The following is a 60,948-nucleotide window of genomic DNA, read 5'->3' on the forward strand; positions in this document are numbered from 1 at the left end:
AATCCTGAAGATGACTGCAGTGACGATTCAATGAGTCATTCTAATAAATTTGAAGCTCAGTTTTGCATTGAACTGTGCAAGTATTTTCTGAAGTGTGGTTATCGTCGCAATCAAATCACCATCTTGACCATGTACAGTGGACAGTTGTTAAAGATGAAAAAACTGATGCCAAGGAGCATTTTTGAAGGAATCAAAGTTACATCAGTAGACAACTTTCAAGGTGAAGAAAATGACATAATTATACTTTCCCTTGTTCGTGGCAATAATAGGAAAACAGTTGGGTTTTTAAAGGAGTCTAACAGAGTTTGTGTTGCCCTTTCTAGAGCCAAAATGGGTTTGTTTGTGATTGGTAACTTCTCTCTCATTAAGGAAGCCGGTGGTAAAGTTTGGAAGGCTATAATTTGTGATATGGAGGAAAAAGAATTAGTTGGAGCAGGATTGCCTCTTTATTGCTCTACCCATAATATTACAACCATCATTACTTCAATAGATGATTTCGTTAAAGTTCCAGAGGGTGGCTGCAACAAAATATGTGGTATTGAGCTACCCTGTGGCCATTTTTGTCCACAAGTATGTCATCGAATTATGGACCATTCCACATATAAATGTAAAGAGAAGTGCCACAAAGTCCTCAGTTGCTCTCACTTATGTCAGAGTGACTGTTATGAATGTACACGTGGTTGTAGGCTATGCCCAGAAATGGTAACAAGAAAGCTTCCATGTGGTCATACTTGTGAAATGGAATGTCATGTTCAACTTGACTCATACAGGTGTCATGAGCATGTAGAAAGAGCACTTCCATGTGGCCATATCAGTACAATGGAGTGTTGCATCGAACCTTACTTGTACAAGTGCCGTGAATGTGTTGAAAGAACACTTCCATGTGGCCATATTATTGCAACAGAATGTTATGTCAAACTTAATTTGATTAAGTGTCATGAACCTTGCATCAAAATTCTTTCTTGTGGTCACAAATGTAAAGAAGAATGTCACATGGTATGTACATGTCAAGAACCTGTCACTAAAATGTTGCTGTGTGGACATTTTGCATTAAATGAATTCTGTGGTAGACCAATATCTGAGATTAAGTGTAAATTGAAATGTATAGAAATACTATCTTGTGGCCATCCATGTTCTGGTAACTGTCACTCTTGTTACATGGGAAGGTTGCACACACCATGTCACAATTCTTGTAGCTGTCTCCAACCTTGTGGTGAGTTTACCTGCATTAATATGCATAAATGTCCCATACCAAGCTATGTTAAAAAAGCAGTATTTCTTGTAAGATCCTCTGTACATGGCAAAAATTGGCGTGATTGCATTGAGAAATATGTTGACATGATTGAGGAGAAAATTATCAAACATAATAAAGTTTCTAGGTCTACTCACAAAATAGCTGCGATTTATTTTCAAGCTAAGAATTTGCCACTGGTTTTCAAACTCCTTGATTTTACACATAAAGTGTACAAAATGTTTGAATTTGCCACTGAGAATGTAAAAGTTTACACCACCACTATTAAAGACTATACCATTAATTTATGTGATTATATAGCAAATATTCAGTACCTGAGTGAACAAGCCAAAATAGATAGTAAATCTGAATTTAATCGTTTATTCATGTTAATTCAACTTTGCCAATTATGTGATATTATCTCTATCACTTGCATATTCAAAAAGGATGATTATAAATTAATTTCAGATATTGCTTATCAGCTGCTTAATGCAGGTACTAGTTCAAGCAACAAAGTCACAGATGATCGTGTATCTGATATATTTTGCAAGTTCAAAGATATTGAGAAGAAGTATAAAATTGGTGACATTACAAAACAAGAAACGTTGTTAGATATCAAGATGATTGGCCTTTGTAAATGCCGCTGGTACAATTGTTCTAATGGCCATTATTTCTCCATCAGAGCAAATGAGAGTGATATGCAGACAGTGAAGTGTTGTGAGTGTATTGATTTAGAAATAAAATACACAATAACAAGTGTGAATCAACATGCTTCTACAATGGATGACTGACTGATTTACAACTATGGCTATATTTTTATGTTATGTATGTAGTTATGCATATCGAGGTGTTACATTGTATGGGGCTGTATGCATGTACTATTTTACGGTGACTACATTTCATGTGCAAACAATAATAATTGTGTATTTATTTTATTGTTAAAAATGATAATATGTAATTGCATACTCGGAATATGAAGGTATTCAGTACATACTTAAACCATTAAAATTAATGAGGAAAGTGTATATTTTAAAGTGGTAGTAAAGGACTGATGCAATATGGTTAGTGTTAAACAGTAGAAATTAAATAGAGTATAAAAAATATCATTTCACATAATTTACAATGAAATATCATTGAAAATTGAAAAGATGGTGAAATATATTTGCATGCTTATATATAGCAATATACCACTTTGACACCACAGATCAAAGGAAATCACAGGGTTATATATCACATATTGCCCTGTGGTTAGGGCTATAGCCCTGACCACAACTGCCTTTGATGCTGAGGCAGCTACAAAGCATCAGTTCCCTTTGATTATTTATATAGAGATGCTTAAAGTTTTGCATTGTGGGTTTGAATTAGAGCTTCTTAAAGTTTTGCATTGTGGGTTTGAATTAAACATGTTGATTTAGTTAGGGGCATTGTTGTGAAGCAAAAAGAAATGAGTGAGTCAGCATTGCATAGTTCAATTACTAAGCATCACTAAATAATCATTTTTGCAATGTGGGGATTGTTTTTCTACAGAGTACATTTCAACTGCACGAAAAGATGCCTCAAACATTCACAACCTATATGTCTAAGTGTTTATTTTAGCACCTTAGGTAACTTTATTCATCCACAAAGTGATTATTTGGTTTAAAATGGTATCACTACAACCAGTGAAACCCACAATCATTTATTTTTTGTGCCCACTATTTAAACCCACAATCGATTTTTGCAAACCTCTGTATAAAAGCAATGTGGTGAATGCAGGTTTGTCTTCCTTCACCTATTAGGTGAGCATGCCAGAGTGGTATATATTACTTATACCATGGCCACTCTGGATTTGCCTGATATATATGCCCGTGCCCTCGGGCCTGTGGCCCTCGGGCTTGGGCATATATATCAGGCAAATCCCTCGTGGCCATGGTATAACTATTAAATACACAATGATGACAAAGTATCATGTGGTATAACAGTGGCACAATACTGATGTCAATACCAGTACTGTACATAAACCTGAAAAACAATCTACCTGTTTATCTGTGTACATTCCTTTAGTGTCAGTCAGTTGGCTATCTCACCAAACTGCACTGCATGTATCAAAATGAGCTTTGTATAATACCTGGCTTGAGTATGCTAAAAGAAGTTTTAACCAATGTGCAAGGATGTACTGCAAAATTCGCTGACATTTCTGGTAAACTGCATGGTGAACTACAGGTAAACACCTACACTACAGTAAGTTATTCAACATATATGCTTTTATAAAGAACATTATAGACCTGAAACAAGTGTGTGTGTGTGTGTGTGTGTGTGTGTGTGTGTGTGTGTGTGTGTGTGTGTGTGTGTGTGTGTGTGTGTGTGTGTGTGTGTGTGTGTGTGTGTGTGTGTGTGTGTGTGTGTGTGTGTGTGTAGCTCTGTCATTGATGGCACTTTTTTGCTCTTTTGCATTTGGTTACAACTTTGTGTGCCGTTTCTCTTATTCTGAACCTTTTAGCGAAACATGCATTTACTACTTTATGCAGATATATACTTACATAATTTTACCCTCTTCTCTCACAATGTTATAGTTAATTTTTCATGCTTTATTTTGTCACTGTGTATCTTCCTATCTGATTCAAAACACCAATATTTTCTCTCTTTCCTTTCTTTTGATTTTACTATAGCTTTGCAAATACTAACAGCTTTTAAAAGAAATGTAAAAGTGACCATTTTATTATTGATTGATTATTAGAAGTGGTTGACCATCCTGTTAAAGTATCTCAATCTTTCCTTTGCAAACATTAAAAGTGGGAGGCATGGCTGCCATGCAAGCCCACCCCCTGTTCTACAACCACAATCTACTACCCTATTTGAATATGTGACCAGGCCTGTGAAAACAAGGCATGTGGACTGGGCACAAACTATACCACGTCATACTACAGGTCATATCTCAGTGCTGGAACAGAATATTTATATTTTGTTACTTGCATCAACCAATTAAATTCTTACTAGATGCTCAAAATTGCATTGCCATAGCATACTGGTACAAAAAATTCTGAGTGATGAAAGTGTGAAAAAGTAGGCAAAAATCATGTGCCCACTGCCCTATTGTTATGATGGATCCTGTCTTGTAACACTATTTTCACAGGCCCAGTTACATATGTACAATGTAGCTATAACATGATCACTAGTAGTAGGATCTGTTATGTACGGCAAAATTTTGCCAAAATCATGATACAGCGAATTAAAGCATCAAATTTGGTACAGTGATTTGTATAAAATGATTTCAGAAGGAATGCCACTATGAACTCGCCCTGCACTGACAGTTAATTTCGATAGTCCGCAAAATTAAAACTCATTGCATTTACTATTTAACTTGTTTTCCTAAGCTCGTTCCCAAAGAGTTCCTGTTAGTGAATAAGTAGTGTGAAAGATACATGCATGACATAAACAAAACTAAAAGTTTAGTGAAAATCAAACATGGCTATTCATTTATTTATTTTCTGTCAAAAGCAATGTCAATGTTTCCACTACACTGGCTGAGTATACACAAAACACCAGTTTCCTGACCTCCTGAGATTATAAACAGGTTCAACCTTATATGCATACATAACTACAGCCAGAATTTTACTTATATATAGCTAGCTATACATTTGCACAGTTCTATTTGCTACATACATTGCTTTTCTGTTATTGAGATTCTTTAAAGAGATGACAAAATCAGATAGACAACTAGCTATAATGAAATTCTGGCTGTAGTTATGTACAGGGTGTACGTATAAGGTTGAACCTGTTTACAACCTCAGGAGGTCAGAAAACTGGTGTTCTGTGTACAGTACTCAGCCAGTGTAGTGGAAACACGGACATTGCTTTTCAGTGTTGCATTACTTGATATGTAATGAGTTACATAGTAGTTATTACTTTTGTGGTAACTAAGTAATATAATGAAATTATATATTATGTTATAAAAGCTAGTAATATAACTCAAGTTGTACGCAAAGTAATATAGCTGTAATATTTGTAGTTATATAGCTTGTAAGTAATTAATTATGGCTACTAGTGCAAGGCACTGGTAGTTCCGTAATTTAATCGTTTAAGCTCTTAAATATTGTTTAATTTTGTTTATTGATCTGTACAGTTCTGTAAAGTATTAATAAATAAATAAATAAATAAATATAGCTACTTTATTTTATGGGTAATATGTAACTGTAATTAAAATAGTTTTAGTTGCAAGTAAGTAATGAGTTACTTTTTAAAAAGAAATTACCCCAACACTGTTGCTTTTGACAGAAAATAAATAACTAGCTGTTATTGTGAAAACTTTATCCATGCTTAAATTTTACCGATTTTAATTTTTGCTAAACTTATAGTTTGGTTTAGGCCATGTATCTTTCACACAGAGACATGATGTTGTAATAAATTATTATGGGATGTCATGGACTACTCATTCACAAACAGGAACTATTAATCTTTGGGAATGTGGTTAGGAAAACAAGTTAATCAAAACAGTAAATGTAATGAGTTTTAATTTCGTGGACCAACAGAATTAGCTGTCTGTACAAAGGGGTGCAGGGTGAGTTCATGGTGGCACCCCTTCTGAAATCACTTTGTACATCCTAAGGAACCACTTAACCAACACCGTGTAACGATCAAATCCATAAGGACCACATCCTGCACTGTACAGGGTGTTAGTACTACATATTAAAAACTGGTATGACCTCGTTGCAAGTGATTACAATCCAAAGATCACACTAATTAATTGTTAATTACCAAGAACGTTATTGGTAAAGTTATACATAGTTCAGAAACAATTGTACCAAGGAGTTGCCTTTTAGTCATAAACTCCATCTTCAGACCATGCATGCAATGTTAAATCACAATTTATTGTCACCATGCATACATCCATATTATGCAATTTATAGGTTACAACAACAGTTTCGTTATTCATTATTAAAAAGTTGTCATGTGATTTCCATGATTTGTATAGGTAATCAGCACACACATTTGAATGCAATTAGGGAATAATTGTACAAGTAACTGTCAAAATTACACAAGGCAAAACTGAGTGCAATTTTGGCTGTTATAAGTAAAACCATATATTCCCTAATTGCACGAAAATGTGTAAGATTACCTACTAATCACATCGTGATCACCCTTTCATGGTTTGTAGTACACATCCATCCAGTTATATGTGGCAGCCTATAGTGTTGTTTTAGTAAGGACTTTAGTTTTAGTTATAGTCATGCATAGTCAGTTTCGTCAATAATTTTAGTTATAGTAATTTTTCTTAGTTATTGATTTAGTTATGTTTATATTCTCTGTGTTGTTTTAGTTTTAGTTAAAAATGTAAAAAATCTTTTAGTTATAGTTATAGTTCTATATAAAAATGTTTTAGTTTTAGATATAGTTTTAGTTGTGCATGCATAAGAAAATCTTTTATAGTTTTAGTAGCTGGTTACAGCATTGGGCTGCTCACCTGGAGGTCCAGGGTACAGATCCACAGTGGGAAACATTTTTTTAAAGCTAATCTTTTCCAATCCCTTTTAGTTTTAGATTTAGTTTCAGTAAATTATTCTGTTGTATCAATTAGTTATAGATTTAGTTTCAGTAATAATACGGATTTGCTTTTAGTTATACTGTAGCCAGTTTTAGTTTTAGTTAACTAGTACATAATTGTCTTACTAAAAGTAGCTGAACTTCCCAACCTATAGCACATATTGATGATTGGATGCTACATACAGCAGTACAATTTCATTCTGTGCTTTGTTCCATCTGTAGAATGTATGTGAGCTTATACATGCAGTGGTCTGAGCAACATGGTGTTGTTTTAGTGAAGAGTTTTAGTTTTAGTTATTATAGTCATAGCTAGTTTCTTCAATAATTATAGTAATTAATCCTTCTTAATTATAGATTTAGTTATGGTTATATTGCCTTTGCTGTTTTAGTTTTAGTTATAGTTTTAGTTGTGCATAAGAAAAATCTTTTGGTTTTAGTTATAAATCCCTTTTAGTTTTTTAGTAAATTATTCTGTTGTTTTTTAACTATAGATTTAGTTAACTAGTACACATTTGTCTTACTAAAACTATTTTTAGTATTAGTTATGGTTAACTAAAACAACGCTAATGTGGCCATTAACTTCTAACAGGTGATTGCATCATTCTTACAGCTCTTGATCTGATTGGTTTATCATTTGTTGTTGCACTCAAAAGGTTTCACATGTCAGCAATTTTGATTGGCTACTCATATTATTAACATTAATTTTGTTGAACTTAAAAGGCTTCTATTGTCAGCTTAATAACAGCCCTATGTGTTCCCAGTGGCGTAGCCAGGAAAATTTTTTTACCGAGGCAAAGTCTATTCATTGAAATAATTGAGAAGGTCAGCTTCTGACTCAACTGATTCACACACACTTTCAAAATTGGGTGGTACAGCATTTGCAGGCTGACTCTCTGTTTGGATGGAAGAAATTGTTTCAGAAGACTCTGAGCATTTTCTACATGTCATAAGTAATGTTCCAGCTTAGTTAGTGCTACAGCATATGCATACCATGCATACTTCAATTTGTAATTGCACTCAACACAAAAACTGAATCAGACTACTCCAGAGATATTTTTGAGTGATCAGGCCATCATGGACTGCAATGGTAGTCATAGTCATGCACACTACTTTTTCAGCATTGATCTGCTGTGATGTTTTAAGTCAGAGATTATTATCTCTTTGATGTGATGTTCAACTGCATGTGCTAATCATCTCAAGCTAGTGAGTCTAGGGGCATGCTCCCTTAAGGAAATTTTTGAAAATACATGCTTTTAAATGGTATGTGGAGGCTATTTTTTATTGTAACTGCTAATACATGATATGCATGATCAATTGATTAACATAAATGTAAATGATTTAGACCAAGCAGTGCAATGAGAACAGTGGCTATAATCTGTACTGAATGTTCTATTAGAGTGTATTACGATGACTGCTCTATTAGAGTATCTCGATCTTTTTACAAACTCAAGTAGCTGAAAAGTGATCCATCCAATGCCAGACTGTGTCACCAAGTTCTGGCCCTGCTTAGTACTACAGCCATAGATACTATTGTGTACGGTACAGTAATGCTGTCTATAGTCATGTTTGAGTAGAAAATTCGGGGTGCCAAAACTCAGGCCTGCTCAGCCTGTTCAGTTGAGCATTTTTTTTTTTACCGAGAGGCAGCTGACTCGGTTGCCTCAATGGTAGCTACGCCACTGGTTTCAGGTATAGTTTAAATCTTTGTAGAGGAAAATTTGTCGATGACGTCACAGTGGCGCTATGTTTGACGCCACAAATAAATATCTTGACAGGCGCTTACAATTTTCTTATGTTTGTAGAAATCCTCGAGAAAATCAGCCGGATGAACTCAGTATCACGTCGTATTTGGACACTAAAAAAGGTTTTAAAGTATACTATACCGTGTTGCATACTAAGTAGGCTCTATGTTCGTATGTTTTTACAAGGGAATCTTGTTTATATACTGGTACGCTCGAACTGTATCAAACCAGAGCTCAAACCAAGGTTCATACTGTTAACAAACCTGTTGCCTTTTTCTAGTGAGTATAGATCAAAATCGCCTACAGTATAAAATCACCTACAGTTTTGTGTTTGAGAGTTTTGACTCTGCCAAGGGCCGACGGCGCTTATTAAAGGAGTTTTTATAAATTTTCTTCCCTGGGTTACCGACACTCACCCCGAGGCTGAACTCACCCCTAGCACCAGATGTCACAAAGTGCTAGCCAAATAACCTGTGATCACAGCAGAAGGCACCTGACCTTCTACTAAAGCAAGGTGAAGTGCCACAGCATTACCAGCAGGACTTCCTCATAAAGATCTGGTTCCTCTCATAGCAGATCCCAACAAACTGAAGCTAATTCTGTACCCATCACAGCTATAAGACAGATTCCGTTTGAGGAAGTAAACACATTAGCAGCACGGCCTATTCCATAAAAGATGAAGGGGTAAATGAACCCTGCTTCTTCCGTTCAAAGCTACAATATAAGGAGGAGACCTGGGCACCTTGATAGCAGGGGGGATTGGCATTAAACACTTTCACATCAAAGTCATTTGATGGCGACTTCCCCAGTATCCCATGTTTTATCTGTGGTCAACTATTGCAGTACAAAGAATTCATTACATTGGGTCATAGATCCTTTACACCCTGGGATAGGAATCTTGCTGTTTTTCACACTTCCATCCGCACCTCCGTTGACACCTTTCTATTATAAATGCCAAGATCTAAATAATTTCTGCTAGCGCTACCGTACCTTTAGAGTTATGTCTCAACCAGCCTCACAGTTAGCCGTAAGAACACCAGAAGTAGCGAACTGTTACCTCTTGGAAGTTTGCACACAAGTATTGGAAGGACCATGGTTTAGTTCAGACTTGGATAGCTCTTGTTTCTTTCGTACAGCAGCAACAAAAGTGATACAACAAGAAGGCATGGCTAAGAGCATAGAGATTTTCGTTTAAACTACAGCAAAAATGGGAAGTTCTGTTTGGAAACAGCATAAATCTATCAAAGCTATGGCCTGCTTACAATAAATTTTCTATTAGTGATCAACTGGAAAAAGATTGGAAGGAATTTTGTATCAGTATAGAATTAGAAACAAATCCATTATTTTGGAAATATGTGACTGAAGAAATTTTCAAGAAAATGCTGCATACGAAGCTGCAATCTTTACAGCAATCTTCAAGTGCTACTTCCCAAGATTCACGTAACAGTACAGAAACTTCGGAACTGACATTTGAGGAAAGGAACGCAATAAATTACATTAGTGGATATGTTATCAAGCAACTCCACTCCAAGCTTGTTACAAAGAAGAGCTATGTTGATGCTCTATTGCTTCTCCAGTCAGACAGTCCAACTGGCCTGGAGTCAGCACAGTGGACTGAAGTTATAGATTGTGGTGGCCTAATACACCCCAATGAAATGTTTTACCAGTGCCGATAGCTATTGAGCAGGTGTGCAAATGCGTGTTAGTTGGAGATGTTAGTCAATTGACTGACATTAGAACACTGGTTGTGGATAAAGCATTATCAGATGTAGATGTCCGATTCTACTGGGGTCTTGCGATGGGATTGACTGCTGTAGAAATCAGTGATGACCTATTGAAAATGGTTGTAGATTTATTTACTTCAAGTTCTCAGCCATGCATTTACAAAAGCTAAAGGTTGCATAGAAAAGTACAACCAGTGCAACAAAAGAAGGAACTCAGAAATCTAAAGCTTTGAGAAAAAAACTGTCTTAACAAGTCATGCACGTATTCTATAATATTAGCTAATGCATCACTTCTTTTTTATTCTCTTCTGTTTACGTTTTTACAGAGGTGCACCAATTTCAGCAAAAGTAGCTGTCCTCTTCTTTCCTCTGCAATTCCCAGCGATTGATTTCACATTAATGTCCCCATACAACTCTTAGTGCTTGTGTGTCAGTAAAAACTTCATGCGCCATTGGGTTATCATTTGTTCCCCCCTTTGCCGTTGTCGGCCAAATAGCTTTTCCAAGGGGTCCTGGCACAGTTTTTCACTTAAGAAAAATGTGACACCAGGTTGACTTAGAATGATAGGCACCAAATCAACAAATGATGACACTAAAAAATATGCATACAATTATTACCTAGAACAATATAATTCAGTACATAGCAACACACCTGTGATTGAAATTCCTTCTTGTGTTAGGTCACTTAAAAGATTCCGTTGTTTCTGCTGATCACTGTAGCCCTGTCTAGCCTCCACTGATTCCTTCCAGTTCTTCATGTAAGATGTGAAGTCATCACTAAGCCACTGTGCCAATGATATACATTATAATTACTAATAAACAAGTAGATGTATACCATTAGTCGAAAATCATCCTTCTCAGTATATCACTCTTGAAATTTCTTCTTTGCTTGCTTCCCCTCATCACCATTTAGACAGTCAAAAAATTTGTCACACATATCAATGAAGGTAGCAGTAGCCTGAGCATCTGGTCCACTTGTCAACTTGATGGCACTAGATACAGTTCCACTGAGTACCTAAATAATTATACTAGAATCAACAACTATACCAACATGTTATGCATACCTGGGCAGCAAGATCTACCCTCATCTTTGAAAAAGATGTGAGACAGACATGTTCGTACTTGAGTTTGTGGACCATTGTAACTTTAGGACCTGCTCCCATATTCCGATTGTATAAATCGACAACATACTCCCAGCTGATGTCCTGTCCTGAGCACTATATCAACAAAAATATTTTAGGTGTATACACATAATCAATTATCAAATGTCCTGAACACTATAACTGATATATTTTAGGTACACATAATCACTTACCCATAGTGGCCTTGATGCAAAACAATTTCTAATTGTCTTGGTTAAGTGGGGCGGATCACAAAGTAATTGTACCGTTTTTCTTTACTATATTTGTTCAACACCTTGTGCTTGTCAGTTTGTGAATTGGTCAACAAATGATATAGCCTGCGGTTAGAAGTTGCACCATCACAAGTGCACGGAATCCTATACACTCCAACCGATGCACTGCTTCCCAGAACAGTGGAAACGATTGCGAACCCTTTACAGAATCAACAGGAAACTGAGCATAAGGAAATGTTAAGTTTGATGTTAATCCTCTCCTCTTAATAAACATAACAGATTTTGCCAGTGGTAGTTCATTTATACTATCTGATTCAGAGTTAGAATATCGTAAAAATGCATTGTTAATGTCACCCAAATCCACAAAACCTACTAAACTGCCAGTGCTTTTATTGAATACAAGTCCTTTTTTGATATGCATTTCGTCAAACAACAAACTGACCAAATTCTTGTGGTTTAGCCAATCTGGCATACTCTCTTAGTTGGTCATCAGTGGATAAAGTTCGTTCAGGTGGTAGACACAGGCATTTCAAATTCCTCAACATCTTGTAAGCTCCACTGCTACAGTGGTGCAGGTATAAGCACCACTTTATCATAAGTGGGTGCCATCGAACTCCTTTGCCACTCTTTAATGCTTGTTATTGCTGCCTCCAGAACAAGGCCTGAAACGAGTTTTCATCATAATAAAGTTTAAGTTATTAAACACAGTTAATGTTGTGAAGCGTAGGCTGTGCAAGTACTCAAAATATTAGCATGCAACAGTGGGCTCTAATAAGAACAACGCATGCGCAACACAGTGAGCAGAACACGTTGGCAGTATTTCATACCTGTTTTAACAAATCTTGTCAGTTACAGTGACTTTAAATCTTCAAGATGAATACTCGTAGTTCTCGCCGGCTGAGGAAAGGGAGGGTCGTCGTCCTTGGGAAGGTCGACTGCTGGATTGAGCAAGCGAAGAGCTTTGTCACGCCGGAGGAAGGGCTGCCTCAAGGAACAAGTATTCCGGACAGGACGACGACGCGACAAGATGCGATATTACAATGTTAGTAGCCGCCTTCAGGGTCGTTTCTACAAGTCGCTTACCTTGGCCCATGCACGGTGTCACTGTCGCCTGGGACAGCTCCGACGCCGCTGGACTCAATACCAACAGTAACTACAGCTCCACCTCATACCATAGCCAGTTCGTCAGACGCCACCTAATCAACAAAAATGCAGGGAGATCGCGTGGTGGGCATCAATCAGAATCTCCAGGGGACAAACACCCCGACTATCGCGAAACGGCCTCAGACAAGATGCTGCATCGGGTAAGCAACAGTATAACACCAATTGGTGTACTAGTATAAGCTTACACACTGTCCCCACACACACTGTATATATATGCATGCAAGGAATAGGGATGTACCGGTACATCGTATCAGTGGCCAATGTGGTGATTTTGTCTTGCCAATATCAGTTGGTCTCAATATAGCCGCCAAAATTGATATAATATACCGAAATAGTCTTTGCCATGGTAAAGCCGCATTATACCCTCTGTTATACAGCAAACAAAGCTAGGGAAACAGTAGTTTTATCCTTGAAAAGAAGTGCTACGCTACGAGAAGCCATAGAAATACGTGCATAGCAAACATTCGTTGTTATAACCATACAAAAATGATCATAGTGGAGAGCTATAAAAAAGCGACCATGGGATGAATAAACTAGAAACACAGCTTGAAACAACCAGCCATCTCTACAAGCCATTAAAAATACGGAGTGATTTGGACTTATCTTGGTGGGAGCACGCACTAAATAATAATTTTAAAAAAAATTGTGGGTGCCTCACGGTCTGGGCTGTTAATTGAGGCCACACCACCACAGGTAATCAACCATTGGCAGTGATTGTTAGGACTTGGAACTGCTTACTAAGTATATCTTATGGCAAGTTAAAGTTTCCCAGTTTCCTCTAATCTAAATGTATAGCTACACTTTATTATATTGGGTCGGTATCGGTGTTCTGACTCAGTATATCGCTTTATATCGGATCGGTCAGAAATTTCTCTATTGGTACACCTCCAGTAAAATGTGAAATAATAAGAGTTGCTTTGTAAAAACAACAACACAAACACATGGTTATCATAAATTGTATGTTGAAAAGCAGCCAAGTACATGGTAGAACTTTGCATAGTAGTTTCACGGTGTTGTGCCAGCTTCTTGCACACCATACCCTTGACTCTTATAATAGTCCCAAAGAAAAGTCCATTTTATTGTTATTAAAGGAAACTTCAACCTATACATCTTCAACAGGAATTGTTTTTAAAACACAGTGCTTGCTCTAATGTGTACACGATACAGTGTCTTCGTTATATATCTGTAGTTCTATGGTTAGGATGTGCTCCACAACTTTGCCAGGCAATTGGCACGGGGCACACCATTGTGTTGTTAGTTGCATGTTAGTTTGCTTGTACGTTATGTCTTCCTAATGTTTATGTTGTCACATTTGCTTGATATGTATGTTGTCACCATTGCTTGTTTGTATACCAACATATGTCACTGCCACTGCTTGTTTTGTATGTCACCGTTGCTCGGCTTGCACATCATCATCATCTTCTGTATGCTGCAAGCATAGCTTATCTTGCATATTACTAGATGTTGCCACCATCATCATTTCTGCACATTGCATGGTCTAAATAAATATATAAATAACCTTGATGCTTGGTGGGGTAGATCACGATATACATAATATATATCATGAACTACCTATGGCCTCTATTGTAAAGAGTTTAGGACAGAGACACTTCTCTGCTCTAAACTATTTCATTACCCAAGCATCAATAAACCAAAAGTACTTCCTACTTTGGCCCTACTGGAATTGCATAACCTTGCCTAGGCCATATATCATGGAAGATGAGGCCCCTGGCACTTACCAAACATCCTCCTCAATCAATGGATTGCTGGAGGTAAAGAATGAAGATCCGAGGAACAGAGCACGTAAATAGGTGAGTGGTAGCGTAACTAAACATTAAATAAAGTTTAAGTTATTAAACACAGTTAATGTTGTGAAGCGTAGGCTGTGCAAGTACCCAAAATATTAGCATGCAACAGTGGGCTCTAATAAGAACAACACATGCGCAACACAGTGAGCAGAACACGTTGGCAGTAATTCATACCTGTTTTAACAAATCTTCCCACCCTGTCCCTACCCACTGAACAGTTCACAAACTTCACTACACACAGGTACTCTATGTTAATTGGCATGGTATGCTGGCAGTTAACAATTCTAGTCAGTATCCCATTGTCAATAGTGGTACTTACGTACATATGTAGTGTAAGCAGTGGAGCAAGCTAAGTAGACACATAATGTTGTTGTTGTTGTACTCTAAACATTTACATGAAAGACTGTACTATCATATGCATTTTGTTGCGAGTTCTTCAGCTGTAGGTCTGACTGGATTCCTTCACTGTGCCAGCCTGGATTCCTTCACCATGCCAGCCGCTACCACAAGTAGAGATTACTATTGAGGGATGCTCGCAGTTCAAATCTTTGTCAGGAGAGATGCTTTTTATCCTGCCTGCAGTCACAGACAAGCCCCTCCAGTTCAGAGTGCCATCAGGAAATCGGGTTGCTAACAGCTGCTTGCCTCTCCCATCCAGATCAGTATCAGGAGGCGCTCTCCCAACCAGATCACTAGCTGAAGATGCTCTCCCATCCAGATCATTATTAGGAGACGCTCTCCCATTCAAACTGCCAACTAGAGATGCTCTCCCAACCAGATTGCTAGCCGGAGACGCTCTCCCATCCAGATCAGTATTAGGAGACACTCTCCCATTCAAATCGTCAACTAGAGACTCTCTCCCAACCCGATCACTAGCTGAAGATGCTCTCCCATCCAGATCAGTATTAGGAGAAGCTCTCCCATTCAAATTGCTAACTAGAGATGCACTCCCAACCAGATTGCTAGCCGGAGACGCTCTCCCATCCAGATCAGTATTAGGAGACACTCTCCCATTCAAATCGTCAACTAGAGACTCTCTCCCAACCCGATCACTAGCTGAAGATGCTCTCCCATCCAGATCAGTATTAGGAGAAGCTCTCCCATTCAAATTGCTAACTAGAGATGCACTCCCAACCAGATTGCTAGCTGGAGACGCTTTCCCATCCAGATCAGTATTAGGAGACACTCTCCCATCCACTCTCTGTCATGAGCACTATCAAACATTACCCAGCTATAGAGTACCAACCAGCTAACCACCATAGAGGGACCTCAGTGCTACTATCACGTGTCGATGCTATTTCACACAGTGCCACTCTCAGCAGTAGATATTGACAACTCTGAAAACAACGGTCACGTCCTGACCATTGTATCACCTGCGCACAGGTGTTGATGCTGTCATCACAATCTGGCACCTGCGCACAGGTGTTGATGCTGTCATCACAATCTGGCACCTGCGCACAGGTGTTGATGCTGTCATCACAATCTGGCACCTGCGCACAGGTGTTGATGCTGTCATCACAATCTGGCACCTGCGCACAGGTGTTGATGCTGTCACAATCTTGCTAAAGCCACGTGACACAAATTAGTGGTGACCCGCAGGTCAACACATCACCTACTGCTGCTATAAGCAGTTCGTCCATTCTCCTTAGAAGAGTCTGAGACAGCCAGGGGGCCTCACTTAGGATATCTGCCTTATCCACTAGGTTCTCCCGTTTACCTCTATTGTAAAGAGTTTAGGACAGAGACGCTTCTCTGCTCTAAACTCTTTCGTTACCCAAGCATCAATAAACCAAAAGTACTTCCTACTTTGGCCCCGCTGGAATTACATAACCTTGCCTAGGCCATATACCATGGTAGATGAGGCCCCTGGCACTTACCAAACATCCTCCTCAATCAATGGATTGCTGGAGGTGAAGAATGAAGATCCGAGGAACAGAGCACGTAAATAGGTGAGTGGTAGTGTAACTAAACATTAACTGCTCAGTAATTTCACTGTCATGCTGGTTCATTACAGTCACCAAGTCTTCCTCCAGAGATGGTTCAATACCAACACCTTGCATCTCTGTTATCTTATTAACTTTAGCTTTCAGTCTGCTAACCAACTGTCTACTATCTTCAGTCAACCTTGTAAGATACTAAAGATACGTACCCTGAGTGCCCTGCCTGGGGCTGTCAAATATTCTAAATTGGCATGACTGCTTGGAGAAGTACTGCTATGAGCACTGGGTGACAATTCTGCATTTGATTGGCTGTGTATAGTCTGGAAACAGCAGAGTGCAAAGTTTTACAATGTGCAGTGCACTTAATACATCTCTCAACTCCCTTGTTGAACTGCAATGTGACATTCCCGATGTCTAATGGTTTGCTTTCCCTCTACAGTCACAATACTGGCGATTACTGTCTTACCTATGTAAAAAGAAGTATAATCATTGCATTAAAAGCCAAATAACAACTTACAGTCTGTTCCATAAAATTTTCCTCATTATGCAAAACCACCTCAGAAAATTCTTCACACTAGTTGCCTTCACATAAATGAAGTGAGTTTATTGCATTAAGGATCAGTCTCAGATCATTGACACGGTACACATGAGTACAAACTGGCACTCCCAAGTTACCATTATATTCAAAGTTGGGATATATTTGAAGAGATGCTGTGACTTGTGGAGAAGGTGTAAGTTTCATTTTAACAAGACTAAAATGCTCTACAGTTGCCTCGATGATCTGCCAATTTGTAAATTCTCCCATCTTCGCAAAAAAAATTCTTCAGTTGAACTAAATTTTGAACTTGACATTGTTTATAAAGTAGAAGCAATGAAACCGTGAGGTTAGTCGTATCAAGTGAAACACTGTTATGACTGTTTACATCTGTAGTGATGGGAATACAGCTAGTTCTACCTGTATTTCCACTGGTATCTCTATTGGTAGCAACAGTGCCACCGGTAGGAGCAACAGTACCATCAGTAGCAGCAACAGTACCATCAGTAGCAGCAACAGTACCATCAGTAGCAGCAACAGTTCCATTGGTAGCAGCAACAGTACCATCAGTAACAGCAACAGTTCCATTGATAGTAGCAACAGTTCCATCGGTAGTAACACAGTTCCATCAGTAGTAGCAACAGTTCCATCGGTAGTAACACAGTTCCATCAGTAGTAGCAACAGTGCCATTAGTAACAGCAACATACCATCAGTAGCAGCAACAGTGCCATTGGTAGCAGCAACAGTACTACTGGTAGTTGCATCTGTAGCAACAGTGCCACTGCAGATTGTTGCAAGCAACAGCCTTACTAATTCCATCAGTAGTAACAGTGGCATCTCTAGATAGAGTGAATCCAGTTTTGCCATTCTTGTCAGCTAGCGTGGCTTTCCTTTTCTTCTTATACCTTTTTACAGAAGAAAGCTTCAGCCTCTGTCCTCCCATTGAGCTAAAACATATCACAGAAGGATGCATAGTAATCATTATCTAGATGTTTTACACAAATTGTAAATATATATTACCCCTGTGCATTATATCAGGTGCAGATTACAATTAAAGCATTAGTAATTGAACTTTAACGGACTTTTTCTCTCTTCAGTGGACGGCAGGCACGATGGTTTTACTTCAGTTCGACTAACAAAGGATTGGTAAGTACACAAAACAAGTCGTAAGCTATAACAACATTGTTTCAGGTGGTTAGAGCTAGCCAAAGTTACCACATCACTGAAGCGGCAAGTCTCAAATGTCTGCCATTAAAGAAGAAATGGACATATGGTTATGCTGGTTCAATTACTTATATCAAGGTATACTTATATCATGAATTTGACGTTCATATAGTGAACAATTCGAGACTTACAGCTAGCCAAAGTTTTCAGTCGCACGGGTCACTCATTGAGTTCTGTCGCTGCTATTGCCTCCAGAATCGCCAAATTGCCTTGTTTGTGATAGATAACAAGATTACTGCAGCAAGTGGCCCAAAATTCACAATAGAACAATGGCTCAACTTTTTGCCACCCAGGCAACACCAATTAATAAACGGTGCGGATAGTCTAGCACAAAGTACAGTCATTATGCGGAGATTCCTATCCCGGGGGTGTAAAGGATCTATGATTGGGTACAATCCATGCAAAATAATTTTAAAATTAGGTTTTTTAAATTAGCCAGGTCAAGTCAACCAGCCCACATTTTGTTTAGTCTGACATGCTTTATTGATATCCAGATTGGATCATGTGTGAAATGGAGGCATATTTATTATGGTGATGTGGAAGTGTACTAACACTTCATAGTCTAATTCCAGCTTCTTCTGTTAGCCACACCCACTTATAGAGATTGTGTGTTACTGTCTATGGTCATACATGGAACCATGAACTTATACTTGAACTTGAAATCGTGAAACTTAAACTATGACAGTATTGCAAGTCAGTAGCCAGCAAACACCATAAACCCAATTAAAATCTCAGTTCCATTCCAAAACTCGATAATTCTTTGAAGTGCATGAATCAAACATTAACTTTCAACCCAGCATTTAACACTTATCCCCTGTCCACATGCAAATTTGCTGATGTTATTCTGATGATTTTTTCTATAGTATGTGCATGATAAGAGTCATAGAGTACAGTAGTACTGTATATTAGGGATCATGGATTTGGCCAAAAAATATCAACCAAAAACCAGCTTCACAATACCATTCTGGTGCCTTGGCAGTATTGCTTATGTAAAACCAAGCCTTCAGTATGACCCTATATGCTTAGAATAGATTGTTACAAAATTTTTAAAATATTTATGCAATGGAATTTTCTAATGAATAACTGCCTGCCTGATGCCTTCAGGCAAGTGTAACTCAATAGCAGCTAAGGTTACGGGCTTGATTTTTTTTCATTGTTTGATGTCACTTCGTCCCGAGATGTGCTTTTTGGCATACCGCAGTACGTACAACGCACACATCATAGACTTACCTTTCTCCTGTGTGTCTCATTTCTTTTGCTGACACCCCAAAGGTGTCAATTTGCGGTAGCACAATGCATGGCTTCCTTACATTTGTAAATGGGAATTGTCCATATTTTCCATGGTAATTGCAAAGGTACTTCTAATACTGTTTTTTGCTTGTAACGCTGTGTAGAGCAAATTGTCATGGTTTCAAGTCAGTAATTGAGAGTTAGGACATTCGAATCATCCATATTTTTCGTAGTGACTGGATTGATTGCAGAGGTGCTTCTCCCACTGTTCTTTGTTTGTAGCGCTGTGAACATAGCTGAAAGCAAAGCGTAATGGCCACTTCACTTTCGAGTCAGTAATTGATAACTGGGGCGCATGTTCAGACAAAAACATTAACTCTGGCGCCATCCTTGTTTTTGATGCGGTATGTGCAGATTGACCAGTCATAATAATGTTACAAAAGAGTAGACAAACAAGTAATAGGAAATTTTAGGAATCATAGGGAAACAAGGGAGGTTGCCTGCACCTGCAGATATACTAGTGGACATTAGACTGAATTAGGGATTAAATGTCCACTAGTATATCTACAGGTGTAGGCAACCTCCCTTGTTTTCCTACTTTTTTCCATGGTCCCTAATCCAACTTAAAATTCCTAATGTTTCCTATTACTTTAATTATACTGAAGACAGTGCACCTCACCAGTCAAAAATACATTTAGATAATTTAATTGCACAGTCAACCATGTTAATGACGCTCAATTACACATACAGTAAAATTATACTGTTGAACCTTATGAAGAGTTTGTTACTACTGAGGGCAAAACTTCAGACAGGTTGTAATTGTGCTGTCTTTCAAAAGAGTATACCTACCGTATTCCATTGAGTACTTCATTCTAGAAATGTACACATTCTAAGAATGTAACTTTGCTTCTTGCTAAGTGTTTTGTTGTCTAGAAAGTGTGATATCTTTGAACATGTATTTAGTAAGGAAAAAGTTGTAATTTTTTTGAAAGGTATGTTTGAAAGTTACTAATAGAATTTGATTATGATAACCACCCCTCCCACACACTGGCCCATTGTTCTCAAAGTGATGAAATTACAGTATTAATAGACACTTTGCTTGTGTAAGAATTTATAGTCCTGCTATATGGTACAAAAATACGTATGTATAAAGTGCATATCAAAGTGCTATCCTACTACAACTGTGTTTGTATATACATACGTACATGCATGTATGTGTGTATGTGCAAACTATGCTAATACAACACTTGTTATATCAAATAATTTGTAATGAACACTAGTACAATGGATGTAGTTCACATTATTATTATTATATTTCACACTGTAGTATCCGCTATACTGGAGATGGTTCAACTCGAGCTCTGCATTATCTAGTCCAACAGAAGAAGAGAACAAGATAGTAAAAATACTGCAAGACAAAGTACTAGCAAGTACTGTCAATGTGGAAGACATGTCAGGTCAGTGAATTAGCACACAACGCGCTGTCAATATTCCTCATATAAAATTTTGCTGCCATAGTGTGCAAGGAAGCAGTTACAAAATTAATCCACAAAATTATGTCCCTAATATGTGCTACTATTCTGCAGTATTACACATATTGTACCTTCCTGGTTGTGCTTGCATAATATAGTACAGTAATTTATATCAATATGCTTTTTATTTATTTTTCTATAACCTTGTAGCTTACAGAATTGTAGATTCAATGTCTTACCGGTTGACAGTGTTATGTTGAATGTCTTTTTAATCAGGTGGCTGTGGCCAAGCATATTCTATCACTGTTGAGTCTGAGATGTTTAGAGGAAAGAGAATTCTTAAACAACACCAACTAGTTAATGATGTAAGTGTAATAGAAATTTGTTATAAGTAAATTTATTGAGAATTTACAGTAGTAGAGTGAAATAAGCACAATTAACAACCAAACATCATGGCATGTGGTAGTGTTGCATGCTCAGAGACACCAGCAATTGTTATGTGACAAGCAAGTGTGTGTTACACAAGAATCAGAAAATGTGGCTGACTGAACAAAAACAGCCATTTCTGCACATTTGTCGAATTCCATTTTATTGCATCTCTGCGATCTATAATAACAAAGGAGTGACCGGCCAAAGTTTCAGCATTTCATGATGAATGGTCTTGGAGTTATAGTGCTAGACAGTTATAACAGTGATAAAACAAATAAATTACAGGCACTTAAATAATCAATCATAACTCACGACTTAAACAAGCTACAGAGAAGGAACTTGGCTTAATCTGTTCTCCATGAACTGGCAAATCTATAAAGGTATAGTGTGTTTCCTGTACTCCTCCGTGTTGACAAAGATGAAGGCCATTCCAACGTGGCAGTGGGTCTTACTTGCCAGTTTTCCGTGTTAATCAACCAAGTATTCAACAGTTATTGTACGAGGAAAGTGTAGTATTGACCCATGACAACTCCAGCTCACTAAAACAACAGTTGCACAAACGAGCGTTTTGCTATGCCTTCAGGGGTCTGCTTGGCAGTGCCAGAACCTTAACATTAGTCATTTCCTATCATTTTTTCACTTCGTTTAGTGGCTGAATTGGACTAAACACAGTACAGCTCACAGGTAACGTCGCGAGTATACACATGCGAGTAATGCTTGCTTCTTCTCGCTGGATCATTCTTTTGCAATGTACTGTACGATACCTGTGGAACATCGCATGAATATGCACTAGCCGCACGAGAAACTCGCCACACATGAGAACACTCGCCACCGAGTTTAGTAACTTCATACAACACTTAAATCACGTAAACATGTGTGACCGGTCCCATATGTTCGTGCAAGCCTAGCTAGCTAATTTTACAGTAGAATGCAATAAACGCACGCTGGGCCTGCAGAACGCAATGGGTGGAATATTTACAAAATAAATAAAAAATTTCCGTAAATTCTAAAGCGTTTGTTTCACAATGAAGGAAAGTGATAACACCAAAAACCGTGGTAGCATCGTGATCCCAAAAGCAAGAGGAGTTCCAAAATCTTTGTTTCGTGTCATACTCCCAAGGAGATGGAAGATATCAGCGTTAATCTGCCTTGCGTTGGACGAGTGGTTCACTATCGCTTTTTCTTACATTCGTTCGCCTTTGCCGGTCCCCCTGGTCGTAGGAAAGGCCTGGAAGACAAAACTTACCCAGCAATGGATTTGCTTGTTCATGGAGAATTTGATGGTGCAAGCTGCATTTTGGTAGAGGACTGCATCCGTATGTTATGATCATTTTATTAAGCGCCTATAGTTTATTGTCACTGTACAAATCGATTTTTTGCTGTTGCCACTTTGTAGCACTGTAACTTCGAAATTTCTTGGCTTCTAGAGTTGAAACTTTGGTTGACCATTCCTTTGGCTATCTAGATAAAGAATATATGAAATTGAAAAATGCACTAACTGGGGTTTTGTGGCATTACTTGATGACCAATCCATCTAGGTCTACGGTAGCTACTGCTACTGTAGCTACAGTACTGACTGTAGTCCGTGACAGGTAAAATCAGTAGCTAAGTGACCAAGTATTCGGTAACTACAACACAGGCATTGCAATAGGAGACCTCACAGCTGGCGGAACTGAGCCAGCGCTACCTCCCAACACCATAGGCGAGACCTGTAGTATCTCGTCTTGCGTGATGCTCTCGAGTAAAGTTTGCTATCATGGAGCATTTCTGTAGCCTGTCTGCATCCACACGGGTTACTCGAGTGCACCTCGCGTGCCTTGTGCGTGTACATGTGACGTTACCCGTGAGCTGTACTGTACAGCAAATCTTCATGGTATTATAAACAAACAATTACTGAAGTATCTGTATTACTTCACGCAATCATTAATCACAGGGTAATACACCTGTTCAATACTCTTGGTTACTATTATATACTCTTGGTATCACCCTAAAACCAGCCTCAGATTTCTTTCACGACAGCTTGGCAACATTCGTTGGGTGTAATCGAGGTCAAATATGTCTTCAGAGCGACCCTAAATCCTTCCAACAAGTTTTTATGAAATGTTAATTTTTTATTTAACTGCATTTGTACTAACCGACTGCCTGATGTCTCCAGCCAAGCATAACTTTACAATGGATATGGCTACAGGTTTGATTTCTTCACTGTTTTATGTCGCTTCATCTCAAACATGCCTGTTCGCCAACTGCAACAGCAGCTACAATGCACGCATCATGGACTTACCTTTGTACCTTTGTCCTCCATTGTGTCCCAGTTCTATTTGCTGACAACGCAAAGTGTCAATTCGTGATAGCATGATACGGCTTCCCTGTGTTGATTAGTTATCACGCTAAACGCCCATATTTTCTGTAGTGAGTGGATTGATAACAGAGACACTTCCTTTACTGTTCTTCGTTTGTATCACTGTAACAGATGGAACATAGCTGGAAATGAAGCGTAAAGACCTGTTAATTGATTATTTGGGTGCACACTGAGATGCAAAATTAATTTTGTCATGCCTAGCGCCATTCTTTCTTTTTATACAGTATGTGCTTCTTCATTAGTCATAACTAGGTAAAAAAGTAAACAAACAAGTAGAAGGAAAAAATTTGATGGATCACAGATTAAAAAAGTAGTGAAACAAGGGAACAGCCAACACCAACCCAAACACCAACCCAAACACTCCACTTTAAGCACAACACAAATGCAACATGAGGACTATTCTGTCTACTGCTGAAATTTGACTTTTACTGTGTGTTGTATTGCAAAATAATCACTCTTGTTAATAATATTATGTTTTTATATCTCGTGTTGTTCTGTTATATATAGGCATTAAAGGATGTTATTGGTTCTATTCATGCTGTTACCATACAAACATCAGTACCAACCAAATAATAGTTATAGTATGTTTAAAATTATTATTATGCATTATCATTGAATTATTTATTCACAACTATTTAGCATTAAAAAATCTATGTATTTACATATTGTCATATATAGTATGTAAGTGACGTATGTATTGTGCATGTTTGCATCGTAGTGTATAGCTAGGTCACTAAGAGTAGGGGAGTATTTATGTACAGCTAAAAGTTCACTGACATACACTGATTTCTCATTATGCAAAATAGAAGTATTGTGCAGCCAAGAAAGCTGGTATGCCACATTGTGGGAATATTTACTGGAAGAAGGAAGACATGATTTTCACGCATCCATAAAGCTCCTTGGTCCCCTTTCCAAATCATTGCTCTATAGCTGCCTGCCAGATAAGGCAGGCCACACACCAAATTTGATTGAATTTGCTCTAGCTATTCCTGAGATATGGGCATCCAATTTTTTTCCTTGTTTTTGGTTAAGGGCCAGGTTTTTCTTCATCTTTTCACAAGCTTTCTAAGTTAGCCACAAATCTGTCAAGTATTCACAGTGTTTTGGATGTTTATTTGCACAAACGAAATCCAATCTTTGTCATGGATGCAGGGTAAACTGTATATGGTAATGACTTGAAAATTAGTGTGTACATAACCTAACTATCATAGCAATATCTTTGATGTTGAGTATACAAAGCAAAAACCAAGTGGAAAATTGTTGGGCCGAGATACTTTATTAGAATAGTCACTGCATGGAAAAAAAACTGTACAAAAACTGTTTAAATAGTTGCCAGTGTTTGAACTACAGACCTCCACACCTAACATAACGGCTTAATCACGGCTGTTTAGCTCATTATATCTTACAAATGAAAGTTTAAATGTAACAGCTTATAATTTCACAGATCTACACTGGAAATTCTAGGTTGTTCTGTGAGTGTTGCATTAGATGTCCTCAAAAAAATGTTCACTCTATTACACCCTTTTCATATGGCCACCCTAAAGTGGGTTCAACCCGGGTTCAATAACCCACATTCAACCCAGGTTCAACCCAGTTTCTGTTCACAAGCAGTCGTCACATGATGGTATTCATTCTATGTATTTTATGTATTCATTAAAAACCGCAACTCGCTTTTGAAGCCATAAACTGAGTTCAACCCGAGTTCAACCCTACTGCTTTGTAGGGTTGAACTCGGTTATGACTTCGAGGTTCAACCCGGGTTCAACCTGGTTAAGGTGATCATATGAACGCTTTAACCCGGTGGTTTAAAGTGACCATATGAAAGGGGTGTTAGAGTACTACAATAGTAAGGTAAAACATTTCAATAAAAATCATAATACTGTCTTCAAAAATCATCATTGTATCTGTAGGTAAGAAGAAATGGTGATGGAATAAAGCCAGCAATAGCTGGCTTTGCTGTGTTTTAACATGCAAAAGATACATAGATTGGAGCAGAATCCACACAAAACTGCCAAGTTATAAAGGGGTACAAGGATACAACCTTTAAAACACCTGGTTGTGAAATCAAAGGTGGTGGCCAAGAAATGACTGCAGTATTGTAAGATAAGGGACAAAAATTCAGCCAAGCTGTGAAAAAAGGGTGTGGCATTTTAAAGTACTGGGTTAAAAGTGTGGAATCAAAGGTGAATGCTAATAAATTTTTAATGATGGCTGTGCAATATTAGTACGAGTGTAAGAAAAATTATAAGGGATGTGTGTATAGATCAAGTGATCAAGGCAATATTTCAATGATCAAAACCGGTTGCAAGTGCATGCATATGTGTATACATTGCATGAGCACAGAACAACTCATCAACTCTAGACTTTACTTGAGCATGCAACTTCCTCCCAGAAGCTGGCTGAGGAGAAGAGAACATCTAACCGGCTTATGCACTTGTCTTCTTCTTAAATGTCATGTATACAATTGCAAAATGGTCTTACACATGTCCCTGTGATGCACTACAGCTTCACTATTGTTGTATTTGGATGATGCACTATACCTCCTGCACATGTGCTTGTGGATACTCTTTCACCATCAAGCATGCATGCATGCATGCTGTCTCCTGCAGCTGTCCAAGAGGTGGTTTTGCATCCTTGAGGCACAATGAAGAGTTATCCAAACCCCTAATCAGGACCAGAGGTGGTTCATAAGTCTGAAAAGTGCATATCTCTGAAACTGTAGAAATAACCTTAAAATAACAAAGAATATTTCAGTATTATCAATTATCCTAATAGAACAGTCACTACTCTAATAGAGCAGTCATTCTTGTAGTACAGTTAACCGAGAATCCGGATATCTGAGATTCCACTGTATTGAAGTTTGTAACAATTTTGTTGCTGAGCCTCATCTCCAGTCACTTTCTGAGGAGTCCTTTTGCAGCACAGCTATATAATGTCACACTCATCCTTACTGTCAATGGTTTTTGGGAAGCATGCAGGTTAAGGGGTCATTCTTTGAATGCCAATACACCCTCTATAGGCCTATGTCAAATATTCCAGCATTGTTAAAAAAAAGTTATTCCAGCAGTAAGAGATAGAAAATAGATTAATACACTCCCTATTTGAACAGTCAGTGGAAGCACTTAATGTACATAGTTTCTTAGATTGACACTCTCTAATAGAATAGTCACTTTGTAGTGAAATACTTCAATAGAGCATTCAGTGATAGGTTAGCCTAGGAATATAATGCACAGTGTAGACTATCTGGTTTGGTAGAGCACAAGAGCATAAAAAGTAACTACCTGCTACTATCACAGAATAATTCCTACATAGTTTGCTACATAGCTTCTCTGAACAGTGTGACTGCTTTATTAACTGCTCTATTAGAGTATCTCAATCTTACAGTTGGTCAGGCACAGGCCTACCCCTATAGGTACACCACTGATAATGTAAGCATAATGAAGAGCATAATTGGTGAAAACATGGGAAATTCCTGAAGGGAAATTTTGAACATATTTGACTCAGGCCTAGCACGCTCTAATCGATCAACTCTTCATTTAGGGAGAAACAAAATGAATATGAACCATGGGTTTGAGAGGTGGAGCATGCATCATTTACACCATTTTAGCTTTACAATAAGAGGCAGCCACTCAGGTCTATAAAACACCAGCTTACTTATTGGGCATCAAGCATGGTTTCTCCTATGGAATGGTACAGATGTATAAGCTAAGTTTTCTTTATTGTATATACATGTGATCTGCAATTATGTGTATTCATGGTGCAAGAAAAATCAATTGGTAGGAGAAAGAAATAGGACACAAAGATAAGTCCATGATACATGTGTTATAGCTGCAGTGGTAGAAGACACAAATCAGTGAAGAATTGAAATATCAGTCAGGCAGTTTTTTTTAAAAAAATTCTGTAGTAACTAGTCTGAAACATTTTGGGTCACTTTGAACACATTTTTGGGCTTAATTATACCTAACAAATACTACTATGTCATCATAAAGGAAAACAGTCGGCTAGTTTTGAGTATATTTTATGGCAGGAATGTGATCCCACTACACAGAATGGTAGTATCATATGATAAACCAGGAGTGCATATAGATGAACTCTTGCTACAATATATTTATAAAAGCATAATAATTATACTGTATAGCAGGGGGGAGTGAATTTTGTGGGTTGGCAGTTTAATCAATTTTGTGGGTTGGCAGTTTCATTTTTTGGGTTGGCAATCTATAAAATTTTTTCCCCTCAAAATTTGCAGTTTGATCAAATAGTATCGTTTAAAATACTGATGTACGTAACAGAAGCAAAAATTTAGCTCAATTGAAATTTTGTATCATGTTTCGGTACAATAATTGTATTAAGTAATAATGCAGCTGTAAGTTGTCATTATACACACCATACAAAAAATTAAACATGCATGGCTACTGCATACACAACCACTACAGAACCTAATGATCTACTAAATGTCTACATACCAATCCTATTGTCATCTCTTCGCCATAATGGTAGTACTACATCATAGTTATACAGACATTGACAATACTCATCTCCATCCAGTATCTTTAAGCTACCAACAGCAAACAATTGTCTATTAGGAAATGCCTTCTTTAGAGTGCTTTTGATAGCTGTTGGAGTAACGCTCACACCCTGCTCATCATGAATGTCTTCATACACGTATATATGGAAAGTCATCAGCTTTAAAGAATTCTGTATTACAGCACGAATACCATTAAGTGTGACTGAGCTTACATACATCACCACATGTTTCAGTTTACCATGAGCTGACACAGTATCCATGAAGATGTCACCAACTTTACTTCTTTCTACTTCAATACATAGCTGCTGTATATTGTGATTGTGTGCTGGTGAATCAACATAGGGAAACATGTAACGGAAAACATACTTGAAGTGTGTAATTGTGTCACAGCTGCTTAAGACTTTCTCAGCATAGTTCGATTGAAAGCCATGCAACACACAGTGGACAAGCGATGGGAAGTGACAAACTAGTAAATATCTAATGTCCAACGAAGCATCACAGTTACCAAAACCACACTCTATTATGCACAATTTAAAGCATTTCTGCAAAAGGCAAATAAAACTTGGCTTCTTTTCTTCACATGGATGCATAATGCATAACTCCAATGCAAGGTGAGTTAAGTTGAGCTGACTTAAAATTTTCCACAATTCCAAATCATCTTCAATATCTTCTACGTGTATACCCAGCAAGTTAAGTCCTTCTAGGGCAGAACACTTTGCAACACTGCGTAGTCCCACCAGGCTCCGTAAACAGTCATTATTGCCTTCCAAGTTGAGCTGTTTAAGGTGAGGACATGCAACAGATATCTGTTCCAAGTGTCCAGGAAAGAGTGATTTGAAATCTGAAGCATCAAAATGAGTTATAAAACTCAGATTAATGACGCTAGTGTTTACATGATCACCAATGACATTGTTACCACTATCATATCCAAAGTACTTCCTAGTTACAAAAGCCTTGTGTAGCCTTTTCCCGTTATGAGTACAGTTTGTTAGTAGTAACAGATCGATACCAAATAATCCAAAGTCACTAGCTTTCACAAGAGGAAGTATAGCTAATTGACCAAACTGCAGTTGAATATCTGGAACAGCAAAAGAAACATTATGTGGCACTTTCAAGCTGTTGTACAACTTGACATTAGCAGTCCAACCAGGTGGTATCATATTATTCCACCTCTTCCACCCAAACACTAAGCTTTCAATGAGATCAGGGCATACTTTGGTAACAACATTTAAATTTGGCAGAGTGCAATGCAGATTAACAAATTCCTCTATCAAGGCCGAAACTTCATAATCTGAGCCATGATAGCCGGCAAGCAGTTGCCTGTACATTGTTAGTTCAACCAATTGTAGCTTTGCAGCAATCAGAAGTAATGAGCTGATCTTGTAAGGCATCCAATGGACTTCTAGTTTTTGCAAGTGTACCATATTCTCTACAATCTTGTTTAACTGTTGGTCAGACAAACAGGTCCCTATGCTAAGATGAACAACATTTCGGCAGTACTTAGCCATCCTTACCAGTTTCGATGGTGCTGGAGCATAGTCAGGGAAAGAAAGCTGCTTCACGTATCCTCCACACGCCTTCAATATACCATTCACACATCGTTCCTCACGAGTAGTATAGTGAGGCCACACAAATTCAGTCCATAGTGATGGAGTCTCGCTAACGAGTCGTGTCCTTCTAGAAACGTATCTAAGTCTTGCCTTGTCACACGTCAACGGAAGTAGAGAGAATATGTAAACCAAGATTACCACTGGAAGTGCTAAAAGGTTATAGTTAGGTTCTTCTTCCCAACCTCGCTCCGAACCGAGGTAAGCACCGGGTACGATCCCCGCCATCTACAGAACCCATCTACTAAGGCTTTAATAGAGCGTCACGGTTGAGGATCACGTGTGTATAAAGACATGCATCACTGACGTACACAGGATAAAACTATGAAAAATTCTCAATGTAAAACCATTGACACAGTGAATGATTTATTTTTTCATTCAGTGGGTTTTCAAAGAGTTTTCATAGTAGCTAGCTAGCTAATAATATAATTATTATAATTATGTAATAAAATTATGGACTTTTCATTGGTATAGCTACTAGCTATATAGCTATCAAATCAATCTTTTTGTTGCTTGTAGGGCTGTGTTATGTCATGTATGTAGAGAGCCTGAAACTTTGTCAGAACACACACTTGGCTAAGTAGACTATACCTAAATATACAATAGCTATTTAATAAACAGGAATCCGAAAAATTCATGACTGTCAGTGTCGGGTCTTTGCAGATAGGGTTACAAATGTTAGGTAAATCTGGTGTGGCTCTAATAATAAATTCTAAATTAAACAGAAATAAGATTGATGTGGCAATAACTATAGTTTTGACCGAGATTTTGACAACTGTGCAATTATCCTATTTGTGAATTGGATTACACTATATTGCTGGCACATTTCTAAGTATCTGGCAGCATTATATGTTTGCAGAACAGAATCACTAAAAGAACTATGTGTTATAAGCTATGAAAACTATCAAACTGCCTGCCATCTCTTGAAAACACTTAAAGTGGGTAAAGCAGCAATGATTAGTACAAAAGCTTTTTATATAATGAAATTCAGATGACTGAGCCTCTCAAGTCACACCTGTGCTATTCTTCTGATGCACTGAGCAAAATGAGCAAGGTCCATGTAGAAAGCCAATTTACTGGTGCCCTCAAGGACACCAAAGCTTTAATTAAACATCAATCAATGGATGTTTATATATCTGTGATAGATATCTCTCTGTGACCATGCAGAAGACCAACCTGTACTAAAATCCAAAGTTCTTTATATACAATGGGCATAATTCGTAGATGAGTATAATATATGGTGAGAGAGAGATACATAAATCTAACCTAATCTTCAACAACATTTCTGAACCAGAAAATACATTATCTCATGATCAGCAATCCTTGAAACACACACAAACAGTCAGCAAAGAGTGACGAGTGGCTAGGCTGTATGCCTCAAAACCAGATCATATTTATTATTGGTGGAGCTGGAATTAAGACATTTCTGTTATCTGTTTTGAAACAGGCTGTAAAATTGCATAATAGCTCTACATGGTCAAATGTATATGTATCACCTGATAAGAACATCAACAGAATTTATCACTCAGGGATGAACTTAAGTCAAGAAGAAATTAAATGCTATAGTGAAAAAAGATTTATGCATCCAATGCAGCAAGATAGTCTCTAGACAAGCTGATGCTAATTCATCAACTAATTGACTACCTATATAGTAGCCGAAACAGTACATCAAGATTTTTAACAGTTTTATATATAAATTGTAACCAACTGTTAAACAAATTTGATATTCTTTAATTCTTTTACACTCTGATGGTCCAATTCTAGATCTATTAGTGGAAGTTATACCAAAAGCACAACAGTCTCCCATTGGTACTACTGTTGTTTTGGAAAGGAATTTAGTTTTAGTTATAATGTCATAGTTATGTAGTTTTGTCAATAATTTTAGTTTTTAATCTTTCAAAGTCCTTTTAGTTATAGCTAGATTTGGTTATGGCTATATTCTCTGTGTTGTTTTAGTTTTAGTTAGCTTAAAACATGAAACATTTTAGTTTAGCTTAGTTGTTCATAAGAAAATCTTTAGGTTTTAGCTTTATATTCTTTCCCAATTGTTTTTAGTTTTAAATTTAATTATTTTGTTGCTATTAGTTATAGATTTAGTTTTAGTCAATAATGTAATTTGCTTAACTATATATAGATACGTACATATTTGTCTTAAGAATTTCATTCTGTATTTCGTTCCACCTGTAGAACATATGTGACCCGGTCTGCGAAAAGGGCTCTTATAGCCTTTCCAATTATCCATGTTTGGCTAATCATAACTCCTAATCTACTAAAGCTATCACCATGTAATTACACCCACAACTACTGCCAGGTTAGGGTTGTTGAGTGACCAAATTGTAGGCTTGTACCATATTCACCAGTCAAGTTATGAGTTACCATATATATGCAATTGGAAAGGCTATAAGAGCCCTTTTCGCAGACCGGGTCACATATGTGAACTTATACGTACATACAGTGGTCTTAGCAATATGTGACCGGATTTCACATAACAAGGCTTCCACACACACAAAATCAAACTTTCGATTTTACCAGAAATGGATTGCTGGTCTAATACACTATCATATTTCACACTGTACTTCCTTCAGCACTGACAAGTCTGGTTTCTGTAGCAGCTTTCTTCCGACCCTGTCAAAGCCACGAGTGTGAGATTGGCACCATTAAATGGCCATGGCTTTGTGATAATAGTGAGCTGGGACTTCACAGAGAGCTCACCAATAGTGTTCTCAGTCAATTTGGAGTAATTTGAGGGCCATGGAGGGCCATGGAGTCGTGAGCCCAAACTTGGCCTCTGGATTCCAATCGTCTTCTTACTTCATTTTATACCCGTATATTAAGACCACCGTCCACCCCCACCCTCCCACCCTATTACTACCACCTGTGATATTATTACCTGCTGGAAAAAAGCTGCTCAAAATAGGGCAAATTTTGGGTATCAGAAATGTATACACCCACTCAATGATAGCTAGTGAACAGATGAACAATTGGTGCAAATTTTGTTTGCACAGCTGTAGGCACTGGGAAGTTATTACACAATGATTCCTTAAAATCGCCATATCTCCTAACAAAGCTTTGTGCGTCGAAGCCTTGTTTTGTCAAATTCAGTCACATATAGAGTTGTTTTAGTAAAGAGTTTAGTTAGGCCTGCATCAAATATGCCAGCATAATAAAAAGCACAATAGGCTGGAGTGTTATGCCAACACAATGCTAGCATATTAGGTAGATGTTTCAAAATATGGAAAACAGATCAATACTTTCTAATAGAGCAGTCAATGGAAGCTGCAAACTGCAATAGATCATTTGTATTATTCATAGGCGGAAAGGGGGGGCTAGGGGGCTAAAGCCCCCCTCAGAATGATATCACACCCAAATTATCTTTCTTGGAGTGGGGCTGAAAACCGTGATAAAGATCGAGATACTCTAATAGAGCATGAGTCACTCTAATAAAGTAGTCAGTGTGTAGCGAGCTATGAAAGGATTTTTATGTAGTTTATCAGCTAGAAATGGTAGCTGGTGAGGTGAAAAGCTCTTGTCAGTTGGTTGTGACCTTTTTTTTTTTTTTTTTGGTCTCACATTACCAAACTATAGAAATAAGTCTGGGTCAGCCCAGCCCCCCCTCATATCAACTACTTCCTCCGCCGCTGGGTACAAGTGCTGTAACCCAACTTATGATTTGCACAAATAAACCAAAAGTAGGAAGGTATTTTATCCAGCCACATTTTCCGGTTCCAAAAACTAGGTAAATGTGTTAAAATGTCACTGCTAGTTGGTACTTGCTCTGTACATACACTAGACGCACTACAATCCAGGCTTCTTCCTCACTGCTTTGCTGCTTTTCATATCAACTGATCACCATTCACTTCCTTGGTAGACGCATGCAGTAGAAGGGGTAGATGATATATAAATTAGATTTAATACTTGCACAATAAACACCATGTGTTCTAATTAATGCACACCTCACGAAAGGAAGCTTTGAGGATTGCGGGATTAGGAGATCAACTGGCTGGAGAATCACTTTACAACAAGTAAGAACTGATGTATTACTTTTATGCAGTAAGTAGTGTTTCATGGATGTTTTTTACTGAGGGATGCTAGCTAGCTACTATTATTATTATTATTTATTTACCTATACTGTACAACTTCAGAAATGAAGAAAAATGTACAGACAAATCACAAAAAAAAAATAATAATAATAATTCAATACAATAAGTAAATTATAATTTAATTATAGATTTAAATACTTCAAGTGAATTAGAGTCTTTAGCTAGGTTAGGTAAATCATTCCAAAGTGAAATTGTTGCTGGAAAAAATGAGGACTGATATGAGGTCTTTGATGCTTGCAATGATAGGAGGTTAAAAGGATGATAATTTCTTGTACTGGAATATGTTGCAAAGTTAGTATACAAATCAAATGGGATATCAATTTCATTGTGGATAATTTTGTACATCATGGATAATCTTAATTTTAATCGTCTGCTTTCAAGTGATTCCCAGTCCAGCTGGTCCATAAGGTTAGTTACGCTAACAGTAGGGTCACGTGTGTATGTATTTGGTCACAAACCGGGCTGCTCTTCGTTGTATCTGCTCTAACCGGGATATTAAGGTAGACTGCCAGGGTGCCCACACTGTTGCAGCATATTCGAGTTGGGAATGAATAAATACGGTGTATGCTAATTTCTTAGCATGGATTGAGGCACATGAGATATTACGTTTGAGAAATCCCAATGTTTTGTTGGCTTTAGCTGTTATGTAGTTGACATGCATGTTCCATTTTAGGTCTGATTGGATGATGACACCTAAGTACTTGCAACTGTCAACTTGGGACAAGGGAGAGTTATCCATGTAATAGGTTCTTGAGATAGTATAAAGCTTACTTAGGGTTACACTCATGCTGTGACATTTATCTACGTTGAGTTTCATTTGCCATATTGAGGCCCATTCCATAAAGGAGTTAATGTCGCTTTGGAGTAAAATAGCATCTTCTGTACATTTAATTTGTCTGTATAATATGCAGTCATCAGCAAATAGTCTTATTGTGGAGTGTTTGATGACTTCTGGTAGATCATTTATGTATATTGAAAACAGTATGGGACCTAGGACTGTGCCTTGTGGAACTCCGGAAGTAACTGGAATTGGAGAAGAAATTGAGCCATCTATGATTACTTGTTGATGACGATTTGTTAGAAAAGATTTAATCCACTGATAAATATTGTTGTCTATGCCATACCATTTCAACTTATAAAGTAAACGCTGATGAGGAACCTTGTCGAAGGCTTTGGCAAAGTCTACGTAATTTAGTTACAAAAAATATATAAAGGTGCACTTTTCGACCACTGATTTTGACATGAGAACAATATCGATGTTGCTTAAAAGTGTGCACATTCAGTGAAAGGATGATATCCATTCTAAAGCCTATTTCTATTTGTTTGTAATCTTCAAGTTTTAATGAAACTTTTATTACAGCTAGCTGAAACTATCATGTCCTTTCAGCATTTGACTACTGTCTAGAGTTGAGATAGAATAAACGTCTTAATGATTAAGACAAAATATACATTATAAGCATACAGGGGCCTAGACACAGGGGTACCATGTGCTGATGGATCAGTACAGGAGCCCTGGCAAGACTTACATTAACTAAAGGTAAATTAAATTACAATACACACAAAAAAAACTATATCTACATATATGTAATACTTAAAGTTTACCTAAGGTGGTCTAAAAGATCCCAGCCCGGGGAGGCTCTAGAATTAAAAATTCTGTAAGAACAGGACACAGCAATGTGAGTTGCCTGCTCAAACAAGGATCTTACGGTTTTCTTTGGCACTTCACAAGCAGTAGCCATTTGAGCAATTGTTTCTGACAAAAAGTGGCCTAAACAACCAATTTCAATTGGAACAAGATTGACAGTTAACCCAAAAAGCTGGAGGCCATATTGCAAGGAGCTATATCGATCTTCCTTTCTAGCTCTAGCAGCAAGAAGATGTTGCTGGGTATTAGTTGGTACTGTCAATTCGAACAAACAAATGGAATCATTAGAAACCAATACCAAGTCAGGCCTGCTGAGGGTGGAAGAAAGATTGGTTGGGATGGTACTAGGGGGGCTGGAACTAGCTAGATAACCTGGAAGGTCAGCGTAAAGTTTGAATGTTTCAGGTAAATGCTGCTGGAGCCCATGAACAAGGACCTGTAAAACTGAATCATGTCTCCAGGTATACCTGCCTTGATCTAAAGCAGCAGGACAGCCAGTCAAAATATGGTTTGTTGTGGGTTGAGGAGCTTGACAAAGAGCACATCTAGGATCAGTAATGATGTTCCATCTGGCCAGGTTCATAGGGGTTGGTAGAGTGTCACAACCAGCACGTAGCAGGAAGGACAGCTGTTTTTCAGGGAGGCCATACATCAATCTCTTCTACAGAGGGAAAGCTTGCTCCAGAGTTACAATATCTAAAAATTTATTTTGAACAGTTAATGGTTCCAGTTTTGATTTCCAATATTCAATGTGAGCAGAACGTAAGTTGTGGCGAGCATGGTTCTTGAAAGTTGCAGAGTGAATGTTGGCAACTGAAGCCTTAGCAGCAGATAAACAGTCAAGGACAGTGGAAGAGATATCGGATCTGTTAGCTAAAATAGAATGTCGCAGCTCTATAATCTGTGGATCAACTGAACGTTCAATAGCCAGAATGTATGAAAGTTTGGCTGATTGCTTCAGGTGTGGTAAAAAGGGGAGATCCAACACATCCGGGTGGAAAACAGTTCCAGGAGTACAATTTCTGGGTAGGTTCAACCAATTTTTCACAAATTTCAATACTGATGACCGTGCTGAAATAATAGAAGACGCGGTAAGCCTCTCAACAGCTAAATGAAAATGTAGAATAGAAGACACAAAGTTTTTTAAGATCCATATCTTATATTCTCCCCGAACAGAACACTTATCGATGGATTGTAAAAATTGTAAAATTTGTTAGCAGAAGCTACCGATCGAGCAATAGTTGGAGAAACACCAATAGTGCAACCCAGAAACTTAGTACAATCCACATTACAGATATTAATGGTATTCCCAGCCACCATTGAAAATACAGTAGAGGAAAGCATACGATGACCATTAAAGTAAAGGGAAATACACTTTGGAGATTGAAGTTCAAAACATATGTCTATTGCCTTTAGGACAAGTGATGATAAAGCCTGCTGATGAGACTTGACATCTTTGGAGATGACAGTCAAGTCATCAGCAAACCCTTTGCTCTATGCATTGATGAATAACAAATCTTAGGTAGAGCAGCAGCTGCGCTAGTAGAGGTTGATGGTTGGGTATTAGGTTTATCAGAGCGATATACTTTGCGATATCCGCCTGCATAGTACCATTCCACAGTGTGAAGATCCACAGACTGCTCACTATCACCATTATCATAAACTAGATCACAGGAGCCATCACAATGATAAGAGGTCACGATTGCTCTGTACCAACCAGATGGTGAATCATCCGAGGAATCAGACCATAACACATAGATTGCAGTCTCAACAGGAGGCAGCCTAACAGAGTTGGCAGCCTGTAGTTGAGCAGAGTAGCCACAATACTCTGATGTTGAGAGATAAGCTAATAACGGATTAATGGCTAAGTTGAATAACAAAGGTGATAAAGTATCACCCTACGTACTAAATTATTGTGATCATGATATGTTTAATATCAATGTTTTAAAGTAACAGCATTGGTATACAAAGTGCTGATTTTAGTGTTCCTGACAAGTGGCCCGTATCAAATTGCAATGCCAATGCACTACTACAGCCTTTATGACATCATTTCATTTAAAAATAAATTACTGTGAGGTTTTCAGCTGGGTCATGTGATCTCAGTGAGTACTCAAGTAGAATTTCACTATTCAAGTCAATTATATGCTAAATAACAATTTGCATAAAATTTTCCCTTTAGTAAGCACATACTATGCAATTGCATGCATTGGGTTTTACGTCACTTACTCTGCGTAAAATCTTTACATTAAGTACACAAAGGAGACATTGGCATAAAATCTTCCCTTTATAAACAAAGAAAACATTCACGTAAAATCTTCCCTTTATTAACAAAGGCAAGTTACCCCCATAATACGCCAAAGTGTGCAGAACCCTGTAGTCACTTTGGACGATAAAACGAAGAGCTTGATTTTGAGCAACGTCTAATTGATGCCCACTCCATTAGGATGGGGAATTTGGGGCAAATGTTCCCCCTATACTTGTGGAGGAGCCAGCCATGCTTCTGATTAAAATAGCTACTAAACGTTGTGTTAGGCCAAGATCAGTTTATCAAGTCATGAAAATAGTATTATGCACATTTTACTACAAATTCACCTGAAACCAAAGCGAACTAACTGTAAAATTGTTACCCAGCACATTCGTCCGTACTAAGCGCCTCTAAAATAATTACCGTGTTGCTGTTGCTTAGGCATTCAGAGCTTTTTAAACAGCTTTTAAGACTTCACAAGCATCTTAAAAGGCCAAAATGGCAAAAATCAATAGTGAGACACTACTAAGAGGTGATTATTTACTGCTTCAAAAATGCAGTACTGAACTAGAGAATCTGGCTCTCCCCAACCACCTAGCTACAACTTATTAACCTGTTTGTGCTAGTCTCACGTGGCCAGACCGCTTTTTCGAGCAGGCGCTTATAATGCAATCGATAAGCGCCGTGCCGAGAAAAAGCGGTCTGGTCACATGAGACTATGTTTGTGCCCCTCCCCTTGCCAGCTCCTAGATCCGCCCCTGTTCGTCAGTCAGTCTCCTCCCTACTGCTTTCCGAGTCTTTCGCCAAGTTTTCTTTCCGAAAGTGTTTGATACTTCAGCCGTATCGGACCACTTGCCCTTTGCAAATGGCTTCAGAGAGGAAATGGCGGAAACCAGTGAAATGTTCATCTTGTGACGATGTCTTCGCTGAACGAAGAATAGTTTTTTGTAAGCATTGTATACGGGAAAGCATTGAAACCTCTCTGGAGGCGGACTACAATGAGCAGCTAGATGCAGTGAGCTGTCCTTTTTGCCGTGCATTGATCTCAGGACCCAGTTTGGATGACATTATTTCTAACTGTAAAGAAAGAGTGATGCAAGTGATTAAAATTCTTAGTAAACAAAACGAGGAAGTAGCTGACCAAGTTTTCTACGCTAATGATGATGAGTTTGGGATGGCGATGATCGGATGTGGTAAATGCGATGAGAATAGTCCAGCCATCGCGTGGTGTTCAGCATGCATGAGCACATTGTGTTGGCAGTGTGATCAGGTGCATGGGAAATGGAGGGAATTCAAGGCCCACAAAACAATACCAATTGATGAGTTTCAGAAAAGGCGATGACCAAAACAAGCTGTTGCAAAACAACCAGAATTTTGCAAAATCCATGCCAAACAAACACTAGACCTGTACTGTAAGACTTGTAGTAGTTTAATATGTCAGGACTGCACATTGAAGGATCATCGTCATCATAAGTTTGTGGCTGCCGACAGAGCTGCAGCAAAACACATGAGCAAAACAGTCATTACCAAAAATGTAGAAAAGATTTCAAAACATGATCATTTACTTATTCCAGCAGGAGCAGCATCAAGCAGTACTGAAGTCACAAGTACTACTGCTGCTAAGTTGCCTCCGAAACAACCAAGATATCCACTCTATGTTATGTTATGAAATACGACTATGAATCTGTTTCTCATGCAGAACCTGACCTTTGTGTCAACAAAGGAGACTTAATCTATATCTTGAATACTGATAAGGGAGGAGGCTGGTGGTATGTTAGAGCTAAGCATTCTGGTCAGGAAGGATACATCCCCAGCAATTATGTTGTAGAATGCGATGCCCCAATTGATAAAAAGTAAGTGGCTTGTAATGGATGTCCGGTAAAATACTGTGTAGTTGTAGTAGAAGTGCATTACCAATAATCAAACAGGATTCATATACTTACTCTGTAAATACTGCTAGAAAAATTGGTCAATCCGCAATGACGTTTTGTGACATTGCAAATATGTTTCTTGATGTCACAAAACAAAATGGCCACTGTAGTGGGGGACTTTGAATAGGGAGGTATTGGGCGAGGTATATAGTGTTTTGTTATGACAATTAATGTTTAAAGAATCAAACAAGGGCGAAAGTGAGGCATATACTATATTACAATATAAATGTGCATATGCACTAGAGCTGGGCAGTACACAAATTTTAAAGACGGTACGGTATTTTATAAGGTGTGACAGTATTTGGTTAACACAAATGAACACCTTCACACATCCAGTTAAGTATAGTAGTAATTTGTCCCAAGTGACAAGTGTATACAAACAGTACCAAGAATCAGATATAAATTCATAATATATGAAAAGAGAGGGAGTGTTTCACTCTCACAATACCCTATATAAACGCTCTGCACAATTGCTCTACACATTGTGAAAGCAGAATGGTGACTTATAGTGTACATGTGTCGATACGTATATTGGTATTTTACGGTATACCGGTTTGCTGGTATAAAATTATTTGTTTAATATCGATACCAGTATGAATAAATATCTTCATATCAATTTTATACTGGTATATTGCCCAGCTCTAATATGCATTGAAGAAATTTGTCTGCTTTCATGCATTTACTACATCTTACCTTTATTATGTCTTGGTTCCAGCTGTAAAAACTATGAACAATGTTCATTTTGATTTCTATGCAACAAAGTCTCTAAAGTCCCCTCACTAAGATGCCCACTTTTCCTATAATGATATCACGTTACGATGATTTTTACCATTGCAGATATCATCCATACAGTGCAGCTCAAGGTAAGATACTTATTTGAAGTAATTGGTTTGGTTTTGCTCCATCTCATGAATTATTTCACATCCATAGACATTAACAATGATGATCGTAATGTCCACACATGTGTATAGTCTAAAGGCTGGCAAGTTTAGTTAGAGTAGGTTACACACTAGGAGTTTCTTCACATAAACACCTTACAAACACCTTATGAGATCTTTTACTGTTTGATAATAGGTACCATTCAATATTATGGTCACTTATATATGCTTAAAATTTCCCCCCTAAATCTCTGGGCTTTATCTGCAACATCAACTGATAGTTTCTAAATTAAATCTCCAGTCTATTCTTACCAGGCATGCATCCATAGCCAACTGTGGGCATACGCCTAGCAAATTCTTTCAGTGGAAAGCAGTCAGCTTATGATAATTAAACACCAAATGAAACCTGTATTAAACATCGGCATAGGTAAGTCATCACGGTTTAATTTCTTTTCGCCGGTTTGAAATACGGGTGTAGCGACTCTCTACCAACTTCATGAACTGCTTTCCCATCAAGCTCTTCAGGTACTTAACTACTGAAAAACCATAGCAGGTTTCTTACTAATAGACTACTAGGAAAAGAGTATCTCTTCAACTTGAAGGGGTCATGTCCCCTACATACGCGAACAAAAGTGAAGGGCAGCTTGAGGTTTGTACAGAGAATTTGACAAACAGTATGATAGATGAACTATTAAACATAGTCGAGAAGATACTTCTGTGCATATTATCACAGCAAAAAATACCACATTTCCGGCGGTTATATCGGTACAGGAAATGTCAAGGAAATTTTCTGTTTGAATTTCTGACACATTTCTTGTACTTGTACATATCACCTTTCCAAGTGATTTCCAGTTTTGCAGGAAATGCCACTAACAAAAATGTCAAGGAATATTTTGTTCATATTTCTGGCACATTTCCTGCACTAATACATGCCACCTTTCCAGGCAATTTCCACTCATGCAGGAAATGTCACATTTCCTGGAACTGGAAATGTCAAGGAAATTTTTTGGTTTACATTTCTGACACATTTCCTGTACTTGTACATATCACTCTTCCATCTAATTTCCAGTTGTGCAGGAAATTCCACAACCAAATTTTGTCAAGGAGTCCTTTGTTCACATTTCTGGAACATTTCCTGTACTAGTACATACCACTTGTCCAGGTGATTTCCAGTTATGCGGAAATTTCAAGGTAATTTGTTTACATTTCTGGTGCATTTTCTGTATTAGTACATATCACCTGTTCTGGTAGTTTGCAGTTAGGCATGTAATATAAGTTTGACACATGCCACTTTTACTGTCATTGATTTGAAGTTACTATGGAATTTTAAATTGATATGGTTACACTTCAGCTCAAATTACTGTAAAATTTTGCAATAATTTTATTTTCAGTTTGTACTATGCAGTTTAACTGGTATAGCTAAAGGTAGAATTATTACATGAATATATCTGCATCCACTGAAAATTCTATCACACACTTCACAGTTTTTGTTGTCTTGCAGAATATAGAAATTAACCCATGTACCAAACTTTAATCCCATGATCAATATACCTATAATGTGTAATAACAAATTATTACAGCTTGAAAAATGCTACATGCTGTTTGATATAATAGGTTTACCACAATTTGTAATTGCTAGTAATAGTTAAACAAACAAATGGGTGGCTTTCCAGACACTCTCTATTGAGCCCCATTGGTAACCATGGCACAGAACAAAAACAAGCAACCTATGCATAATTACGTTACTTTGTATTATGAATTACACAGAATCACCATAAAACTAAATATTATAGGCTGTTATGTGTCATCTCACAATAAGCAAAAAATCATTCTATCGATGAGCTGGAACAATTTTCTATACACAGCGAACTGGGAAACTCATCTCCCATACATTTTCTACAGTATCTGTTGGAGCTTCAGCACACACATTTCTACTCTTACCAGAGGAGTACCACTATAACCAGGTCAACACATAATTATGTATACAAAACCAATGAAGCTACCATCCAGTATAGCCACTACTACTGCTACTGGATCATAGCAGTAGTGGCTAGGATCCATTGTGCCACTACAACAGCAATAAAATTTCTGGGATAAATGTATAAAATTCTCACCAGCATACGTATATGTAGCTAACTCAACTCAGATATTTTACTATCAGCAGCCACAAACTATAGGGTGGTCCGTTGAGAGATTATTGACAATGAGTCAATGAAGGGGACTGAATGCCATTAGGAGCTATATTGGCTACAAGAAGTACATGTCTATTTAAGGTAGTATTCCCACACAATTTATCATAGAAAAACGACTCTACATAATGTATGAGTATGACACTACATCAAATGGGGTCGACATTGTGATGTGTGCTTTGCTTTACATCTGATGCATAGTTACTTACATAGAATGCACTTAAAAGATTTTGGTGTAGCGATTTGTCAGTTTCCAGTTTGGCTCAGTGGGAATTGCACATGATGTGTAGCCAAAGCCGATCATACATGCAAAATTCTGTATCTATAATTATATAATCAACTCCTTCATTTATTACAGCAGCTACTACGTGTTTCAGCATGTCTCGGGCACTGAGCCAGATTGCCACAGCACTAATCACCCGTGGGCACTGAAACCATCTCTGCCTCTGGATCCAGATTGCACTACTTGTCCTGAACAATTAAATTGATCAAATCTGATAAGTGTGAACCAAAGTGTAACCGAACAAGACTACCAAGCAGGGCCGGCTCTGGCAAAATAGAGTCGGGTGGGCCACCACAGTTGAGGGTATAGCAATTGTAGCGTATTTTCAAGGGGGTCTGGGGGCAGGCCCCCCTCCACCAGGAAAATTTTTAAAATCATCACTCAAGAGATGTGGCAATCTGAAACGTAATTTAGTTGGGTGCTGACAGTTGCAGGCTGCTCAACAGAATCTTTGAAGTAAGTCTGAGTGTACTGAAGGGCTGAAATGATATTAAGTAGCAAACTCTTACGTGCAATTGTATGGCTTCTCGTACGTTAGTCTGTGCACTAGAATTTAAATTGTACTAATAACCATAGATTAGGCCAGCATTTATTAATTCCTTGTTTCCCGTCACCCGCCCGCATACCACTTTACTTTCCGCATTGGTAATTATTATTGTAATTAGTATTTAGAAATACGAAATATTTCCGTGTTCTTACGGTGATTTCTGCTATGTGTTCGAGAATATTCTTTGCCACGTGGCTATGTTGTTTAGTAAGACTATTATTGTTTACACAAGAAACTGTACAAATTTACATAAGCGTGCAAGTTACAATTGTATTAGGAATGGTGATAGTTCCGTGGACTATTGTGGATTTCCACGAAGAAAACGTGACATTCAGTGAGTTCTTTTCTTGTATAAAGGCTGGACAATACCATATTGAAGTAACAGAGGAATTAAAGAGAGCGAGGTTACTAAAAACGTTTGTAGGGAACAAGATAGACGCTCTGGAGATGTAAGGTGTATTTGAAACTGGCTGTAAATTATTACTTTTCAGTGTATTGTATTGTATTGTAGATACACTAACTTTTGTTTTACCGCAGTTTTTTTGTAAGCATCATTTTCCTAAGGTTTGACAGTAGTTGTTAATTAAAAGTACAAAATAATAAAATTTAAGTTATTAATAAGAATAACCGCCCGCCCTCACTAGTTGATTGGTTTCAAGGTGACGGGAAACAAGGAATCTTATTATGTTGGCCTTATAGCTAGCCCTCTATATAATCTATAGTAGTATAGCTACGTATAAAGCTTAGCTAGCTGTACATGAGGGAAGATACTCTCTTTCTCTTCTAGAGTAAAAGGTTGGGTGGTTCGCAAAGAGCAAGAATTTTAACCGATTGATTTTAACCTCGATTTTACTAAGCGCACAACTTAATATTTTTTCTGACAAAAGTTGAGGCGTTTGTTATGCTGCGCGGGAACATTAAAAATGGCGACGTTGGCAGGTGCTGGCAGAAAGTTGGAGAGAATCGAAGCGTTCTTCTGTGACATAGAGAAAGAGAAGACTCCGCAAGCAAGTAGTGAAATTAAAAAATGCCAGTGAAGCGGCCGTCTCAACTCGAGGGGTTCTGGACTCAAGTCACTACTCGCACATCACCCGCCTACCTTAGCAGCTATAATTCCATATGCGTATGTGAAAAGGAATGGTATTATTGCCACTGCTTCTAATGTGAGGAAACAAACAGGCTCTTCATACTACAACTCGGTGCAGGAAAACAAGGTAGGCATCATTTAGAGTCGCCTAGTCCATTACACAAATATTTGTTATATCCAGGTTATCAAAATCGCACTCATCAATAGAGTATATAGTATGTCTGGAGATAAATATAGTGTTACTCGTCAGCAGAATGTATCACCAGATGTATTAAGCCTTGCCAAGATGGTGAACATCATTAAGACTATAGCACCTGTTGAAAAAGTCACTCGGACCTCAGGATGCCAACCTACAATTGAGTTTGAGCTGTTACTGAATATGTCGTTGATGTGTCACCTGGTCTGTAGGTGAGGTTCTCTTTTGTGATTACAAGTCTTGTTTGTAATTATGTGTTTATTTGTTTGTAGTATGTGTTTATTCTGTGGTGTATCATTAAACAAGGCCACAAACAGACATCCTGTTCAAAATATGTGTAACCTTATATCCATTGCTCATATCTTGCCTACAGTAATTGTGCTAAGTAGTACCTTGAGTAGTATGTATGCATTCCCAGGTGCATTTGGATTGAACATAATACCACACAGTACTTTACCATTATTTGTAACTTGATTTTAGAAAGTGATCCAGATTATACACCAGGGGAAATTGAACAACCACCTCTAGTCGGTAGCTACACTATCAAACTATCTGGCAATTTTGATGCTCAAAACTGGTTTCTTGAGGTTATGTTTTCTGGGTGTCCTGTCAGGCTCTAGTCACCTTTTCTGGCTTTGACACGAGGACCTCGCTTCATGAGAATCAGTGGTAGATGGCCTTCAACAGTCAGCCAAAGATTTTGGTATTGATTCTGCTGTATTTCAGCCACTTAAGGAGCTAGTTTTCAAGAATAGCTGCCAACCTGCTACAAATAGGCCTAATGTATTTTGTGGAGTGGACTCACGCTAAGCTAGAAACAGCTTCTTAACAATTATGCAGGCGTTTTCTAGTTCTTGTACCACTGTAGACACTAATGTCAAGCTAAAACTACTGAAGCTGCTCTTCCTACAAAGTCACAAATATCGCATGTGCACTAATTTATTAGAATATTTACAAGACGTTATAATAGTGCATAAATAGTTTAGATATAGGCTACACATAGCCTTTTCTACACAGTCTATATAGTGACAACATATTTGTAGATCGGTGTAAACTAGCTTAGCGGGCAGCATTAAGCGGATAGCGCAATACTAACTACATCGCTAAGTATTTACTTCTGGCCATTCACAGTAGCCTATCTGCTAGTACTAAGCAGTAAAGCAGCAAAGGAATTAATCCTACGCAACTACAATAGCCTCCACCACTGCTAGTATGCACAAGTTCACATGTTTTGTAAACATTCTATTAAATTAGTACATTCGCGAACTCTGTGACTTTGTAGGAAGAGCAGCTTCAGCAGTTTTAGCTTGATAATGGTGTTTCCAGTGGTACAAGAGCTAGATAATGCCTGGATAACTGTTAAGAAGCTGTTTAGCTTAGTGCATGAGTCCAGTCTGCGAGTCCAGTCTGTGAGTCCAGTCTGCGAGTCCAATCTGCGAAATACAGTAGATCCTACTATTAATGTGTTTTCTATGCATAGTATTAATGTATTCAGTTTTTCATATTTGTTGGCCCTGACCACAAACATTTTTCATATGGCTACACTGGATCTGTTTTCAGTAATTTTGCATCGTTTAACTTTCTTAAATGTCCAAGAAAAACAAAACAAAATAGTTATATTGTAGTGTAGGTTGCATTTTTTTGTTAATGTGCATTATACCGTGCATTCAGTTACATTATACAATTTGCAGAATCTTCAATAAAGTGGAGCAGCTGTAATATGCCGAACTTAAGGGCAAGGTGGAAATAGCTATCAATCAAGAAGATATTAAGTGACATCGACACACCAAGAGAGCAGAGAGACATCTAGCAAGGAGTGACACGATGGGCTAATGAAAGTTAAAACTCAAGCTTAAGGAGCAAACATGCTGATATGATGATAAAGATGGTAGTCAATTAAACAGGTTCAGCCCAGGTGATCACACTTTGTCCCAAGCAAAAGAAGTTTTCGTGATGGGTCACCAAATCTGATATATGGTACTGTATTATGTGACTAACTTGTAGCTATACTATACCCTTGTAACTGCATGTGTACTTGTATATAATGTAGTACCATGTAGATATTATTGTTTACAGTTTTTATCACATGTAGAAGTTTTTTTGATACTATACAAGAAATGTATTTGAAATTTCATTAATACTGTATATGAGAAATCTGTTGGAAATGTCATAGATATTGTATAAGGGAAATCTATAGGAAATTTCATAGATATTGTATAGGGGAAATCTATAGGAAATTCCATAGATACTGTATAGGGGAAATGTATTGGAAATTTCATAAATACCTTATAGAAGAAATCTGTAGGAAATTTCATATGTCCAGTGCAGGAAATCTGCAGGAAATTGTGCCCTATCATGTAGTAGGAAATGTACAGGAAATTTGCAAATTTCCTGTACATTTCCATCTCCTGGATATGTGCTGGAAATGTCACCTGTCCTGTAAATTTCCTGCACATATCCTGCTACAGGAAATGCCACTTTTTTTCCTGTGTATGTTGTTTAAAATGGTGTGTTTGAAAGATGCATCCTTAGCAATGCATAACAATGTGATTAGAAATAATTTACTAATTACGAAATTACAATTTCTTTATTATTCTGTATGCATAATTATTGCAAAACAGATACTAGAGGTGTACCAATATAAGAAAACTAAACCAATCTGATACTGATCTGTTAAATCAATTTGAAACCGATACAATACCAATCCAATATACTGATATAACTAAGTGTATAGCTATTTATATTTGAGGAACCACATATGCCATGTTCAACTTCATTCTAACTACTGACGACAGTCTTGAGATCATTGGCTATGCTTGGTTACCCATGGTGGTGTGGCCTCTATTGACAGCTCAGACTATAATGCACCACAAATATTTTAATACATGCCCTACCAAGATTAGTCCAGATTACTCTGCATTTTAATGGCTTATAGAGATGGCTGGTTGTTTTATGCTGTGCTCTTGGTTCATTTTATTGCTGTTTCCCCAGGCTCATCACTATGAGTATTTGTTGTATGATTGGTAAGTATTGTGACAACAAAACAGTAGTTATATACATGTAGCGTACCGCTTTTAGATGAGGAAAATAATTACTGTTTGAGTCTGTTTCCCACTCTTGTTAGCTAAATAATAGGGTTTATAATGTGGCCTGATCATTGGAAAGTGTCCTCAAGATAGTTCAGTTGTATATCGGTGTATCGTATCAGTTTTTAGCAGCAATATCTACTCCCACTGATATTGTCAAAATTTCTATATCAGCCACGTACCGATACGATATGTATCGGTATATCGGTACACCTCTAACAGATACCTAATAGATTGTTCCAGCTACGTATAGTACTAGCTGCGCGGTGCCTGATTTTTAGAAGTAGCGCAACAACAACCTGTTTTACTAAATCTTAATAGCTATACCCAATGCTCGATCCCATCTTTGCCCACAGAAAAGCAAAAGTAAAGAGTCTATAAGATCTAAGCAAATGTAATATGACACTAATGCTAGTACAATACCACCTGGAGTCAGGCACTGTCCTAAGGTAGTGTCTAATCACTGGACTGGACTACTGGACTGGAATACTGGAATGGACTACTGGGCTGACATTTTTTTGGTTTTACACATTTTAATGGTGGGGTTACTGTACATTTGGGTGACTTGTGACAACATTTCAGTACTGAGTGGTGAATGTGATACTAAAAAGTAGCTGTGATAAGCCAAATGGATTCAATTAAATGTATTCTATTCACTGTTTGACAGTATCTACTCTACTGTATAGCAGATACTGACATGTAGGTATACCCAAAAGTGTTTCTCTCACTCTTACACACGCATGATTATTGTGATACAACTTTTTATAACATACGAATTGGTGACTAGTCACTGGAGTCCATATGATATGTAACAGTGTGTACTGGGGGACATTAAATTAACGTACTTTTAAAATTTGTACGCACTATATGCCGTTGTGCTATGACCATGCAATTTTCAACTCCTATGAACAGCTAAATGACATTGTAATACAATTAACAGAATGCAGACATTTCATTACAGCAATAAAATGTAACCAGTTATGTGATGGAATCTAGTTTGTGTGTTCACACACACACCATATATGTTATAGAAAGTTGTATCAGAATAAGCATATCTAATCAAAAACAGCAAAGCTGTAAAAAAAGGTGCAGCCCCCAAAAAGGCCATGGTGAAAAAAGATGTGAAATCCAAGGTGGCGGCCAAGAAATGGCTGTGATGGTAGGTTAATGGTTACATTTTAATAACAACAATTCAGGTGAATTTGGTGCCAAGACCAAGCGGCACAAAATTCACCTGAATTGTCGTTATTAAAATGTAACCATTAACCTACCATCACAGCCATTTCTTGGCCGCCACCTTGGATTTCACATCTTTTTTCACCATGGCCTTTTTGGGGGCTGCACCTTTTTTTACAGCTTTGCTGTTTTTGATTAGATATCACTTCTTTTTGTATTTGTATACTGCAAAGCCGGCCTATGGCTGGCTTTGGGGCTTTTTTAACCCATGTGTTTTTTTCTTCACTACAGGAAGAAGAAAAGAACTTAAAGAAGAATTTTAGTGCTTCAATTATTTTTGATTTTATTAGTAATTATACAAATTATATACATATATTTATTACATGCCCATTATGCCCCACAGGATATTTTTTTGCAGCTGATCTCTCTACTGGGTGACTTGAAATGTAGCTGAACTATATACAGGATGGTTTCTTTGTAGCTGAACTCTCTACAAGGTAACCTCTTCTAGCAGGTCTCTCTACAGGGTATTTTGTTTCTAGCTGAACTCTCTACAGGTGATTTGTTTGCAGCTAAACTCTCTACATGGTGGTGTCTTTGTAGCCGAACTCTCTACATGATGGTTTCTTTGTAGCTGAACTCTCTATAAGGTGACTTCGTCTAGCTGAACTCTCTACAGGGTGATTTTTTTGTAGCTGAACTCTCTGCAGGGTGATTTGTTTGCAGCTAAACTCTCTACATGGTGGTGTCTTTGTAGCCGAACTCTCTACATGATGGTTTCTTTGTAGCTGAACTCTCTATAAGGTGACTTCGTCTAGCTGAACTCTCTACAGGGTGATTTTTTTGTAGCTGAACTCTCTGCAGGGTGATTTGTTTGCAGCTGAACTGTCTACATGATGGTTTCTTTGTAGCTGAACTCTCTATAAGGTGACTTCGTCTAGCTGAACTCTCTACAGGGTGATTTTTTTGTAGCTGAACTCTCTGCAGAGTGATTTGTTTGCAGCTAAACTCTCTACATGGTGGTGTCTTTGTAGCCGAACTGTCTACATGATGGTTTCTTTGTAGCTGAACTCTCTATAAGGTGACTTCGTCTAGCTGAACTCTCTACAGGGTGATTTTTTTGTAGCTGAACTCTCTGCAGGGTGATTTGTTTGCAGCTGAACTGTCTACATGATGGTTTCTTTGTAGCTGAACTCTCTATAAGGTGACTTCGTCTAGCTGAACTCTGTACAGGGTGATTTTTTTGTAGCTGAACTCTCTGCAGAGTGATTTGTTTGCAGCTGAACTGTCTACATGATGGTTTCTTTGTAGCTGAACTCTCTACAAGGTGACTTCGTCCAGCTGATCTCTCTACGGGGTGATTTGTTTCTAGCTGAACTCTCCACAGGTGATTTGTTTGCAGCTAAACTCTCTACATGGTGGTTTCTTTGTAGCTGAACTCCCTACATGATAGTTTCTTTGTAGCTGAACTCTCTACAAGGTAACTTCTTCTCTACAGGGTGATTTGTTGTAGTTGAATTCTCTACAAGGTGGTTTGTATGAGGCTCAACTCTCTACATGGCGGTTTCTTTGTAGCTGAACTCTCTACAGAGTGATTTGTTTGCAGCTGAACTCTCTACATGATGGTTTCTTTGTAACTGAACACTCTACAAGGTGACTTCTTCTAGCTGATCTTTCTACAGGGTGAATTGTTGTAGCTGAACTATCTACAAGGTAACTTCTTCTAGCTGATCTCTATACAGGGTGATTTGTTTGTAGTTGAATTCTGTACAGGTGGTTTCTTTGTAGCTGAACTCTGTACATAATGGTTTCTTTGTAGCTGAACTCTTTACAAGGTGACTTCTTCTAGCTGAACTCTCTACGGGGTAATTTCTTTGTAGCTGAACTCTCTATATGATGGTTTCTTTGTAACTGAACTCTCTACAAGGTAACTTCTTCTAGCTGATCTTTCTACTGGGTGATTTGTTTCCAGCTGAACTCTCTGCATGGTGGTTTCTTTGTTGCTGAACTCTCTACAAGGTGAATTCTTCTACCTGATCTCTCTACAGGGTAATTTGTTTGTAACTGAACTCTGTACAAGTGCGTTTTATTGGGTGATCTCACTGCAGGTTGATTTGTTTGTAGCTGAACTCACTAAAGGGTGATTTTGCTTGTAGCTGAACTCCTTGCATTGTATCTAATTTCTAGCTGATCTCTCTACAGGGTGATTTGTTTGTAGCTGATCTCTCTACAAGTTGATTTGTGTGTAGCTGATCTCTCTGCAGGTTGATTAATTTGCAGCCGATCTCTCTACAAGGTAATTTGTTTGTAGCTGAACTGTCTATAAAGTGATTTATTTGTAGCTGATCTCTCTGCAGGTTGATTTGTTTTAGCTGAACTCTCTACAGGGTGATTTACTTGTAGCTGAACTCCTTACATTGTGTGTAGTTTCTAGCTGATCTCTCTACAGGGTGATTTGTTTGTAGCTGATCTCTCTACAAGTTGATTTGTGTGTAGCTAATCTCTCTGCAGGTTGATTAATTTGCAGCCGATCTCTCTACAAGGTAATTTGTTTGTAGCTGAACTGTCTATAAAGTGATTTATTTGTAGCTGATCTCTCTGCAGGTTGATTTGTTTTAGCTGAACTCTCTACAGGGTGATTTACTTGTAGCTGAACTCCTTACATTGTGTGTATTTTCTAGCTGATCTCTCTACAGGGTGATTTGTTTGTAGCTGATCTCTCTACAAGTTGATTTGTGTGTAGCTGATCTTTCTACAGGTTGATTTGTTTGTAGCCGATCTCTCTACAGGGTAATTTGTTTGTAGCTGAACTCTGTACAAGGTGCTTTTTTGTAGGTGATCTCACTGTAGGTTGATTTGTTTGTAGCTGAACTCACTAAAGAGTGATTTGCTTGTAGCTGAACTCCTTACATTGTGTCTAGTTTCTAGCTGATCTCTCTACAGGGTGATTTGTTTGTAGCTGAACTCTCTATAAGGTGATTTGTTTGCAGCTGAACTCTCTACATGGTGGTTTCTTTGTTGCTGAACTCTCTGCAGGGTGTTTTGCTTGTAGCTGATCTCTCTACAGGGTGATTTGTTTGTAGCTGATCTCTCTACAAGTTGATTTGTGTGTAGCTGATCTTTCTACAGGTTGATTTGTTTGTAGCCGATCTCTCTACAGGGTAATTTGTTTGTAGCTGAACTCTGTACAAGGTGCTTTTTTGTAGGTGATCTCACTGCAGGTTGATTTGTTTGTAGCTGAACTCACTAAGGAGTGATTTGCTTGTAGCTAAACTCCTTACATAGTGTCTAGTTTCTAGCTGATCTCTCTACAGGGTGATTTGTTTGTAGCTGAACTCTCTATAAGGTGATTTGTTTGCAGCTGAACTCTCTACATGGTGGTTTCTTTGTTGCTGAACTCTCTGCAGGGTGTTTTGCTTGTAGCTGAACTCTCTACAGGGTGATTTGTTTCTAGCTTACAGTATCTCTCTACAGGTTGATTTGTGTGTAACTGATCTCTCTACAAGCTGATTTGTTTGTAGCTGAATTCTCTGCAAAGTGTTTTGTTTGTAGCTGACCTCTCTTCAGGTTGATTTGTTTCTAGCTGATCTCTCTACAGGGTGATTTTTTTGTAGCTGACCTCTCTTCAGGGTGATTTGTTTCTAGCTGATCTCTCTACAGGATGATTTTTTGTAGCTGACCTCTCTTCAGGTTGATTTGTTTCTAGCTGATTGCTCTGCAAGTTGATTTGCTTGTAGATGAACTCTCTACAGTGTAATTTGCTTGTAGCTGAACTCCTTACTTTGTGTCTAGTTTGTAGCTGATCTCTCTACAGGGTGATTTGTTTGTAGCTGAACTCCTTACTTTGTGTCTAGTTTGTAGCTGATCTCTCTACAGGGTGATTTGTTTGTAGCTGATCTCTATACAACTTGATATGTGTGTAGCTGTTCTCTCTGCAGGGTGATTTGTTTGTAGCCGATCTCTCTACAAGGTAATTTGTTTGTAGCTGAACTATCTATAAGGTGATTTGTACATAGCTGATCTCTCTGCAGATTGATTTGTTTTAGCTGAACTCTCTACAGGGTGATTTGTTTCTAGCTTATCTCTCTACAGGTTGATTTGTTTGTTGCTGATCGCTCTAAAGGTTGATTTGTTTGTAGCTGAACTCTCTGCAAAGTGTTTTGTTTGTAGTTGATTTCTCTACAAGGTGATTTTTTGTAGCTGACCTCTCTTCAGGGTGATTTGTTTCTAGCTGATATCTCTACAGGGTGATTTTTTGTAGCTGACCTCTCTTCAGGGTAATTTGTTTCTAGCTGATCGCTCTACAGGTTGGTTTGTTTGTAGCTGAACTCTCTACAGGGTGATTTGCTTGTAGCTGAACTCCTTATATTGTGTCTAGTTTCTAGCTGATGTCTCTACAGGGTGATTTTTTGTAGCTGAACTCTCTACAGGGTAATTTGTTTCTAGCTTATCTCTCTACAGGTAGATTTGTGTTGATTTGTTCATTGCTGATCGCTCTAAAGGTTGATTTGTTGCAGCTGAACACCCTGCAAAGTGATTTGTTTGTAGCTGATCACTCTAAAGGGTAATTTGTTTGTAGCTGAACTCTCTATAAGGTGATTTGTTTGTAGCTGATCTCTCTGCAGGTTGATTTGTTTTAGCTGAACTCTCTACAGGGTGATTGCTTGTAGCTGAACTCCTTACATTGTGTCTAGTTTCTAGCTGATGTCTCTACAGGGTGATTTTTTGTAGCTGAACTCTCTTCAGTGTGGTTTGTTTCTAGCTGATCTCTCTACAGGTAGATTTGTGTTGATTTGTTCATTGCTGATCGCTCTAAAGGTAATTGATTTGTTGTAGTTGAACACCCTGCAAAGTGTTTTATTTGTAGCTGATCACTCTAAAGGGTAATTTGTTTGTAGCTGAACTCTCTCAACAGTGACTTGTGTGTAGCAGAATTCTGTGTAACTGAATTCTCTAGAGAGTGACTTAATTGTAGCTGAATTCTCTACACAGTGCATGACTTGTTTATAGCTGAACTTTCTTCAGTGTGACTTGTAATGTTCTGAATCTCTATAGTGGTATATTTGCTTAACTCTCCACATGGTGACTGTCTTCTTGCTGAACTGTCTATAAGATTAACTGTTTGCAGCTGAACTCCCTACAGAATAACTTGTGATGTAATAAAATTCTTTAATGGAGTAAATAAATTAGCCGAATGCTCTATTAGGGTGACTGTTCTATTAGAGTATCTCGATCTCGCATTTGCTACACGGAGTTGGCTTTCGAATCATAACTCAGTGGTTTGTAATCCGATTCTTCTGTACTACTGCAAGGACTTTCTATGAAGATTATTCCAGCTATGCACCGATTTTCAGCTCATTGCTCTAAGCGGTTTGCCTAGTAGGCGTGAAAACTAATACTTTTTTGGTGGGGACTATTCTACGGAACGGAACGGAACGGAACGGAACGGAATGATGGACTAAACTGCGGAACGGAATGCTTTCTCAGATTGAAGCTTGCAGCTTACCATTGCTGTACAAGTTATCAGTGGCACTTCCAGCAGGTAATCAAACGTACTCCAAGAAAGATAAAACGAATTTAAGGATCGATTGTGGGTTCTTGTTGGTTGTCATTAGTAACGAAGTACTAATTGTGGGAATAGCTGACTCAGTAATTTCATCTTCGGATATATCAAGTAGGGAACTTAATGCATGACTTTTTTTTACTAGTATGTGAGTTCTTTTTCCTTACTTGACTTTAGAATGTACAGTCTGAGGCCCAGCCTTTCTAATCGGCATAAATCAGTATGTGTATAGCTACACTACAAAGGAAACAAGTATGGTGACAAGCTGAATCAACTCAGTCTAAGTGGAATTTTGTGCAGTGTGTGAGGAGCAAACATTCAGATACCTCAAGGAGGCTATATTGTGTGAACATCAATGATTCATTAACAGAGTAGTGGACTATTGTCAGATATCTCAGCCTGAGTAATGAGTTGAATTCTGGATGGGTTTATTTTACAGAATGGAGTGCTTTCTGAATCAACTTGCAGCTTGGCTAACTGCTATCATTGCTGAAATTGCATTTTATCAGTGGAACCTCCAGGAAAAATGGAATAGGATAATTATAAAACATTAATTAAGTGATTGTTTAGGTAATCATGACTTTATTCAGTCTAATAAACAGAATATATGGTTGATTGAGTGAGGTATCACTTTCAGAATGATCAGACGACCAGTGATGAGATGCATGGATTCATTGAATTTTTGTTGTGGTTGGAGACATTAAATATCCAAAAGCGAACTGACTGTATAATATTAATTCACTTTCTTTATATTTTCTCAATTTTGAGCCTGTATACAAATAATTGAATTTTCCTTGTCAATAGAAATCCTAGAATAAGATGGGAGAGAAACTTATCTTTGTTTACCTATACTGTACAACCAAGAATTCGTAATACTGATTTGTATGGGGGAGAGTGTCTAACTCTCAGTATGGCCTGTACAAACACCCTGTGTAAAGTTCACCTTTCATCAAATCAACACCTTTACTGGGGGATAGAAAACTGTTGACTAGAGTTGCTGAAGAAGGTAAAGCCTTTGTTCTGAAATAAGGCCGAGGTGTTACTTTAAGCAGGGTGTTTGGTGAATGCATTCAAGTTAGACACTCCCCACCTTATTATGAACTCTTGGTACAACTTCAAAGGAAATGAAGAAAGCATACAGATGAATCAATAAAATCACTACAGTAAGGTGAATTACAGACTAGTGAGATCTTGGTTAATTAATGACAGTGGTTGGAGATTAAGTGTGGTAGCTTCTTGCTCTTGAATATGTTGCAAAGTGGAAGTACAAATCAAAATGGGATATCAATTTCATTATGAAAAATTTGTATACATAAATAATCTAGCATTACTATTTCATTTGTCCTCCACTTAAACATGCTACAACAGTACTAGTGTCAGCAAATTGGCAGTGAGTCTACCTTGAAATCTCAACTCTAGAGTAGATCCAACACAGGACAGCCTGCACTGTAACAAATACATGTGATCCCATTGTAATTTCATGGACCAGCTGGACTGGGAATCACTTGAAAATAGACGAACAAATTTAACCTGTTTTGTTTGAAGTGAAGCATGTGAAATGTTACACTTAAGAAATCCTAGGATTCTTAGGTGGTATGTAATTAATGTAAGTGTTCCATTTCAGGTCTGACTAGATACATTGAAATTACACACACATCCTGGTCCAAATCACGTTTGCCTGGTGGCTACGGGCATGGTTTCACATGCGGCTTATAATAGAGATTTGGCTGATCTTGGAGTTTTGACATTTAGCCTGATTCAAGGCTAGCAGTCAGACACATCCTTGAATTGTGCAACAGATAAAATCAGCTCACTATTGAATACGGCATTAGTCCACTGCACCAGCTGTTAATATATAAATAACTCCATGCATACACTGAATCATTGATGTTTGCAGAATATACCCTCCTTGCAGTCTGCCAAAATATTTGCTCCTCACACACTGCACAAAATTCTTCAAGTTTTAATTCAGCTGGCTCTTTCCTGTTACCAGTATCTTCCTGCTTGCTTTATTTATACACTGACTTATGACTTGAAAGACCGGCCCAGACTGTTTTGTAAAGTCTAAATAAGAAAAACAGCTCACATAAAGTTCCCTTCCGTATGGATGAACATCACTGATACAGCTCATCCCACAATAATACTTCGTTACTAATGACAACCAACAAAAACCCACAATCGATCCGTTAATTCTTTTTATCTTATGTTTAACCACCCACTGGAGATGCCACTGCTAACTTATAAGGGAAGTTTCAGCAATGGTAAGTTGCAAGCTTCAGTTTGAGAAAGCGTTCCGTTCCGTGGTTTAGTCCATCATTCCGTTCCGTTCCGTTCCGTTCCGTTCCGTAGAATAGTCCCCACCTACTTTTTTATTCATAAAAATCGATCGCGTAATTGTGACACAGGTTGGGTTTTGTGTCATATCTCCGTGGTCTTTATCTCGATTCCTTTCAAACCACCAAAAGGCACTCCTACGATGGTTACTCCATCTACATAGCAATTTTCAACTCATTCCATGAAGCGGTTTACCCTGTAGGCGTGACAACAAATCGATCTTGTTTTACGCGAATAATCGATCATAACTCCTGAACCATTCATCGGATTTGTACCAAATTTGATGCTAGGATTCGCCGTTGGACTCCCTTTCTGTGTGCCAAATTTCAAGGCGATCGGAGTACGCGTTTGCTTGTTATAGCAATTTTTGCAAGTGTGCGAAAAGACGAAGAAGAAGAAGAAGAAGAAAAAAAAAAAAACGAAACTTTGACAGCTCGTATCTCGGAAATGGCTGGAGCGATTTCCTTCAAATTTGGAATGTAGACTCCCTTGGCTGGCGGGCAACTGTGTAGCAAATTTGGTTCCAATCAGATAAGTGATCACCAAGATACAAAGGTGTGAAAATGACGTTTTCGTTCTTCCTGTCAATATACTCACGGGTGTGGCGCACCGGCTTCTTGGGCCGCACGACACACTACCGTGTGTCTTGATACATATGCCTAGCTGTGAGAGAAACTTTTTTGCGAATACACACATATCAGCATATCTGCTGTACAGTATAGCCTACATATTTATAAGGAAATTTTTTTTGCTGATTTCACGGTTTTGGGAGTTACCAGCTAAAATTTTATCCTTGAAATATTTAGAACTCTAGTACATTTTGGAAGTATTAACAAATCTACAAAAATTTTATTTTTAGCAACATTGCTCAACCTCAAAAAATTTTCTGCTCAAAATATTTACGCTATATGGTACTGGCAGTGAATAGAATACATTTAATTGGACCTATTTGGCTTATCACAGCTACTTTTTAGGATTAAAGTATCATATTCACACCACTCAGTGCTGAAATTTTGTCACAAATCACCCAAATGTACAGTAACCCCACCCTTAAAAATGTGTAAAACCAAAAAAATGTCAGTCCAGTAGTCCATTCCAGTATTCCAGTCCAGTGATTAGACACCACCCTGTCCTAGTGACATTTTATATGAAGTTTTGGCCAATTTCAGTTTCAATTTCCACTGTTTCCAATATTCCCCAGTTTATACTTAAACTTGTGTGTAGCATTCAGTTCGCATAAAAAGTACAAAAAGAAAGTTTGAGGAGCTAATGTTTCTAAGGATTGGACAAATTAAATGTTGCTTAAAACTATTTTTAAGGATGCACCAAGGAGCCAGTATGTATCAGACTGAACCTGCTGTTCTTCTGATAACAATATATTATTTCGAAAACAGTGTATAGTAGATTCAGCATTCAGTGACTCTTCTATTGGAGTATGTCGAACTATTTCATGAATAGGACTGAAAACTAAACCTGGTCTTACCTCATGGCATTAAAAATTATTGCATACCAGCTGCCACTGCCACTGCAGAAATGAAATAGTAGAGTTGTTTCTATAAATTGTTGACAGTACTTAGATATGGCTGTTAATTAACAACTCGAAATGGGGTTTCGACCAAAAATACTGTCTGATTTAGAGTATTATTTAGTGTAAGTTATAAAAGTTTATCTGATTTATATAAATCTAATTAGTAAATTCCTACAGCTTCAATTCTTATGATTTTTTTGCACTACAAAAGGAAGGTATAATATCTATAATGCAACGTGTACATTTACTGTATAGTTTGTAGCCATGCAGTTATAATTTGTTTGGTATTTTAATTAGCTGGTACTTTGGAACAATTACAAGGAAAGATGCTGAGAAGCAGTTGATGCAGCCATTCAATGCCTACGGGTCCTTTCTCATTCGTGACAGTGACACCAGACCAGGAAATTACACACTTGCAATAAGAGACACAAAAACAGTCAAACACTACAAAATACACAAGCTAGATGATGGAGGCTTCTATGTGACCCCACAAGTGACTTTTGAGAATATTCCCAAGTTAGTTGATTTCTACAGTAAGCAAGCTGAGATCTTGTGTGTGGACTTGAAGGTTTCTTGTCTGCCATCACCGACAAGTTTATAAATGATGATGGTTGGGAGATTGATAAGAGCTCTATTCATCTTGTTAAAAAGTTAGTGGAAACACATTCTTATAGTGAAGTATGGCAAGGAATGTGGAACAACACAACTCCTGTTGCAGTGAAGATGCTCAAACCAGGCAAAGTTGGTGCCGCCAAGTTCCTTGAAGAAGCAGCTTTGATGAGGAAACTAAAGCATCCAAACATCATCCAGCTATATGGTGTGTGCATACAAGGGGAGCTAATCTATATAGTGATGGAGTTGATGAAACATGGCAGCTTGTTAGAGTACCTCAGAGGTGATGGTCGATTTTTAAAGCTTCCCCAACTAATAGATATGGGAGCACAAGTAGCAGCTGGAATGGTTTACCTTGTAAGTAAGCATTGCATCCATTGAGCTCTTGCTGTATGTAATATTTTAGTGTCAGAAAATCTTATCTGTAAGGTGGCAGATTTTGGCTTAGCTCAAATTGTTAATGACAATACCCATGAAGCACATAAATATGATGTGAAGTTTTTTGGTATCCTGCTTTATGAAATGATCACCTATGGTTGTTTCCCTTACCCCAATGCTAAAGTTTTAGAAGCATTTCGAAAAGGTAATTCCATACCATGTAACCCATGTCCAATCCATTGTCCAGAACAGCTCTACAGAATCATGAACAAATGCTGGATGGGTGATGCAGCATCTAGGCCAACCTTCAGAACACTGCAGAAGCAATTAGAAAAGTTTTACAGTGACAGTTAGACTAAATGTAGAAAGAAATGTTGTAGTACTAACTTAACAATGTAAAGATATTAATCTGACTTACAATTCTGTAGTGTTGCTATACTGTTTGTTACATGCATATATGTGTGCAACTGCATGTACCTGTATGTGATTATTTTTATAGCATTAACCATGCATACACATTTTAATGGTAGCTGTATGTATACATTGTCACTATTTTTAGATTTAATTATGTACTGAGCAGTCAGATCAATTGATGAGGACCAGGTGGCACATAGCCAGATATATACACTGTACAACCAAATAAACAAAAACAAATCACGCATCTCGTAGTGGGAAAGTTTATAAAAAGATTAATGTACTAGTCTCAGTTTGCATTTGGTAATTACTTTGTAAAGGCATTTACCACAGTTATCACACACATTCAGACAAGCAGAGTGCAATTTGAAAATGTAATGCAAGGTGTTCATGAAATTACTAATAATTTGCAACTCTAGGACATCCAACAAACTGAACACAAAAAATTACTTACATGTGAGCACACAGAAATATCTTTTTAGCTGTTTTGTGGTATGTGTATTACTTTATATATCATGCATACGTTTTAATACTTATTGGTTAACCACACTTCAGCTAATCTGGACGGACCAATTAACTCTTACTACAGTGCTAATAAATGGGTGGGCATTTCTTTCCTGCCACCATAAGGGTCTGAGGTATTCCAATTATACAAGGAAATTTAGCTATATTTATCACCGATTCTAATTGTATAGTTATACTGCTTCAGTGCAATATGCAGTTAACAAATACTTGAGATTTGGTCAAAGATCATGCCAATAAGCTAAGGATCACATTGTCACTCAATAGCATTTGAACTGCATTAATTTTGAAGAAGTAATGGTACCAAACCTATAAAAATTAATTTTGCATCTGAACCAACTATCAACTTCTGAAGAGTAAAGTGTACAC

The 60,948-nt window shown here is 37.9% G+C and overlaps 3 protein-coding genes, 1 long non-coding RNA gene and 1 pseudogene across 4 annotated transcripts in view; all 5 read left to right on the plus strand.

Moving 5' to 3' along the window:
* Positions 1-2,197, plus strand: part of LOC136264187 (NFX1-type zinc finger-containing protein 1-like) — a 2,355-nt gene extending 158 nt beyond the window's left edge. The window contains exon 1 of the mRNA XM_066058897.1: positions 1-2,197. This exon is cut by the window's left edge and continues 158 nt beyond it. Coding sequence (XP_065914969.1) covers positions 1-2,022 — 2,022 coding nt within the window. The 3' untranslated portion in view covers positions 2,023-2,197.
* A 6,316-nt stretch (positions 2,198-8,513) lies between these two features.
* Positions 8,514-24,385, plus strand: LOC136264192 (bolA-like protein 3). The gene is made up of 4 exons (XM_066058902.1): positions 8,514-8,615; positions 20,801-20,930; positions 21,222-21,310; positions 24,241-24,385. Exons 1-4 carry the CDS (start codon positions 8,544-8,546, stop codon positions 24,304-24,306), a joined length of 357 nt encoding a protein of 118 aa, XP_065914974.1. The 5' UTR covers positions 8,514-8,543; the 3' UTR covers positions 24,307-24,385.
* Positions 24,386-38,591: 14,206 nt separating this feature from the next.
* On the plus strand, positions 38,592-60,232 carry LOC136264189 (tyrosine-protein kinase-like; annotated as a pseudogene).
* Positions 38,721-39,197, plus strand: LOC136264836 (E3 ubiquitin-protein ligase TRIM23-like). The gene has a single exon (XM_066059597.1). It carries the CDS (start codon positions 38,721-38,723, stop codon positions 39,195-39,197), a length of 477 nt encoding a protein of 158 aa, XP_065915669.1.
* LOC136264193 (uncharacterized) lies at positions 44,433-47,118 on the plus strand. The gene is made up of 3 exons (XR_010704996.1): positions 44,433-44,897; positions 44,952-45,178; positions 46,658-47,118. It is a non-coding gene; the product is annotated as an uncharacterized lncRNA (long non-coding RNA).
* Positions 60,233-60,948: the final 716 nt, after the last annotated feature.

The sequence above is a fragment of the Dysidea avara genome, chromosome 8, assembly GCF_963678975.1.
Source record: "Dysidea avara chromosome 8, odDysAvar1.4, whole genome shotgun sequence".
Lineage (NCBI taxonomy): Eukaryota > Metazoa > Porifera > Demospongiae > Dictyoceratida > Dysideidae > Dysidea > Dysidea avara.

What these genes read in the sequence shown, in the direction of transcription:
- LOC136264192 (XM_066058902.1), top strand. Translation starts at nt 8,544, where the DNA reads ATGTTTGTAGAAATCCTCGAGAAAATCAGCCGGATGAACTCAGTATCA. An exon ending in GTATTTGGACACTAAAAAAG is followed by an intron (nt 8,616 to 20,800) that starts GTTTTAAAGTAT and finishes TTCACACTGTAG; the next exon opens with TATCCGCTATACTGGAGATG. An exon ending in CAATGTGGAAGACATGTCAG is followed by an intron (nt 20,931 to 21,221) that starts GTCAGTGAATTA and finishes CTTTTTAATCAG; the next exon opens with GTGGCTGTGGCCAAGCATAT.
- LOC136264836 (XM_066059597.1), top strand. Translation starts at nt 38,721, where the DNA reads ATGGCTTCAGAGAGGAAATGGCGGAAACCAGTGAAATGTTCATCTTGT.